Below are 72,089 nucleotides of genomic sequence, written 5' to 3'. Positions count from 1 at the left end.
CGCTTGTCGCACAGATTTTGTTCGTGGTGTCCCTCTTTATACGTAGTAATAATACCTCAATGGCTCATGCCAAATATTAAGTGAATGTACCACACTAAAATTTTATTTGTAAACGTTTTACTTTTTTATACATATGTATTTATAAAAAGTGTAAATCTTTGTATACAATTTTATGCAGATTTATAGAAATCCCTACTCCAAAGTCGCTCAGCTCCCCCACAATACCTCCCCCACTTAGCTCCGTCCGTGACGTCACCACTCACCGTCCAGCGAGCAGTTCTCGTCCAGCTCGTTCGTCTTCAGCAGGTGCGCGGCGGCGTCGAGCGCGCGCTCCTGTGCGGCCGCGTCCGGCAGCGCGGACGCTGCTCGGAGCAGCACCTCCGGCGTGCACGTCTCTAGCGCGCCGCTCCACATGCACACCATGCACTGGAGGCATAACGTAACATAATTACAAAAAATACGTGTGGCACTCGGTCACTGCCGCGGTAAAGCTATTGCATGCTATGCCTTCAAGCCACACCTCCGCCCGTCAGAGTGGGGAGCGTGAGGTTTTTTCGTTACGGAATTTCTTGATTCGTTCCCCGCGCTCAAGGCCTGCGATAGAAGCTATGCAATAGCTTAAAAATATTCCCCACTAGCTTTCCGCCAGCTTCGCCTAAAGAAAAACCCGTATAGTTCCCGTTCCCGTGGGTTTTCCGGGATGAAACCTATCCTATGTCTTTCCTCAGGTCTCAAGCTATCTGTGTACCAAGTTTGAAGAAAATCCATGCAGTATTTTTTGAGATCAGCCCGGACATACATACAGACAAACAGACAAAAATTCTAAAAAGTATATTTTTGGCTTCGATATCGATTGTAGATCACGCCCCAAGTATTCTTTTAAAAAAATATTCAATTTACAGTTTTGACTTTCCTACGATTTTATTATATGTATATTGTATATAGATTATTGGAACGAAGTTCCCTAACGCGCGTTACGAAAGGGGACTAGACGGAAAAATTAAGACGAAATGTTGTAACGACACTTTTTGCTATAGTTGTAAGCTGTGCGGCACGCGTATGTTTTCTGTCTGTCTCTCTCTCTCTCTTTCTCGTAGAACTTCTACTTCTCGACAATTTTTGAGCGTTATTTTGATTCTTGTTTTATAAAGTACGTCAATTATATTAAATATCACTGTAAAGGTGACAACAGCGCTGACAAAATGCTCATCATTAATCTGTACACTATATTTCTACAAACCCAATAAATAGTTTTTAGTTTAATTTCTCTTAGAAACTTCAGTGCGAACTATCTAGAACTATAAAGGCTATAGCACACCCCGGACACTCCATACAAAATTATCGTTTTGACAGTCACACTGTAGAGACTGCAAATGTGTGTGTTAACGCTTTATGGTTTTCACATTTGTGACTAGCGTAAAAAAATTCGCGTTTTTCTGATGAAATACATCCGTAAACAGCACAATATCTAACCATTTTCTACGAAAAACGATAATCACAAATCCAAAATAATAAAATTACTTCAAGTCAATTTGATTAATGTTGTCAATCTTCGTTGCGTATCGTCCTTGCAGAAAAATGCGGGCCATTTATAGCATGATCGTGCGGGGTGAGGTAAGTGTTTAATTTAGGCGGGAGGCGGAGAGTGTCCGTTCTGTAGCGTTTAGCTACTATTATGTATTCTGTGGGTATAGTTAAACAAATAAACTATACCTGTATCATCATTAGCTGATATTCGAGTTGACAACGGAAGCTATATTGCACGGCCGTGTGCGTCTTCGTTATAGCCTCTCTGTCCCACACGTTGACCGCTGGGAATCTGTACAGAAACATTATTATTCGAGAATATTTTAAGTACAATAAAAAAATAAATAAAAATAAAATAAAATTTATTAGCAACTTCAAATATAACATTAAAATATTGCTCCGCCTTCTGAACTAGGTAATTACCTGTATCTCAGAAGGCAGTGCCTTCCCTTACAAATTCCATATTACATTATATTTGGCAAGTTAACAATATGGGGGTCTTCAAGCGTAGAGTGAACAGGTACCTTCTAGGGAAGCGCGTTCCATCTTAGACCACATCTCAGCTTAACATCAGGCGAGATTGTGGTTAAGCGCATCCCTATTCCCAATAAAAAAAAAATGTTGTGTGGTTTTATGAAACCACGGTAAAAGTGAAACTTTATCGTACGGTTCCGAACACTGCTTTATCTACTCGGCAGCCGACCGTCACGCGACATGCGCTACACAGACCAAAAAGTTTGAGACGATGTAATAAAAGTTTCACTTTAAAAAGTAGTAACTTTTGATTTAATATTTTAGTGGATGAATAGATGTCACTATTTTCTGTGAGAACATGCTTAGCTGTCGAATACAATAAAATGCCGCCTTCCTTTGAATTTTGGCGCATTCGTACGGATCGTGCCATGGTGCTCAGACGTTTTTTATACAACGTTCTTTTTATATTTTTTTTCTTTAGTTTAGACATAGACACATATCTAATGTTCTTTCATTAATTAGTCTAAAACTCACCTTTCCCTAATTTGTCCTAAAATGATTTCGGCTTTAGCGTTGAGACGTTGCAGAAGCAGTATGAACAAGATGGCGTCATGGTCACCTGAAAGGCATTTCACATCATCATTCTGCGAGCACACGTTTTTGTTTTAAATAAATTTTTAAAATTAAAAAAAATATTTATTTCTTTTAGGAAAAATCAAAATTTCATTTACAATATTTTTTCTTTACATGTCCAAAACATACTCCTAAAATTATTGGAAAAACTCAGTAAGCATTCAATATAACTATAGTTATTTATTTATGACATGAAGTTTTAAAGCAGAAGTTTTTTCCAATGTGGAAGAAAAGACAGGTATAATAAAAGGTCATCCTAGCGCCATAATTTTTTCTCCTAATCCTGCTTTAAGACGCCATAGAAGGTTTTCTTTCTTCAATCCCACTTTAAAACGTTTTTCCTTCCTTCATTAAACTTCCGGAGTCTTCTAAAGTTGTTCTAACGCGAAGCCGTGAGCAAAAGCTAGTCAAAATCTATTTTTATTATAGTTTTACTTACCACAACTCCTGTTTTCCACAAATTCGCGGGAAAAAGCTAGTAAATCTATTTTTGTAGTGAAACTTCTTTAGGCGCGTTGAGAGTAAAATTTCAAGGTCGCATCAAGGCAATACTGTTGTCATGGAGTAAGGCAACGAATTTGGTATCTTTGAATCTTGCCAAAGAAGTTTCACTTCCGACACATGTGCTCATCCATTTAAAATATCATTCTACTCACCACCGCTGGTCATAAAGTGGTCCGGGAGACACGCAGCTAACATAGTAGCCCTGGCCTTGGCCTGGTTCAGTTCCAGGGCTCGTAACTGCAGGTCTATCGACCTGGTGGAAGCCCTGGACTGCTGGACGAGGGTGCCCAGCTCTACTGGTGGGGAAGACCTGGAGACAGGCTCTGGGGTCGACTCTTGTTCTGAAGGCGCTGGGGAGCCTGGAAAATCGTTTTATCGTGAAACTTTAACCCGTACAATTGTGAATTTTAAGACTTAAATTTGGTTTAAGTAAGGTTTACGGTAATTGTGCAAGTAATTATCTTAAAGTACCTTAAAAGTGACAATGAGTCTCACACCATTGCTTTGATTTTGTCAATAACTACTTAACCTTATATTGAAAATTCTACCTTATAAAACCATACCATACTACTTATAAAATCACACTATTTCTAAATTACAGTTTTACATTTAAACACCTTGCATTTTATTTTGACTTATTCCCGAGTCAAAAAGTTAATAAACCATAAAAATACGCTCATAAATATAAAAATTCACCTTGTTTAGAGTCCAACTGTTTGTTCAATTCGTTGTACTGTTCAGTCATTTTCTGCACCAATTCCCTGAACTTGACGATCGTCGTGTCTCGATCCATTATTGTTTCTAAGGCGGCTTCTCGCTCGCGGACCGCCTTAAAATTTAATGTAAAACTGTTTTAAAACTTAGTTGTAACGAGCCATAAAAGTTTTCGATACAGCTGTGGTGCTCAAAAAAACAACATATTTATTATTTGGCGATTATCTCTTTAATTAACTTGTATGCTACTAAAATTATAACAATAATATACACAAATAGATTTAAATTTCAATTACATGATTGTATGGTAAAAAAGAGAGAGAAATCCTGGGAAAAAAGACCATTTATTATCTCTGAAGAAAAAAAGACCTGGTTAAATCCTACTAATATTATAAATGCGAAAGTTTATGAGGATGGATGGATGGATGTTTGTTATTCTTTCACGTAAAAACTACTAAACCGATTATAATGAAAATCTGTATGTACGAAGCTGAAGACCCAGAAAAAGACATAGGCTACTTTTTATCCCGGAAATCCATAAGGCGGCGGGCGGAAATTTAGTCATGAATGAATGTATGTTTTTAAAAATAATCTAAATAAGAAATAGATAATTACCTCCCTGGTAGCAGCATGGGCCATTTCCAATTCCTCGCGCAGATCCATCTCCAACTCTCTATTCGATTCGACCAATTGTTCATGGATCTCTTGCAGCGCTTCTAATTCTTGCACGTCTTGTTTCAGTTGTTCTACCTGAAGAGAAAACATAAAAATTCAGTAAATAAAGAGAAAACAAATAAAATTCAGCTTGAAGTAAAATATGGTATTGAATACAATTATTATATGTCATTACAAGCAGTTACAAATTACAATAGTCCAGTCATTTTCCATGGGTTTATATGAAAGCATTTTGAATCTTCAAAATATACAAAACAAATAATTTACCACCGATTTAACCACATTAAATATCGCCAAATATTCCACCAACCTGGTCTTCTAACGCCATCTTTTTCTCAGCAAGCTGTTCCACCATCTCCTCAGCCCCCAGGGCCGCGTCCACTTGCTCCCGAAGGTCAGCCACTTGGGCCTCAAGTTCCTCCACCCTGGCTGATAGCTTCTCTTTCGTCCTGCTTAGTTCCGCTATTTCAGATTTGTACTGGTCTAGATCCTGGAATTTTTGTCAAAAACTTTTATAGTAGAGAGGAAAAATATTTTTGCTGTTATTTTATATTTATTATTATTTATTTGTACACTATAATGTGGAGTTTAATGTGAAAATATTTTTATTCTTTAGTTTGACGAAGAAAAAATCTTTTACTGTTATCTTAGAGTAGAAAAGATCTTAATCCTGAAATTTTTGTAGGAGAATAATTTTATTGATTTTATTACCCCTAGAAAAAAAGGGAAGCTGCCTTCTTGATAAACGAAAATTGTTCATAAAAACACTTAAAAAAATTAATAGATAAAAAATATAATAACGCAAAATGTGTCAATTTAATAAATAATATTGAAATCTAAGAAATACTGAAATCTTGACTCATTTTGGACTTTACAAAGGGCTTATAAAATTGTATTTCACGCAATAAAGAAACAAAATGTTATTTTTAAACACCACTACTCATTCTAGAGATTAATTCAAAACAAAAAACAATGTACAATGAACTAATGATATTTTATTATACAAAATATGGCTCTACCTACCATAAACATACACCAGCGACTATCTGCTGAAAAACCTCAATCTTATAAGTTAAAACATATTGAATATGACATGTTCATAGAATCATATATGGTGCAAAATCAACAAATGAGAATGTTGCATGTGTAACATCAACATGGATTATGTGTAAGCGCTCTTTCTGTATGTGATATGCGTTTAATATGTGAATTGCGTATAATTTTTTTTTTGTGTGTATTTCCATAGTAAACGTATTTTTTATGCGTAGCAGCCTTTGTGTTTATGTGAGAGCTTTGCAACCTGCACGAAGTTGTATCTGTATACACTATAACTTGCACATCTATTTGTTGTTGCGTATCTATGTATTTGTGCTCATGTGTATATGTAAGTGCGTGTGCGTGTGTATGCACAACACCCTGCCTATTGTATTTGTTTATGTGATACGTCTATTTCTATTTGTGCGAACGTACTCGCTGCACATGCGTACGAGTGTGCGTGTGTACTTCACCATGCGCTATTTGTGCCCACCTACTTGTACATGTGTTTATTTATGTGTGTTTTTTTTTTACTCTAGATGGGGAAGCGCTTGACCACAATCTCGCCTGATGAAAAGCTAAGATGCGGTCTAAGGTGGTACGCGCTTCCCTAGCAGGTACCGGTTCACTCTTCACTGGAAGACCCCCATATTGTACTCGTCGGGGAACACAGATTCAGGAAGCGCGTTCCAGTCCCAGATGTCCCAGATGAAGAAAATGCGTGTGTTTTAATGTGTGTGCCCTATCAACTGTGTATGTGTGTGTGTGTGTCTCACCTTCTGCATCTTCTGCATGGCGTGTTTATCGTGCGCGGAGAGATCTCTCAACCTCACGAGCGTCTCGCGCATGCGCACGTTCTGCTGCTGCAGCTGGCGCACCTCGTAGCCGGTGGCGCCGTCGCCCGCTGCGTACGGGTGCTCTGGTCAGCGGGACGTGGATTATGGACGCATGCTCGCCCCCTTGGGTTGTTTGTTTGTCTATGGTCGGTGGTCTTTGGTCGATTGTCGAACCAATGTTCGGGTCTTATATCGATTATGGTATGTTTGTTTGTCTCTTGTCTATGGTCTAGTCACTAGTGTCTTAGGTCGATTGTCGATTGTCTTTTGGTCAGTGGTAGCGTTGCTTGTTAGTCTCTTGTTCTTGTCTTTTGTCGATTGTCTTATGTCGATGGTCTATTGTCGATTGTTGATAGTCGATTGTCTTTTGTCGATTGTGTTTTGTCTTCAAAAACTACTGGATTACAGTGTTGTCTGTGCTATGTATTTTATTATTAAGGAGATTATTTAGAACATTCGACTCTTTTGTTTGTTTCTGTCATGTCATTGAGTCAATTAAGATCCCTATTATATCAAAAAGAAAAATTATGTCCTATTCTAGGCGAATGACGAAAAAATTAATTAATCATTTAATGAAAAAAGTAATCAGCCAATAAGCAGAATAAATATTTTAAAGGGAAAGTTACAGAAATTTCTGTAAGTAGGTATATTTCCACGTCACGGTCAGTTTTATAAATACTGTGTTTATCTCATCGTCAGTCAAGGGAGCATGTTGACAGAAACACAAAACAACATGCAACAAATAATAAAACAGATGAATAAATATAATATTGTTTCAAATGAGTCAAATACCAAAACTTTAAATTAAAATATACTTACTTACTTTAAACTCTACTTTAAAATAATATTAAAAACAGCTTTCAGTGAGGACTCAGTTGAAACAAATGAACAAAAAGTGAAATATATATACACGTATAAAATATAAAAGAAACAGCGCAAATACAGTCAAATGGTATTGAAAATAAAATGCGAAATAAAACATACTAAATGCGATTATTTTAATGGTATATTGCTATAAATACTATTATTAACTTGCTCATTCTATTATTCACGCCTCATAAGCGAAGCGTTGAGGTGGGTACTACTGTCACTTCGCGCAAAACATCTGATTTTTCAAACTTAAAATGTCTTTATGTGTCATACATTGCACTTGTAAGATAATACATACACACACATATTAAGAAAAAACACTATTTTTAACGTTCATGATATTTTTGATGTCATTTTTGTTATTTAAACTAGTTAAAAAACAGTTTAAAAAAGTTCTGTCTTGGACGTCCGTGTGTCTGTATGTGCGGATCCTTTTTCTTGTTAACACGATAGCGACCGAAATACTTTACTAATCGAGTCTTTTTTTTTCTCTTACGCTTGAGTATGCTCAGGAATAGAACCCTTTCATTTTTCAGGGTCTGATTCGATGTGGTTTAATTGTTATTAAATAAACAAAAATAATAATTAAGTAATAAATATTTATTAAAAAAAAATTATGAGGCGTGCACTTTTGGATTTTCCAAATTATTTAATAAATACTTTTAAAAAAATACTATAAATTCTAACCTCTATTGGCTATATCTGCGCTTGATATAGTTAGTCACACACACATTGACACACAGACACACATACGTACACTTTTTAACTGTGCGAACAGTTCTATAATGCGAAAATAAATACATATATAAGAAAGCTATTTAGGATAATATGTAAAATACTAATATTAAAAAAAAAATATGAAAAAATTGTTTGAAATACCTCAAAAGGCTTCCTTACCCCGAACCCCTTCTGCATATTTTATAAGTAATTTCATGTACTAGTTCAGTTCAATTTCAGTTATAAGTAAATATTTTTATTTGGTGATTAATTCTACCACTCTTATCCCTGCCCTATTCTAAACTATTTTGTAATTTTCTGTGGAAAAATTGAAAATTCTAAAATCAAGAAGATCTTTTTGTAACATAATACATGCAACCTTAAACTTCAAACTTATCATACCTAACGAAACTACCTAACCTACTAACCTAATCAAAAATAGCTTAAAAAAAATAGTGGTGTCTCCAGGGTTGCTTTCTCCAGTTTCCTCCGGCGCTGTTACATCCTAAAATGTAACCTTCTTTTTCTTACTCTCTTATTTCTTTCTTTCTTTTTAATATGTAACCTATCTCTAGGCTCTAGCATGCGACAATCCTACCGAGCTATCCAACCTATCCAACCTATCTCTAGGATACCTGTCATCCCTGTCATAACCTACCCGCAAAAGCAAACCTATCCTGATACCTATCCTACCTAAACACCCGACCTATCCTCCCTATCGAACTATCCAAGCTAGCAGACCTATCCTCCCCAAAGCCCCAACACTCACGTATATTGCCACCAGCCTCCATCTCGGCCCTCATTAGCTGCAGATCCAGGGTCGCTTCTTCCAGCTTCTCCCTGCACTGTTCTAACTCCATTTGTAGTGCTTCAGCTCTTTCTTCGGCCATTTCTTTATCGAGCGCCGCCATTTCGGCTGCTTCTTGTAACTCGGCTGTTTCGTCGTTGTGTTGTTCTAGCGCTTCTTGTAGTTCACGGATCTGGTAAAAGAAAGAAAATATATTTGTTATATAAAAATGAATCGCAAAATGTGTTGGTAAGCGCATAACTCGAAAACGGCTGAACCGATTTCGATAATTCTTTTTTTATTATATTCCTTGAAGTACGAGGATGGTTTTTATGTAGAGAAAACGTAAATATATACCACGGGCGAAGCCGGGGCGGACCGCTAGTTTGTTATAAATTTATAAAGAATAGAAATAATTCGATCACGATGCGGGACTCGAACCCGCATCCTTTCGCGCCGATCCGGGGTGGATGCCTGACCAACTCAGCCACTCGTGACCCGCCAGAGCGATCGAATTTTTTATATTCTTTATAAATTTATATTTATAAAGCATTTGAATGCCGTAAAACCAAAAAATATCAAATTCAATTTATTTGTTGCCAATTGTTTATTGACCATAATGTACGGATCATTTGTCAAGCCAAGCACACGTGTCAGAAGTGAAACTTCTTTGGCAAGATTCAGAGATACTAAAATCGTCGCTTTACTCCATGACGTGACTCCATAACGTAACGGTTAACCTATAAAATAAGGTAAAATAGCCAAAAATACCTCTTGTTTCGCCCTCTGCAAGTCCCTCTGCAGCTGCGACTGGGACTCCATGATTTTCGTCTTGAACTCATTGGCTTGTTCCAGCTGTAACCTGACTCGCTCCAGGTGCTATGAACTTTGCCTAATTTTTGGGTAAAAATAAGGTAAATTTGCCAAAAATACCTCTTGCTTCGCCCTCTGCAAGTCCCTCTGCAGCTGCGCTTGAGATTCCATGATTTTCGTCTTGAACTCATTAGCTTGTTCCAACTGTAACCTGACTCGCTCTAATTCGCGCAGCTTCTCGCGATCTTCCGAACGACGGACCTTCAGCGTTTCTAGTTTCTCTTTGAGATCTTCGACTTCGGATTTGAGGTTGGTTATCTGGAATACGAGAATTAGTTAGATATTCAAGTGAAATTCAAATTTTTTAAATTCGTAACAAAAATTGAATGAAATGAAATGAAATGAAATGAAAATAAGTTTATTATGGACACAAAAAAAAAGATACAATTTAGTTAAAAAAAAGGAACTAAAAAGATATACGTATGCCATAATTAGGCCAACCACTCAGTGTGTTATCACTGATTTTCAGTGGCCGCCTTAGGATGTCTTATTGACAGTAGATGTATTTCCGTTCAGACTAAGGTATCCAACAATATGCAAGTATAAATATAATTGAATCGATATATATACTTTATAAATATAATAAGTAAATGAATAATATATAATATATTGTGTATTAAATTAAATTTGTGCACATTTAATATACATAGATAAAAGGCAGCAATATAATGAAATATAATGAATGAAATAAAGGCCTATTAAGTGACCACAAAAATTTAACAAAATTAAGTCCTGTCGTCCACGTGATACACTTGCTCTCGACAATAAGTATTGCAAGACTTATTAGAGACCATACGTTTTATTTTAAACGAGCCTACATAATTATGTGTATTGCGTAGAAACAATCAAAACTATATACGCGAAGCGCTTACGTCGAGCGACAACGACATGCGCTGCGATAAAAATTTATCTTGCAGAGCGGCAACGTCGTGACGGCCGCTTGACATTTGTTTGTTTTTATGAGCAGCAACGTCGCGTCAGCCGCGCGATATGCGATTGTTGTTCAAAGTGGCAATGTCACGCCGATTACTCATCATGTGATGGACGTGCGGAGCGGCAACGTCGCGTAAGACGCTCTGCATTCGTACGTGGTGCAAAGTCGCAACGTTACAACAGCCACTCGACATGCGTTCGTCGCGCGTTAAGTAATATATTTGCTAACGATTGATCATTCGATTTTTCTGGAATATTTTTCAGCCTATAAGTATATCTGTATTTTTTTGCAATTTCTATGAATAATACAACACCATACCTCTTGCTGCGCCTGCAAATTGGCCAGTTTCTCTTCAGCCACCGTGGTGTTCGTCTGCGGCGACGTGATGCTCTGTCCCGGCGTGAACTGCGGCGTAAGTGTTTCCACGAAGCCGGTCTGTGGATATAGCGGCGAATTTAGTGCGAAATATAATGCAAAATTACTTTAACAAGGAAATAAATAGAAAATCTATTGACAGACGTAACTTTTGATTTAAGTAGTATTTTTGTGGATGAAAAGCTGTCAATATAGTTATCACTATTTCCTGTCAGAACATGCTTAGTTGTCGAATAATATAAAATGCCTACATCAATAAGGCAGTTGTGTAGAATCGCACACATTACATTCTTATTACGTGCAAACAAATATTTAGCTCAGTCCCTTGTAATTTATAAAACTATATACATTTATAAATAATAGAAAAAATGTGAGCTGCCACAGGACACCTGGCAGATGTGAAATATCGACATTATTTTATACGATGAATTTAGTGAAAACACTACTGCATATAGACTATGTTTATATACCATCATATAGCGTGACGAAGCGTCTCCACGCCAGAAATTAGTTTTACGTGCGCTTACAAATTTTTCACATCAAAATAATGTGCTTACCTCAACGAACGAAGCCCTCTTGCTGGTCAGATCCGGTGACGTCGCCCGCTCAGTGGTCGGCGAGACGAACGACGTCAACGATTGCCGACTGCTCGCCAGCGATGTCCTGGAACTGGTAGCCATATTGTAAGGAACGGCACGAGGTTGGATTAATACATGCACTACGGTAACTGAGCGTGGATGGTTATTAGATGCACATTTACCTTTAAATTGATACTAATATAGTAAAGACAGAATTCTATAATATAAAAATGAATCCCAAAATGTGTTGGTAAGCGCATAACTTGAGAACGGCTGAACCGATTTCGTTAATTCTTTTTTTATTATATTCCTTGAAGTACGAGGATGGTTCTTACGTAGAGAAAACGTAAATATGTACCTACCACGGGCGAAGCCGGGGCGGACTGCTAGTATATATATATTTTCGTGTGCCTACTAAGAGAATAAAAAAAAAACCAAAGACATAGGTCTTTACCGAATAACCTTTTTTTTCGCTGTGTCAACGAATATACAAAAGAGGAAGTCTATTATACTAACATACTATAGTCCTTTTCAACTAGGATGATTCCTGTGACACTTCATCGTGCTCCGAATTACGTATTTTATGTTTAAAACGCCAAAATAATTTTAGTGCATAATATCATATTTTATGGCGGCATTATTACCAAAAATATAAAAATGAAACATCTTAAGCTTATAAATCAAAAACAGTATTGTTTAGTTTAATATAATGAAAAATAAAATAAAATAACACAAAAATATAATACCTACGCAATTCGTGTACATGAAATGGATCGTTGAAAAATCATAGAGTTGGAAAATCATATAATCGGCGCCCATCTTGTGATCGTTTGTCAATCGAGTCAATCGTCTGTACGCTCGTCTGTACGAGTGCGTCAGCCTTGTATATGTCACGGCTAAAGGTAGGTGAGAACATAAACTTAAGATTAGCCGGCTAAACTTAGGTTTATTTTCGACGAGGTGTTAATGTTAGTTTGTTCTATCTTTAGCCGGCTAAACTTAAGTGTAACCGCAGGCCCGTGGCTAAAAATGTCGGGGTGGGTAGATTTGGTTAGCGCCGGGCCGGTGGAGGGCTTGAGGGGCCCGCACAGTGCCAGAAAACACTCGCCCTGTTCCTTACATGTATTATAGTAACCAAATCTACCCACCCCGACTCAGGGCAGAAAGCTGGTGGCTAGGTTAGGTTAGGTTAGAACTCTTAAGACCCGCACGAGCCGAGCGAGCGCAGCGAGCGTGCTGCGGCAGCAGCCGGCGAAGTGCCAGAAAACACTCGCCCTGTTCCTTACATGTATTATAGTAACCAAATCTACCCACCCCGACATTTTTAGCCACGGGCCTGCGGTTACACTTAAGTTTAGCCGGCTAAAGATAGAACAAACTAACATTAACACCTCGTCGAAAATAAACCTAAGTTTAGCCGGCTAATCTTAAGTTTATGTTCTCACCTACCTTTAGCCGTAACATATACAAGTTGCATTTTTGTATTGATACTTTACGTGGTATTCTGTTATTGTTATTGTTGACTTTTTGTTGCTGTTGTTTGCTAAGTTTCCTTAGTTAATTGTTGGCGAAATGCCGAAAAAACTAATTTTGGTACTTTATTCAAATCGATTTCATTTCCATATAAAATATTATCGATTATCGGAAAAAATTGATATGATTTCAGTAAAGACATCTCTACACGTGTCAAAAATCGATGTGTCACAGAAATCATCTTAGGTAGAAAGGACTATAATTTAATTTTGATAGATAAAGACAAAACATCTTGAACAATTTTCCAAAAATCTCTCACTGAGTTCATGTTATTCTTGTTTATTTTTTATCCCATGTCCGAAACGTTAATGATTAACGTTAACTCTGATTCAATACTTTTGTTAAATCAAATTCAATATTTTAATGTTACACTTAAATCGATTCTAATAAATCATTAAACACGGGAAATGTGCATCTAATAACACCATCAGTTATAATTTACTATGAGAAACTGTTTCAAATATAATATTGATTAAATAAATTATTAAATTTATTTTCTACTGAAAAATAATGATAAATAGGTTCGTCACAGTAGGCTGGTATTATTCCTTTAAGTTTTTCAATATAATTGAAACAGTGCCTTAGTATATCTTATAGCTATTTACACATAGTGTTTATAAACAATAGTGCTCTTTTAAATGTGCTTAGCATTTCCGAATAAACTAAAAGATAATGAAACAAACTGCTTGGAAGATAACAAGCGAAAGACCAATGCAGACAAATTATTTGAATTATCGAAAAAATCTCAAGAGCGAATACCTAAAGATAACATTTTGAAAGATACATCGTTTTTATTTTGTTTCAAAAAATATTATGTATGCCAAATCGGTTTTTTAAAAATAAACTATTTTATTCAATATTACGAACATTACAGTATTTCCAACTCGAATTCCAAAAACGATGTACGCTTATTGTTCATAGTACAAGCATATAGAAATTATAAAATAATACAAACACATAGTAAAACGATCACCAAGACAATACATTTCTAGGAAGCACCAATACTTGCAATTTTAACCTTATTCCTTCATCACTTAAATTGATTTTTTAAATGCACTCATAGAGATCAAGGCCTTTTACAGCCGACATTAAAACTGCCTTTTGTAAGGAACTATTTCTTACATATCGGAAATTAAATGTCTCGTGACAATTGCCACTATACTACTATTATATAATGTAGATTCTTAAAAAAAACTTTTCCTCGATCACGAATCATATAATTCACACTTCAGTTGAGTTAAACTTTTTTTGTTGCCTTTTTCAATTGAGATTTCGGCGACAATCAAGTCGAACTAATTTGAACAAAAAATCTAATAGAAAATGCTGCCTTTTGGGCATACATATTATTAGAACTAACATTTTTTTTTAATTTTTAATTAAAAGTTAATTCTCAATCTATATCAATGTATAAAAACTTAGTAAAAACTTAATGCCCGTAACATATAGAAACATTTTGCAAAATGAGTAACCCTAGAAAAATAAAATTTAAAAATTTATTTTAAAATATTCAAAGAGCATGTCTTGTTGCCTTGAAAATACTATGAGTACATTTAAAACACAATACAAATAAGAAACAATGCGTAAACAATAAGATTCTTAAGTATATAGCTGGTTATTTACAAGAATATGAGTGCAGAATAAAATAAAATAAACATAAACGAAAACATTTTATATTGTCTCTGGCTCCACATTATGGTATATCACGTTCATTTGTGTCTCTGGTTATCTTAAAATTATTTACTTCAACTATTAAAGAAACGTTTGCAAATAATATATTTTTTTTTTAAATTTAGTAATACTACACACGCCTTGTAAATCAATCAAGTAACAAATATAAATAATCTAATCTACAATTTATTTTAAGAAATTCTAATATAAAGAACACTATTATAGCAGTATCAAAGAAATAAATTAACATGTCAAACGCAAAAATAATGTTCAAAACTTGCAATTTCAATTTTTTACAAACAAAATAAAACATTATTTTGAAACTAAACCATAACAAATCACGTGCTTATGAAAATAATAACAACGCAAAAAAGGCGGATACTCACGTACCTGCCACAGGGGCAAAGTCGGAGCAATTTCAGTTATAGCCGAATTATGACCTCCTATTTCCAGACAGATTACGCCGAAAATTGAACTGAACTAAACGTAAACTGACTGGGAATAAGAGGTTATAATCCGGCCCCTGTTCTCTAAATTGTCCCTGCATGCCTATACACATCACAATTAAGGAGCCAATTACGGGTGCAATTGCCCCTGCTGCAGGTATGTGTGTAGCGCGCATAATAAAAAATAGAACATATAAAGAATCACAAAGCGTAGCTTATTCAGAAGATATTATTAATGAAACCGTCAAGGTGCATTGAATTTTTTTTCTGAATAAACTTTTTTTTAATATAAATTTGGAGTGCGTTTTATATACACGTGCTGTAGCTATTCATATAGTATTCTATAAATAATCAGATGCACAAAATAGTTTAGTTACTATCCCACCTCTCACACTAACGGCATACAGACGAACAGGATAGGTTATGGACAAGGTTGTCAAAAAATTGTGTAAGCCCAGTATCTGTATTTTAACAACCTTGATTATTTTTTAATATCCATTGCAAACATTTACATCCCAGTTTTGAATGTTATGACTAATAATAAGTACCTTTTGGGGATAGACAGAAAAAAAAACGAAAAGTTGTAACGACACTTTTTGCTATAGCAGTAAGCCGTGCGACGTGCGCGTGTTTCTCTATCTGTCTCTCTCTAACTTAAAACTTCGTCCCATGCGGGTGTCGCTTGACACCCCTCAAGTTTTTTTTTAATAATTAAGTTTATTAAATTTAATAAACATATTCAATCTCTTTAAGATATGAAGAGATATATGTTTATCATTTCAAAACTAGAATAGGTTGAATTTGAAATCTGGAATTCGAATCTTCTCCTTTTTTTATTTCTTTGGAAATCTTGGATTGCATATTTTATCTGTGCATCTGACTACTTACATCTATACACGCATATAGTATCAATATAATCTATTACCTGGACATAGACAAGGTTCCCGTTTTCGACTGCGCCGGCGACGCTTTTCGACGCACCCTTAGCGACCGATTAATATAATGTTAGAGGACATTGCTATCCGACTTTAAATTTGTGGAAATTTATCTTTTATGTTAATACATATAAAATATAGCTTTTCATGAGCATATCCAAGACGTAAATAATTCTAAAAAACACGTGTGTTACGAGCACACGTGTCAGAAGTGAAACTTCTATGGCACGATTCGAAGACACCAAAATCGTCGCCTTACTCCATGACGTGACGGCATTGACATGACGCGAACATGAAAATTTACTATCAACGCGCCTAAAGAAGTTTCACTTCAAAAAATATAGAAGACTTAATTTGTTTTAAACATTTATGAAAATATTTTTCTTATATACAGCAATACATAGTTGGATATGCTCATTGCTCATGATGTAAGGCAAATGAGCAGACATTCAATATACCACATTTATGAAAAAATAGAAGACGTTTTCAATTCTTGTAATCACTAAAATATGCAAATACCAGAACAATTTTTGTCTCTTCAGACTTGTAATGTCTAAATAAACATATGTACACGTTTCCAAAACAAAATATGAAGGCATTTCACGTATCGCGAGAATAAATTATTAAAAACAAATCGAATATGGAGTTTCTTGCCGGTTCTTCTCCATAGATACTGCTTTCCGAATCGGTGGTAAATGTTAAAAATATGGAATAACGTATCAAAAGTGCTTCTCGAAGAAGTCTAATTGAATAAAATATAAATGTTTCAGTTTGACCACAATTCTCACATTACAAAAAATTACACCCTTCATTATGGGTTTAATTTTTTGTTATGTGAGTATTAACTTAAATTAATACTGTCAAAGTTAACAGGAAATATATCCTATCCACTTTACTTTATTTATAAGAAACTAGCTTTCCGCCCGCGGCTTTGCCCGCGTTTTCAAAGAAAAACCCGTTCCCGTAGGATTTCCGGGATAAAACTTATCCTATGTCCTTTCTCGGGTGTCAAAATATCTCTATACCAAATTTCATGCAAATTGGTTCAGTAGTTAAGGCGTGATTGAGTAACAGACAGACAGACAGAGTTACTTTCGCATTTATAATATTAGTATGGATAATATACTTATCACCAAAAGTGTTATAATTAAGTTCCACTAGTTTACTTTTTTTAGCTCATTTGCCTTACCTTACTGTATCCAAAAAATATCATCAATTTAACAAAAAACCCACTCAAAACTTTAAAGTCGGATAAATTATTAGACACACTATAGCAAATCGGGGTGTGCAAAACTAGTCATTGTGTAATATCCAACAATTATACTTTGGTATTCGTTACACTTGCGTGTTGAAATTTTATATAATTTATGTTCTAGCAACAAATTATTTGACGCTTCTGACGTTCAATTAAATAAAAATCTATATACATTAACATTTCTTTCTAAAATTTTACATCTCTATAAACATCGTGCATTTGATATTTTACAGGGAAACAGGAACGCTCCTGTTGGTCTTAGCGTGATGATATATAGCCTATATAGCCTTCCTTGATAAATAGGCTATCTAACACCGAAATAATTTTTCTAATCGAACCAGTAGTTTCTGAGATAAGCGCGTTCAAACAAACAAACTCTTCAGCTTTTTAATATAAGTATAGATAGATAACAAGATATGCAACACGAAGCAAAACGAACACCATTTCTAATCGATATTATGTAGTCGACATATAAATCTTAAATATATAATTTACACAGAGCAAAGCACATCGCATCGTCATTTAATATTTATTTTATTAAAAAGATGACAACCCTTGTTTCACCTGAGGGCTGCCACTTTTAGAGTATAAATATAATTTTTTATCTCTATTTGTATTTCTAGTATAAAATATAATTTATTTTAAACACAACATAAAATCAGTTGAATTGATAACCTATGATTTGATATTTAACGTGTACTAAATAATTTGATTAGCCTACTGTTTTTATAGCATTTAATCACATTCTTAGTATGTAGTAACGCAAATCGAGCATCATAACACCATAGAATAGAGAAGAAACAGACATGACAAAGTTTTCATACTGGACTAAACTTTACTATGAATTACCAAATGTTAATTATACTCATTAATATTCTGGGACTATATTTTTCATTTAACGTTCTAACATTCTACCAAACTGGTTATAGTAACTAAAAAACCTTAAACCTTAATACGAAATTTCTCTACTTAAAAAAAAAACTTCTCTATTCCACAGTTTACAAGCGTAAGGGTGCTTTTCCACTACAGATGTTCGTGGATGCATAGCGAGCGATGTGTTTGTAAAGAACCAATCACAACGCTTCAAACGCTAAATGAAGCGATACTATTGGTTATTTTCAAACACATACCTCGCTGCGCATCCTCGCATATCTTTGGTGGAAATGCACCCTAAGTGCGAGCGAAGCTTGTACATGTGCACTAGTGTTATAGTACTTACGTAGTCGGTCTAGACCTCTGCGCGACTGTTATACTAGCAAACAAACACACACGTTAGATCTACAGTTAATGGGGAGGGGAATCAAAAATTATATGGTAATTTTATTAGTATTAAAAATGGCAAAAATAGTATGCAAATTCGGGCAGCAACCTTTTTTTATTGTTATATGCGAACATAATGAGTAAAATATATAAATATTAATTATAATAAACTAGACTTATTTTATACTTAAGTTATTATAAAATCAAAAACAATTTTCAATTAATATCATCAACTTATTCCTAACTTAACTAAAAGTTTAAACATATACAATTTTTAATTCCCATCGCAAAATCTAATAATGATCGCTAAAAATTAAAACTATAGATAAAACACGATTAAAAAAAGACACATTATAGCCATATATTCGTGGTAAACATTTGTTGAGAAACAGTTTTTTTTTATTATTATAATTTGTCTATTAAGTGCCCGTTATTATAATATGAAATTTTTACTGTATTCAAAACTGATTGTACACTGTGTTATGAAACAAATAAACGATTTTTATTTTATTTATTATTTTTATTATAGTTGACCAACAAAGTTCTTAGTAACATTGAAACAGTTGCTGGGAACTTTTTAATGTTATCGCTGGTCGGACGAGAACATTTCAATATGCGTCGCCTATTCTGCCACTGTCAGTTTTGCAACTTCTCAAGCTAGTGATTAGTATAATTTATCTTATCAACAGCTGTAAGGTACCTAATATGAATAAAAAAACACTAACAGATAACAACTGTAATCCCCTCTTGGATAGATTCACAACAGTCGTGTATTTTCTTGCTATTTATTTAAATAAATGCATAAACTTAAAAATTGCACACAATAATATGTAATAGGACAACAGCAAGCGAAAGAGATTCGAACATGCAGCTACGTTCGTAAACCCAGCTCTTTGCTGTTCATAGTCTCCTGGTACACAAAATACGATTGTGAGTATCACATAACTTTTACCGGTAGCGTATATAAAGCTATCCCTTTCACTGTACCTTTCACTCCTGCTGCGCTCTTGCTACGCACCGAGTTATTATATTACACTGAGTCATTATCGGACTTTATTCGCAAATGACATTTGATTAACATCCATGTCTGTTTTTAACACGGTTTTATTAGCTTCACCTGAAATCTGTATGTTTCTATGTAACAGACTTCTGTAGACTAGATTTTGGCCCACATTAAACAGATTGAATTGTTCTTAAGCAGGTTTGGTGTATACATACAATAATTTCATGAATTTTTAATTGAAGTGAAACTTCTTTATCGGGATGGGAAAAAAATTTAGTGTAACATTTTTTTCGTTACGTGTGACATTTTTCCATTACGCGCCATCTTTTTCTTATCCCTACCACGTGTGATTGGACGTATTTCTGTAAAGTTGCATATAGTAAATTATTTTTTGAAAAATAAGGTCACACACTAGTACACGCACACATTTTTTTAACTGTATTGATTATTAATTTTCTTTACTTAAAATGTTTACCATGAATATCCAGCTTAAAATTTAATACATAATAGATCTAGCGTTAGCCTTGTCTTTTAAAATATACTTGCTTCGTATACCGTATATGTATAGTATATCTTTTGTTGCCACTTTCCAAATACTGACTCTTGGATGACGCACTTACAAATAACAGTATTGCTAGTTATAAAAATTATAGAAATTTTTTTTTCTATGACTAGTGCTAGCTGTAAGCAGAATTGAATAAAGTCATACAAGACTTTTCAAAATTTTATTCTATATTTCAAAAAAAATGCTACTCATTTTTAGTTAATCAAATGAACAATTATTATTTTTTTTTTGCTTGAAATTATGTCAAAGTTCAATGATACTTGTAGAAACGAAATTTTTAATAGTTTTAAAAACTGGATGTAGATAAATTCTCTGTATAATATAAAATAATGTTTCAAAATAATATATTGATGATATATATTTGTGAATTGGGAATTCATCTAAATTGAATTTATAACTGCTTACAGCCTTATTAAAAAGTACTAAAAAAAATCTAAATTGTAATCTTTTATAATTTTGTATAATTTACACCAATCACAAGACACATTATACTAATAGAAATAAATGGAATGGAATCTTGTTATATCAAAAGCATACCTATGATTATAATTACTAAAATTATGTACATCACAAGATCAACTCATAATATTGAAGTCTAAAATCAAGGGCACTAAAATATGATTAGTGGTATGGATAAAATAAGTGATCTAAACTAAAGAGAAAGTTTAATATTTAATTGTTTTCAATTTTATTTTACTTAAAAACTCCTCAAAAACGCCCCGGTCCAGTATTCCCTGGGATTAGAGCTTTAAAAGGAATAAACAAACTCTTCATCTTTATATTATTTGTGTAGATTTAGAAATTACAGACTTTTTATTAACTATACTATGTATTCCATTTACTTCCCTTCCATTCCATTTACTTCCCAAACACATAAATACCGCAACTACACAACAAACATACCTGCTCAGCCGTCGGTTAGGTAGCGACGTCTTGATATCCTCACTGGACGTCGTCATGGACGTCTCCATCGGATTGTCGTCACCGTCGAGCAGTTGCAGCTGCGTTTGGCGCACAAACATACCATAGTTCTCTTGGCACTGAAATGTGTTTTCATTTGTCTTAACATTAATATGTACTAAACTGGCAAAATAAGCACAATGTTCCCTAACATTGTGATTGCTTATGGCGGTGATCAACACCATAAACAATCACAACATTAGAGACTGCAACGCCCGCTTCTTTAGTGGTTATTGAAAAAAAAAAGACGGGTTGCACTGCGGGAGTGCCGGCAGAAGTGAAAACTTGATTATTAACGTTGAGCATGTTTGAGATCCATCCGTCTTAAGCTTTGGTCTGGTGATCATGACGCACAACGCTGAGGTATACGTTTTGCGATGCCGGACACTCAATCATATGAAAAACGTCGACAATGTTCTCTTGTTCTGTCGCAGTATGCGTCCGCGGCGAAGGGCAAGCGCGGTGAGTGGGGAGGTGTACTCCCGCACAGCGCGGCGTCATTCTCGATTGAACGCTGCGGTGTGCGGATATGCGTCACGGCATATATGAATGCGACAATATGAACTTTTTCGAAGACAATTTAATAGAATTAGTTCGCAGCTATCCTTCTTTATATAAAAATAAAGACAAAAAACATAGAAGTTTGATAATTACAGCAAAATTGTTCATGTTCATGTTTACCTTGGTAGCTGCGGCAAAATCAACTGACCACCTCTCCTCAGGGACGGTAAATGCTGCGTCGTGACGCTGCGTTGGGGCGCATACCTCAACGTTGTGCGTCATGATCACCAGACCAAAGCTTTACGCTTTTTCGATCAGGTCACGTGTCCTGACGCGAGTTTAAGATTTTATACCCATTACAGAAAAAGTGCTCAACGCCGCTAAAGAAGTTTTCACTTCAAAAAACTACTAGATGTGCCCCACGATTTTACTTGCATTGTCCTATTGTGTACCCTTCCCTGTTAAATGGGCTATCTAACAGAGAAAGAATTTTTCAAGCGTCTTAATAACTAGGTGTGCCACATGTTTCATCCTAGGATAAACCCGCAGGCAACAACAAGCATTTCTTTATCAGATTTGTTATACTGGTACATAAGTTACATCACTGTCAAGTATCATCAAAAAGTGTTCAATTTTTATTGCGTGAGAGAGAAACACACATCAATTCTTGCAAACTTTCACAATTAGGTATGTTAGTAAGATCTAAAAGTGTATGAGAATGAAATTTCGTTTTTAGTTTTTTAAGCACTTACATGATTGTGATATTATGTCTCACCTGAAAATATGCGTGTCCCCGAACAGTCCCATTATTCTTGCCTTTAGGTTCGTCCAGAATAATTCCTATCCATTTACCGGACGCGAAAGTTGGATGACCCATGTAGGCGACTGTGCCTTTAACATTTTTACCGACCACGGCCACCCTCTGCCCCAACTTCAACTGTTTATCAGACATTCTGATGCCAGAATCGATAAACCTACAAAAAAGTACAACACTATTAATAAAAGAATAAAATTTTCTAAAATATTTCATAAATGACTATAGGATCACCTTATTTAGAAGTTTTGTTGACTTTTTAATATATGAACAATGCTATATTTGAAAAACTAATACATCGCATTTTCTTAATTAACACAAATGTAGAATTATAATTGGGTTTTTGTTTCTTCAATGCCTGTTATTTATATTTTTATGTTTTATTTGCAGTTTGCACCAAAAAATAAAACCGAAAATTCTTTGCGAATGACAAAATCAATTGACAACGTTGACAACGATGTCAGAATCATCTGTCATGTCCACAGACAAAATATTATATATTGTATGTCATTTTCTCGGAGTTTAAAATATCTTGCGTTCTACAAAATTCAAAGGCTATATTTTGTTTCGTGAATCGTGATGTATATAACTCTAAGTATATAACTATGAAAAGATAATCATTTGAATGTCCTAGGTCACTACATGATTTTTAATAAGCTTCTTGAATAAATGGCGCCCTCTTTGATTTTCTTTTTTCCCACTCACTCTTTTTGCTCACTTATCCATCAATAGTCAATACAATACAAACATAATATTATGCACTTATTATAGGAGATGGAGGATGAATTTATTTCCCCAAATATTGAAAGTCCTTAGTACCTGGATTGATTACCTTTTTTGTTTTAATATACATACATGATACTTATGGGGCTGTCCATTAATCACGTGAGGCTCAAAAGGGGGGGAGGGGGTGCATCAAAAAGTAATATATCACGTGTATTTATTTTTTCGGCAAGCGCGCGATACTCAACCGAAAAGCGGCGTTACATATTATGTATTTATTTTAGTCAAACGCGTACAACCATAGAAATCTAAATAACAAGACACATAGAAGTGCTATAATGTCATAATTCGTATGAAAACCGCTGTCGCCAAAATCAACACATTCAAACCGAAAGCTTAACAGTACACACAAGTAAACTATGCCTTTTATTGGACAGCTTGATTTTAGTGAAAATTAACTTAACTATTAAATTAAGCTTTTGAATATGTATCCTAACGCACGAATTTACGGTTTATTTTAGAATAACATCCCTAAGTATATTATGAGATTTTTTGCTCCAATACGAACAAACGTGGCAATAAGAATGGTCGACTGTGTCATTCATTGTTATTTCGATTACTATGGTGACACTCGTAATACTTGTAAATATTCTATAATTTTAAGGAAAAACGGCATTATTTCTAAAAAAAAATATTTTCCGATGAAATATTATTCCTTTATAAGTATAATTACAACTTGTGGAAGAATTTCCGCAATGGGAATTGCTGAAACACACCATGTATACACTCATACGTCTCCAGAGCAACTGAACAGTGACGAATGCACTGGTGATGTGAAAATCACCTGAGTGGCGACAAGGTCACGCACGCTTACGACTTCTAGTGTCTTGTTATTTAGATTTCTATGCGTACAACTTTTTCGCATTTCTTTCATTATTTTTATGTCATTCAAAAACAAACTGCAATCTTTCTGTCTACCTCTGAACGTTTATTATAGTAGTAGCCTTTAATTTTCTATAATAAAATTAGATGATACTTATACCAGTATTTTTTTATAAATAAAAAATAGATTCTTTGCAGGTACGAAAAAATACACGTGATATAGGGGGGAGGGGGGAGGGGTAGTCTTAAACCTCACCACGTATCACCAATGGGGAGGGGGGGGTCAAAAAATGCCAAAAAAACATCACGTGATTAATGGACGGCCCCTATGATATAGCATAAAGCTTTGCTATAGAAAGGGTTATAAGTTTTCCACCCGCGTAGTCAAAGGAAAATCAGCACAGTCCCTGTTCCCGTGAGATAAAACCAGGTTTCAAACTATCCTTGTACTTACCAAAATTTCATCCAAATTGGTTTAGTAGTTTAGGCGTGATAGAGGAACAAACATACATATATATGTATGTGGTTATGATGTTATCTATCTTATTAAAATTTGTAAAATTAGCTTTCTGTCGACATCGAGGCATTGAAGATCAAGAACTTCTGAAGTCCGGATTAGAAAAAAACCTGCATTAAGATAATTTTCGCCACTTGTGTGCCACATAGTATAAATCAAAGTCACTTTCTCTGTCCCTTTGTATGTATAAATCTTTAAAACTATGCAACGGATTTTGATGCGGATTTTTTAAATAGATAGATAGAGTGATTCAAGAGGAAGGTTTAAGTATATATAATTTATTAGGTTTTAGACAAAGCGGGCGAAGCCGCGGGCGGTAAGCTAGATTTTTAATAAAAAATATCACAATAAAATATATTATATTACTGTCTAGGTATTTTATTATGCATTGCATCACCTTTGTGTATGGTATATTTAACCTAGAAGATTATTCTTTATTTACTTAGTTATTGATTTAATTTACAAAGCTTTACTTCACATTATTTATTCAGCTACTTAATTAAAACAAGTTGTCTTTGTTAATTGTTTGAACTTCAATTATATCATAATATCTTGGAATTACGATAAATCTCTTTATTATAAATAATTAGAGTTAGTTGATACTAAAACCCAAACAGTTTCAATTAAATATGAAAGAAACCATATAATATTATATACTTATCTGCTAAGTTATGTACACAGTGTTATGTACGTTATTAGTTTTGTATCATGGACCAATCTTGAGTATATTGGTCCATGGTATTATAAATTTTATAAAAAATCTGTAATTCGGATAATTTTGTACCTAGTTACCTAGGTAAATATTTTTTTTGCTAGGGTTGAGCAATTAAGTAAGTGTAGGGATAGAGTAAGTAAGTGTAGATAGAGTGTAAGTAAGTGAAGTGTATAGGGATATGCTGGAACAATTTACAAGATAATTATGTAAGTAGGTAGGTATTTTATTTTAGAATTCGGTTGGACTGGAGATTTAAGAGTGGAGACTCAGTTGTAAAAATCTCGGTGTTATGAGATTCGAAACAAGACGTATTTACATATGTATAGGTAGGTAGGTATATTATTGTTTAGAACCTATAATACCTAACTACCTATATATTAACTACATTTAAGTATTTTTCTCAGCTTATCTCCATATCACTGCTCCTACCGGTCAATATAACATCGTGAAAAAACTCGCATGGCTATGAACCAAAAGTTCACTGACATGGGAGATCTACCAAGTACAAATCCGCACTTAGCCAGCGCGGTGGATTATAGCCAACGGTGAACCCTATGACTGAACCCTCATAGGCATGTGTGGGCATGTGTCCTTGCAGACTACAGGGGAATCCATATTAAAATACCTAGGTAGGCCGTAGGCTAAAGATTGTAGATTAGGGTTTACGTAGTAACTAATATTTAATCTGTGATTAGGGTATGGTTGACTGGCGGAGGTGTCTTGTCTTCGAATGATTATGTCTGCGTCAGGATGGCTGGACCAAGATATTTTGATGGTTTGAGCAATACCCAGCTCTATCGAGTGAGATTCAAGAGGCTTGAAGCCCTTGAAGGACATGGCATTATTGTTTTTCATAAAATTATCTTTATTCAAACAAATTTAAAAGCAACAAGTAGACTGATTTCAAATGGACCATTTGAGAGTTGATTGACGTAGGTATCTAAATATGCATAGTTAACGAATGTACATATTAAAATAATTCGCTTGATAGGTAATTTTGTACATTTCAGTGTACAAACGTATTTAGCATTGTTACGTTAATATTAAACAAACAAATGAAATCATACACGATAATTGCGAAATAAATTGTTTATGTTACCTATTATATAGCAACCTATTGAAAATATTGACGAGTGGATGACCTCAACATTGTCTTGCTAAGCGAGATATAATGAGGACATGACTCACAGCTTCCTTGTAAGATACTTTGCAATACGTCACATAAACGCAATTACTTATGTATTTTCTCGAATCAGTATCTGTTTCTATTTATACAATAATAAAAAATATGATCGTTCGTGTGAACGTTAGTGTAAAGGTCACTTATCTTTATAAAATTTTTGAATGTTTTAAATGGTATAAACTTATTTTATTGTAGAATGTGGGGTTAAATGCATTCGATGACGTATTTGTAGAGGGATCCTACCTGTTGGCGAAACCTACTTTCACTGATCATGATACCGTTATAGGACATTACCTGAGGCGTTAAATGAAAGATGCGAATACAAAAACATGTTTAATTATTGAGACACATCATATACTTATTACAGCAATTTATTAATAATGTCGCACAAAAACAAACTGATTTATTAACTATTTCGTTCGGCGTTAATTGCAACTAAAGCTGTCCGAGTAAGAGACGGCGTCGATTAGTCAAAATACATTTATTTTTATAAATTACAATATTTCTGGGAGACAGCAAGGCACAGGGCGCGGGAGGCCACGAGGGCCGTTCGTTTTCTCTCTGTATATATCGGTGCTTTCTAAATACATAATTATTCGATTATAGGGTTACGCGCACGATCTCATAATATTAGAAAACTATGATGATGTCACGGTGTTGGACATGTTATGTAGAGGCTTAGAAGCCGTGAACTTTGAGTTGTTCGGGCTTAACAAGCCCCGACTTGGTGAGCCACTGGCAAATATTCTCGCGCTGGTCGCCCTGCAGCTGCAGCACCTCGCCGTACTCGGGGTGCTCCACGACTGTACCGTTGCACGCGAACTCCTTCTTGCATGCCCGCACAATCTTCTTCAGGTCATAGTCCGACGAGAGGCCTTGTACCGTTGTTAGCGTTTTGCGTCCGTTCCGCTGTTGGATCCGGACGTGGACTAATCCATCTTGAACATCGTCTTCCGAGCTTTTGATAGCATCGGCGAATGGGTCGAATGTGTTGAGATTCTGGATGGACATACGATATAACGTCTCTACTCTTTGTTTCAATAAAACACTGCGATACAACGCACTAATGAGTTTAACTGTCACTGATAACGCTCGGTGCTAGTGGCACAGACAGCGCAACGACCAATTTACGCAAACTCCAAAATGTAATGGCGGATGATATGGCGAGTTGACCAAAAAAATGAGTATGTCACGCGGAGGCGGAAATCGTTATCGATCGCGACCATAGACAACTGCCACTATTTTTTTAAAAAGCTGCTTCCACACAATTTTGATTTGTCGGTTTTTATTAAATAAAAATTATCCCTTGAGTTTCGCATATAGTTTCGGGACATAATCATCATATTTAGCCACATAAAAATTTCCAGCAACTGGTGTCCCCAATTTGAATTGTTGAGCAAATTTTGAAATAGAGAATTTACCTCTCTTGTCTCCCGAATTATTAGGCAGTTTGGGAACTTTAGAAAAGTCGCATTTTTCTTGTTGTCTGAATACTAAAAAAACATATCGATGTAGACCTGTTCCTTTTGGTGGACCCGAACCAATATAATCTGATAAAACTTCACCCTTGTTTATGTCACCTCCATAAATATTTCCTACTAACCAATGATGCCATTCTCTGAATTTGGGATTCTCTCGACTTGGTGCATCAGGGTCAACCATGGCTAAGGTATAATATTCAGTGTCTTTACTAGCCCACTTTACATTTGGTCTGTCTTTAACTTGCGTCGGCGTTAGTTCTTTTCCTAAGTCAACGGTGACTCCGCTAGGATATTGTATATTTAAAATTTCTGATGGCGCTATAGTTGTCACGTCAGGAATAATACAGTGTTGTTTAAATAATGTTTGCACCTCAGACATTATTGTTTTCTTATAGTCCTTTCTGCAGTTTTATCACTTTATTTAATTAATATTGTCAAAAATATAAGAGTTAGGGTGCACTCACACACATCAGTCACCGTCAAGTCACCGATGACTGATCGGTGACGGTTTGTGTACGTATCCACAAACACCAGTCACCGTCATGTTGTCCGTCAGTCACGTCGCCGGTTTGACTGAATCATTGAACACATACATCAGATTAGTCAGTGATTAGACGTGTGTCACGCTAGAGAACATGTAGCAATTGACGGTAGCACGACGCTGACTGAACTGAGACGTGACGGCACCGGGTGAGTGGGGATAAAAGTATGATACATGTATGGAAAGATTATTTGACGTGCCTGACCGGGGACGTCACTGATAGATTTCGTGCCGGCGACTGTCGTGTGGGAACAGAGTCATACTAGAACTATTGATACATATTTTTTTTTAATCCTGTCCGGTGACGTGCCGTGACGGTGACTGATGTGTGTGAGTGCACCCTTATCCTGGTTACCATGGAAGCGTACGTAAGAGAATAGGAAAATGTTAGATATAAGCTTCTTGGGAAAATGTTTTATATAGTCTGTGGTTGTTTTTAAATATTTACCTTGACCTTGACCGTGACTTGACCGTGCTTGCAATTATTTTTAAAACGTAGAATATTTTTTATAGTTTTTGAGAATAAAATGCTTCCCTTTTTCAATACTTTGTCTATGGTAAACCGATTATTGATATAACTTTTTAGTATACAGATAAAAAATAATCGATCTTTCCCAACTTTGACATATCTACTTAAAAATTTTTATGACATTGACAGCAAATGAAATTATGACAAAAACGCGGGAAACTACAAACTTACAAAGTGCGGGAGTGTTTTTAAAACTTATCTAATATAATAATCATGGACGTATAAAAAAAGACGGACGCCGTATTACGAACAAACAACGTGAAGCCACCATAGTAAGCTAGCGATCGTGTAAAGACAATAAACACGCACACACTCACCATAGTAAGCTAGTCGGCCGCCATTACGTCGTGAACTACCGACTGATTAACTGCGTCACTGTTTCACAAAAAATATTTAAAATGCCGTCTTGCGTGGTTAAATGGTGTCGTAACAGTACAATTTTAAATAACAAAACACAAGGGATTACATTCCACAGGGAAGCAAGTTATTTCTTTTATGTTTTAATGACAAAATTATTACGGCAAAATTTATAGAAAAAAATACAGCCGCCATTGTCATCAACACAGCTGTTGCCATGGCAACATGGCACACACACATGGATGTTTCGCCGCCATTACTAGGCTTCACTCAATGTTTAGGCGATATACCGTCCGTCTTTTTTTATACGTCCATGATAATAATATATTCTTACCAGTTACCAGTAGAAATAAGAAAAGCACCGTGCGCTACGAGTAGACCCCGTCCTAAATCTTATCTAGTTCTACGAGTGCTAGAAGTATAATAATTATTATGTCCCTATCAAACAAGTCTATTCACTTTTGCATAGTGTTTTCTTTCGCGGGACAAATCTGTAGGTATAATAGATATTATTGCAATAAGTATTATTATGGCTGGCGTCCACTAGGCGGATCGGGCCGGGCCGCATCGCAACGCAAAAATACGCCGGCCTATGTTTTGTATGAAACATCGTCCATTAGCGACGGATCGGGCCGGGGCGGGCCGCAACGCATTGGCAGATATCGCTTCGCAGGCGGATTTCTGCCGGCGGTGCGCTGCGGCCCGGCCCGGCCCGATCCGCCTAGTGGACGCAGGCAGGCGGATGTGAGCGGCGAGCGTCTGTTAGATAAAATCCGCCTAGGCGGTACGCCGCGCCCCGTACAGGTGGACGCAGGAGCAAACAGCGCGTCCATTAGAGACGGCCCGTTGCGATGCGGCCCGGCCCGATCCGCCTGTAATGGACGCCTAGCATTAGAAGTATGCGTTTAGCACAGAGCAAGTAATTGTGTTTAGTGGTTATCTATTTATGTAATGCAATGCATATGCATCGACAGAAAATGGAGCCACGAACTTCGCGAAAAGATTATAAAAATCACCGATATTCTGGTCCGAGAAAGTCGTAAACGAGTTCGTGGACAAATGAAACACTATCACGCTTTAGTGAAAACGTAAGAAAGTATTCTAGTTTTTTAACTGTACTAATAAAGATTACAATTATATTGATAGTTCTATCAAATTCTATATTTCATAATGTGTGAACAATAACTCTGAAATCATCTTGAGCATTACTTGTTACTTTCATCCACTACATACAAAAAATAATATTTATCTGACTGCAGATTGAATAATACTGTCAAGACATACAGCGCCAAATTGAAAAAGTTTAATGTAGAAGCAAGTTATGTACATGAAAAGTATAATTAAAATTTATAACTTCTATAAACAAAGATCTAGATCTAGAAGAAATTCAAGATTTTAACGGATTTTAAATGCGATATATTCATTATATTATTTTTTCTACATTTCTAAATGTAAAATACTCGCGTCGTAAGTTTTACTTCATATTGTTATCTTAATCTTATAATCAGCCAGTTTGGAATGGTAACTGGTAAGTATTTCAAAGGATTGATTCAATGATACCCCAGTTTTGTACCAGAAATTAGCACATTATGCTCAATTGGGCCTCTGTTACAGATATGTATGGTCCATACTGGACGAGGATAGCGCGAAATAGAATGTTGTGGAGATTTCTTGGAGAGGCCTATGCCAAAGAGCAAGACAATCATAAAACCGGTGTCTAATACAAACAATAATAAGTATTTTAATTATGTTGCTTTCATAAACTTACATGTTTAATAATATTTAAGTAGTTTTTAACAAGAAATGTAACATTTAGATTGTTAATAAAGGCTTTATTTATTTATTTATTTACAGACATGTAAACGAAAATCTACAGCACCCTGCCACAACCATGTTCAAACAATTTTATATACAAAACAATATTCTCAAACTCAAACATTTATTTATTCAATTAGACTTCTATTAGAAGCACTTTCTAATCGTGAGGACCACAGACATGTATCAATGAGGACACATTTTTAACAATTACCACCGATTCGGAAAGCAGCAACTATGGAGAAGAACCGGCAAGAAACTCCATAATATTCTGACCAATGTTATTCATAATTGCAACGGTCCGGACATTGTTTGTAGCAAAATGAAAAAAAAAATGTGAGACCAGCAGGCCTTCATTGACAAAGTTTTGATTTTTGGATGCTAGTCCAATGTGGCATAATTAATTGAAATAAATAAGTATTTCGGGACAATTTTCACCCACGGCACGATCTGATCCCATACTAAGCTTTCGCTTGTGTTATGGAAACCAGATGGCTGATAAACATACATATGTAATTTTAAATAAATACTTATTATAGATAATTAACACCCAGACACAGAGCAAAGATCTATGTTCATCACACAAATATTTGCCCCGGGTGGGGATCGAACCCACAACCTCTGGCTTTGAAGGCAGGGCCACTACCAACCAAGCCAACCGGCCAGTCTAATTGAAAGGTCTATTTAGGAATGAAGAATCAAAAAGTTTATCAGTATGGTGATTATGGCCTGACCCCTTACAGGCCCACATCCCACCTTTGGGACCATCCAGTGGCCTGGCAGTTACTACCACCCCAAATAAAATGCTTCTCTTTAGTCATAAAATATTTTTTATTATATATCAACCCCTGCATAATTTTCCTTTCTACCAGAAGATACATATATTATCAAATATATTACATACCAATGAAAAATAATGCCATGGTTGAAATGATAACTTTATTTGGGCAAACATCACCTATCATTACATAACACAAAAAATAATCATACACTATCAATCTTTTACTAAGAGAGTATCTGTTTGTATGAAAATGCCTTTGTTCAGGAAATAGAAGACCAATTACAAATATTTTTTCATTATTGGATTTGTAAATGATCAAAGTGCTCACCTAACTAATATTATAAATGCTAAAGTAACTGTCTGTCTCTTCATGCCACAACCATTGAACTGATTGGATGAAATTTGGTACAGAGATAGCTTGAGGCCTGAGAAGGGATATAAGGTACCTAGGTTTTATTCCAAAATTCCCACAGGAACAGCAACTATACAGTACATACTTTGTTTTATAATGAAGGGAAAGCTGTGCACGGAAAGCTGAAGCTAAGGTAACATAAAATTAACACTATTTGAGTCTATTAATTTTTAATATTTAATGTCTTTCAAAATTTTTTTACAGTATGCACTTTTAACATTAATACAGTTTATCACACATTATCATTTCTAGTTTTCACAGTAGCTATAATAGCTTCAGCACTAATTGGTTTTTCCAATTTCTGCCATATTGTATCACTTTTCACTTGAGCTACCACTTTTTCCGCACTCCTCATCTTATTAATAAGATCCTCTATTCTTTTTTCTCTAATTACAAGCTCGTGTTTGAAATCGTCCATATCTTTGATCGTGTCATCGTATGATAAGTCGGGTATTTGAATTTTTGACTTTATCTTGCAATTAGCGATAGATTCCACTTGTAGGTTGAGCATTTTGTTTTCCATAAGTGTGGATTTGTTTTGGTAATTAACGCACATTTCTCCGAACCGTTTTCGTGTCTCTACAACCACGTTCATCAGGCGTTCGCATTTTTCTTCCAGGGACATGTTTGCGTCTAGAAATTGTAAGTATAAAAACATTTCATAAAACATTTACAATGAAGTTAAGCAGTACAGATTTTGATTTTGAAGTAGAAATATTATTAGTTTCGATTATCATTATTAAAATAAAAAATTACCCATGTTTTCTAAAAATTGGTAGGTACCTAACGTTTTATTCAACGAATTAAACAAGATCAAGAATTCAAGAATTGGTAATCAAATTCTTATCAACTTATTATATCGCACACAAATTTACTTTTAACCAAAGAATCCAAGAGATATTTTTGTTAGATCCATCTCAAATCTCAAATCTCAATTTACTTCGATTCAAATATTATGTCAAAACATTAACTGTAAACACCATAGACAATATTTACTTTTTGAGAGATGGTAAATTAGTCTACGGTCTACTTCACTACTTGATGGAAATAAAACATATAATATAAAATAAATATTTTGTTTATTCTATTTAAATTTTCATGTTAAATAAAATCTAAACCACTACGTGTTACTAAAGTTTAGGGAGTAACAATATCCACAGAATTCTTGATCATTCTCATAAATTCTTGAACAGATATCTGGAAAAGAAATAGTTTGAAGTAACTATGGTGCTATGGTATGAAGCGGACGGTGTGCACGTTGAATAAAATTTACAAATTACACTTACAAGTCCATCAAAATCCTTATCTGCATCGTCAATCATTTCTTCTATTTCTTGATCTGATAAATAAATATCTAAGATTTGCGTAACCCGTTTCACATTTTCAAAATTTATAAAGCCTGAAAATAGAGCCCAATTTACTATCAGTTTTTAATTTTTATTTTATAATATACTCAGAATGTTGTGTAGCTAAACAAATTTCAAAAATCATTCATGAGCAGTTGTTCCACATAGGAAAGAACCAAATGGGTATAGATTTATAAGCATGTAAAGTTAATAATTTCCTGCAGAGATACAAAAGTGAACTAGACTCAGATAATAGGCATGTTATTCTTTAAAAAAAAGTCATATTTATATAGCAGGCTAGGTTGTTCATGAGTAAGCTGAGAATCGCATTAAGTGCTTTTACCTAATACTTTAGGGAAAAAGCACCTATATAAGAAGACATTACCACAATCATCCATGTCGAAAAGTCTAAAACTCTTCATAATATCCCCATCGCTATCCAGCGACATTATTTTTCTCATGATAGCCGTTTCGAAATTTTCAAAACTCAGTTTACCAGTATTACCCTTGTCTACGCCATTAATCATTTTCTGAAGCTCTTCTTTCGTTGGTTCGTAGCCTAAAGTACATAATATTATACATTTTAATTTATAGGCATAATATCGGTAATAACATTTATGTAGATTTTTTACCTAGAGCTTTGATAGCCACTCGAAAGTCTTCAGCCTTAATTTTTCCTTCGCCATTATAATCAAGCAGATTGAACGCTTGGTGAAGATCATTTTTCTAAAAGTAGGAAACTTTTTAATATATTTCGCAACATTATGACTGCTATATAATATTTAGAATTAGATTAATATTTGACCTGATCGTCAGTTAGAAATAATCTAGCTTTAACATCAGTAAAGTGTAATTTGTTTGTTGAAGAAACACTTTTATGCTCAACTTCTATTTCGGATATTTCTGCGGTTACAGACAAATCTAAAGCGATGGTTTCCATACTTTTGTGATTGAGTTATTTTTGATGAAATGAACCAACTCGATTATTATAAATTAGTTTTTTTTTTGGAATTAATCTCAATAAAATATATTTTTTATAGAAACGTTTATTTTTTTATAAAATAAGTAAGTACTATATAAATTTCAAAAACGTATTTATTTGTAATATGGATTTTTTATAACCTCTTTTCGGTTAACGTAGGTCGTCGTTGAAATAGGATAGTTGGATAAACTTCTTCGGACTTTAACTGGTGGTTTTGACCGTGGGGTATAATAGCACTGTATAAAATATACCTACCTGCTCCTTAGTTAAAACTAGACGTGCACACACAGTAATTTCTTGTTCTTCGGGTTCTGCCTCAGCATCTATTATGGGGTCTTCTACAATAACTTCCGTGGTCATTTTGAAAATTATTCAATAATCTTCTTCAAGTCTTCAACTAAACAATTCGTTCTAGCAGAAACCTTGGCAACCAAATAATAATTTATTTTTAAAATTGGCAGCACCTCACCATAGACTACAGAATATAGGCGCTTAGCCGCTTAGCGCCAAATGCCAATCGCCATATTTTGTTTAGGCTGTCTGCTGTCGCCTGTCATTCTTGAATCTTGATTCTTCGAAAAATTGAGGTTATTTCGGCGCCCTGACGCCGTTATTGTTTTTCTAAAAGTGGTATCTAAATAACAACTCAAGAAACATGAAGCTCGTTCGTTTCTTAATGAAACTTAGTCATGAAACAGTTACAATAGAATTAAAGAACGGTAGCGTCGTCCACGGTACCATCACCGGCGTCGATGTCGCTATGAACACTCATCTCAAAGCTGTAAAAGTAACTTTAAAGAATAAAGAAGAGTTGCAATTGGAGACGTTAAGTATACGTGGGAACAACATACGATACTTCTTGTTGCCTGATAGTTTACCTTTGGAAACTTTGTTAATCGATGATACGCCTAAAGGAAAGGGTAAACGTGAGGGCTTCCAGCGCGGTGGTACGAGAGGCGGCAGGGGCAGAGGCCGAGGCGGTCGCGGAGGCCCGAGAGGCGGACGCGGAGGACGGGGACGAGGCCGCCGATAAACTTAAGTGTATATTAGTTATAAGTATTTGTGATTACATTCTAATTCCTACCAAAAGTTGTCTCATAGAAGTAAAGAACGTGATTTGAGTTTGAGTATTAAAGAATTTCCATCTTTGCAAATTGAAGTTTTAATAATAACTTACACCAAGAAATGAAACATTCTAAGTAGTCTGGATGACATAGCGCTACAGGCAGTTCAAAAAATAATATACACTATCTAATATGAATTTGGTTTGGGATATGAAAAAGCACTATTATTGTGGAACCACACACAGGTTTGAACTTATATTAATCAATTCAAGACTTTAATATAAATTAAAAATACCTTGAGTTGAATTATAGTTAACCACATACAAAGCCAACAGTAACACACACTTTAATACAGCTGTGTAAAATTTTACCTTGAGGTAACTTGAAGAATTTAGAAAAAAATTAAAACATAAAAAAAACTGTAACTTGTGTTACTAATGGTTCATGGAAGCTTGATAGTAGAGTAATTAAAATTTTCTGATATACAAACTGAAATGTTTATTTCTTTAACATTACATACTCTTATTTTGGGCTAATTATTATCTTACTTCAAGTGTACCTACTAGGGAACCATATACCATCTTAGCTTAACATCAGCCAAGATTGTGGTCAAGCGCTTTCCTATCAATAAAACATAATTTAAACATAGATTTGCTACACTTCATGGTGTCACTGGTTTTGGGTAATTTTGCATACAAATTGTATCAGCTGCGATATTGAGGCTTTGGTAAGATATAATTTATGAAGAAAATTTAGAGGATTATCTCTTACTAGCTTTCCCCCTGAGGCTATGCCCGCGTTTTTAAAGAAAAACCCGCATAGTTCCTGTTCCCGTGGGAATTCCGGGATAAAACCTATCCTATGTGTTAATCTAAGTTACCCTTTATATGTGTGCTAAATTTCATTGTAATCGGTTCAGTAGTATTTGCTTGAAAGCGTAACAAACACACGCACACATACATCCATCCTCACAAACTTTTGCATTTATAATATAAGTTATTTTAGTAGGATAGAAAAGGATGTACTGCATAAATATTTGAATTGTACGTTTCACGGAATTTCTGATTTCACATTGACGTAAATAATTATGTATTATTATGTACTGTAGTCTGTAATGCAAATTCACATTACCATTAGAATAGTGTGTTCTGCATTAAGAAGCTATGGACGTTCATAAATGTTGGTTCATATTATAAGACAAAGTTTTTAGCAGCTAGGTAGTTGTAAATTGCATTGCAGCTTCTCATATATAATAATAATTAATTCATTTATTCAAGTAACCAGGACACATTTTGTTAGTAACAATTAATAACTTAAAAATTGTTAGTAAAAATAATACAATTTATTATGACTGCTAGAAATGCACACCACCGCTACAACGCTATCCAAAAAGCAGACAATTTGCAGCAGTGGTTTACATACCAGCAGTCGAGGCGACTACATTGGGACTGTCCTGCACACGGCGCACCAGGGATGTTTATAATATAAAAACAATAGTTTTATGATCCAACTGTATGGAGTTATAATGATGTAAAGAAGCTTTTTATATACCTACATCTACATTATTTGTTAAGTTAGCCCCTTGTTACACCAGCCCCCCTAGACAAGTGGCTTTCTGTTAGCGTAGCGTTCAATAGAATAGACTACGAATGTATGAGATTGACGTAGGCTGTAGATAAACGTATCTACAGCCCCCCTAGTCAAGTGGCTTTCTGTTAGCGTAGCGTTCAATAGAGTAGACTACGAATGTATGAGATTGACGTAGGCTGCAGATAAACGTATCTACAGGTTACGTCAATCTCATACATTCGTAGTCTATTCTATTGAACGCTACGCTAACAGAAAGCCACTTGACTAGGGGGGCAGCTCACGTCAATCTCATACATTCGTATCTAGTCTATTCTATTGAACGCTACGCTAACAGAAAGCCACTTGACTAGGGGGGCAGGTTACTCAAATTTCCGATACTTGAAGCCTTGTGTACGAAGGGCCTTATAATCAAAGCGGGCGGAAGGCATAGTATCTGTAAATGTGATAATTAATTATTGTCGCCTATTGCACGCAAACGCGGGAAAAGCCGCGCTGTCATGTCATGACGAAAACAGGTATACCCGCTGCTAAATACAGGTTATATATAATTGATTACGCGTAGATTTATCCTTGTAGGTTTTATAGGAAAATGCAGATGCTGTCAGGAGACATCATCGATATTATGTAGTCCACAGGGAAAGTCGGCGATGGACCGCAAGGCGCAAGCCAAGAGCTTTTGTTTTAATTAAGTACCTTTTGTACCTACTGTTAACGTGTGTTTATTTTGTGGAACTAAATTTTTTTGTTATTCCTAAATCCTGTAACCGTTTAAGTTTAAGATAAGAGCCTTACAAAAGCAAATGTAAAAGGCATATATAATAGGCATAATAATATGTACCAAGTACCTAATATACTTGTAACAGAGAAAGAAGATTCACATTACAATAATTCATTAATTGGAGTGACTTAATATGCAGGAAAATATCCTAGACCAAATCAACTTTACCTGGCTACGTAACAGATCATGTTTTGTAAAGACATTTCCGTGTTATTTAGTAGATAGATAATAAAAAATCCTTGCGTACAATACTGATTTCCTTCCTGTATACAAAAGGTATTTATTGTAAACAGGGTAAATATATGTATCAGTAAATTATAGACGAAGGTTGCATAGCGCCTTAAAATTTATTGAATTTATATGCGCATACATTTTCCCTTACATTGTATTATTTAATATCCCATCTATTCATATAATAATATTATTGTAGTAGCACTAGCTGTGCCCCGTGGCTTCAGTTCAATTACTTACAAGCGATTGAAACTTAAGTAAGTACGTATTTACGTAAGTAATCATTTAATTATCCGTTTATAATAAGATTAAAATATAACAAAACGATGGAACGAGATAAGATTTAAAAAATTAACTTACTAACTACTTAGTTACTACTGCTTACTGAAAAAAAAAACAAATATATCTATTCATTAAAAATGTCTCATATAAAGCATTTGAATGCTATAATATAAAACTTATTATAAAAATATATGAAAATATTTCTATATTAAAAAAATCCAAATAAGGACAGCTTTTAAAGTTTATCATAAATCATTACCATACCTAATTCTAATGCGTGGGTGTACACTGTACATATTTATTCATAAAAACTATTTTGTATTAATATTCTCCCGCTAAAATGCAAATTAAAAAAAATATTATTGTTTATTCAACGTAGTAAGTAGGTACTTAACTACCTATATACTCATAAACTGATGATGATTGTAGAGTAGCAATTCTTAGACCGAGGTCTCTAAATAAAAGCCATATTTGATCAGCGTATTGCATGTGTTTCCCTACAAGGATCAATGATGATGTAGTATGTCTGTAAGATTCATAATAGAATCATGAAAACTATTATAACGATTTGAGAATAATTATTCTATGCTATTACTTAAACTAGGTAATGTTGAACCAACTATAGTTCTTTGAGCATAGTTCACAGAGTATTTACTATTAATAAGTAGAGAAATGTGAGAAAACGAGAAATGTTATATTATCTGACCGGTATACAGGGTGTCCCACTGTTGGTATACTAAGCTCAAAGGAGTTTATAGTTTTGCATACGCTGAGTACGTAAAAAATACAGTTTATAAAATTCCAGACGTAGTTTTTTTTTTCAAATAGATGAATTCTTAAAATTCTATGTGTACAGTGTACACCCTTATCAAGCTACCCGCCCAACTTTGATACCAGCACGTGACCTATCGTTTAGGATTATGTTTTCATAGACAGAATGCTCACATTAGTGAAGCGGTATAGGCCGGCTGCGCGAAGCTAGAGAAGAAAACATGGATTTTCAGGAAAAAAATAGCAAAAAATTTTTGATGTTATTTTGTTGTTTAAATATTTTTTACGTGATCAGTGTATGCAAAACTACAAGTCCCTTCGCGCTTAGTATACCAATAGTGGGACACCCTGTATAGGGAAATCCTTGAAACGCATTTCAAAGAATACTGCTTTGCTTTCGCCTTTATATTAAAAAGTACCTACATAACTTAAAGGCCAGAATTAGTGCCAAAATTCTGTATTAAATGCAGTATTAAACTATTCATAAAACGACCTTCTTTACAGATTAACACAACAAACCGGTATCCGGTTTAAACAGAATTTAAATAACTCCTTGCAGTATGTTTTGGGCCAATCCAAACTTTACTCGAGTCCAGTTTGACCAAGTCGTTTTATTTCAACAACATTCTATATTAATTCAATGATTTACCTTGACGCATCAGTTCGCGCATGTACTTTAGAATAAGATGCCGCGTTGACATTGGAATAGACTCGTTTCGTGATAAAAAAAAATAAACGTCAATAGTTTTGGCGGGAACTTTTGACGTTCCTTTTTTTTCTGTGGCGCCAAAATTAAAAATGGAAAGTTTGAAAATTTTAATATTGTGCTCGTTTGTGAAGTTTGTTTTATTACAAGGTGTTGGATCAGGATCAAATGGAAATCGTAAGTATTTTGATCAAAAATAAAACCTTTTATAAGTACTCGCGTGGAGTTTATTTTTTACAAATTGTTAAAGTATAAATACCTATAAAAACAACGTTTTAAAATTGTCTTGTTTAATCGGATTATTTATAAAACTGTATGAAATATGCAATATAATGTTTTTTAATTTGTTTCGAAACGTAATTACGCTGCTTTGCGATATGATTGGACTTCCGTACTACTTAAAAATAAACATGGAATAAACACACTGAAAAAAGTGTCAGGTACCTGAAGGTAAAAAACTTGGGTATAATAGACAATAATTATTATGTTTCACCATATAGAATACTAGCTTTCCGCCCGCGGCTTCGCCCGCGGTTTCAACGAAAAACCCGTTCCCGTAGGATTTCCGGGATAAAACCTATCCTATGTCCTTTCTCGGGTATCAAAATATCTCTATACCAAATTTCATGCAAATTAGTTCAGTAGTTAAGGCGTGATTGAGTAACAGACAGACAGACAGAGTTACTTTCGCATTTATAATATGTATTAGATATTAGTATGGATTAATATAATTTATGGTTGAAGCAATTATTTTAACAATAGCAATTCAATTTTGTTTCCGCCACAAAAAAAGTAAATGATTTTAAAATTAATCATCGCAAGAGGAAAATGCAGGTTAAAAATATTTTAAGTCATGAGAACTCCTTGGTTCGTAAACTACGAATACAAGGTAATCTTTGAAATCACGAAATATATTTTTTATGGACATGTATCATAATAAAATTCTTAAAAAGTTCCGAATCTCTTAACTTTGAAAGTTAAATAATTAAGTTCATAGCGAGTATTAAATATTAATGTAGAGGGTACTAAGTATCTAATGCTCTCCTCCCGTGACTTCGTTCGCTTTGTTTATAACCTAATAAATTAAAAAAAAGCCTTCCTAGAGAATCACTTTATCTTTTACAAAAACTGCATCAAATCCGTAGCATAGTTACAGAGATTGAAGCATAGGTACATAGAGACGGACAGACAGCGGTCATCGATAGCGAATTTGTTTTATATTATGTACCTAGTGATTATCTTATATAATGTACGGACGATAACGATCACAAAAATATATAATTTAATGCACTGATAAATATATTTCAGGACAATTTTCACACACGGTACGATCTGATGCAAAAAGTATCCGCGTAGGTATACGTAAAGGCGATTATATTTCACTAGCTTTGTGGCAGAAGTGAAACTTCTTGGCAAGATTCAAAGATATTAATATCGTCGCCTTACTCCATGACGTGACGGTATTGCCAGATGCAACTTGAAATTTTCCTCTCAACGCGCCTAAAGAAGTTTCACTTCAAGAAGGTATTATGTACAATAAAATCGCTCCTTTCCGGTGTAAAAGACATACAAATTACAAACAAACACATTTTCGCATTTATATTACTAACTAGCTGTTCCCTGCGGTTTTACCCGCATTGCTCCGCTTTTATTGGTCTAAGCGTGGCGATCCCTATAGGTACTTACCTTCCTCGATAAATGGAATATCTAACAGTGAAATTATTTTTCAAATCAGCCTCGTAGTTCCTGAGATTTCCGCGTTCAATTAAAGACAAAAAACAAGCTCTTTAGCTTTATAATATTAGTGTTTATAAGGATAAAAAAGATACTCTTCACCAAAACAAAGAAATAGGTAAAATCGCAAGCAAAGAGTAAAAACATTGGTACTATTTCCTTTGAGTAACTGGGAAAACCCTGTATTTGTAATATTATAAAGCTGAAGAGTTTGTTTGTTTGTTTGTTTGTTTGAACGCGCTAATCTCGGGAACTACTGGTCCGATTTGAAAAATTATTTCGGTGTTAGATAGCCCATTTATCGAGGAAGGTTTATAGGCTATATAATATCATCAAACAGGGGTGGAGCCACGGGGGTGAAACCGCACGGAGCAGCTAGTAAGTAATAAAATGTACTTCAGATGTGCGAAATAACCGGTTGTTTACTAGCTTCTATAAGTGACTTTTCTCGGAATAATCTTGTGCAAGTAATTATATAATAAAACCAAAAAAGCCAGATTTTAAAGGCGTAATATTATAGCACTAGGAAATAGGAATGATTAGTAATGTATTTTTTGTAACAAAGCTATGGTTAAAACCATGACGAACAAACGACTTTAAGGCATACCTACTTGGCGCCAAAATTGAGCGATGATTGAAAAACAAGAAAACTAACATTTTCGATATTATTTCGTTAATAATATTTTTTCAATCGTAGGTAACCTAGAATTATATTTTTTTCAATCGTAACCAAGAATAAGCTTCATTTAAAATTTGAAAAAATGTTTTGGGAATATCTAAACTAACTAACTATAATTAAGGATTTTTCTTAGAACATCAGTACAGCTATCTATTTACTCGATAAAAGTGGCAGAACAATGTTTGCGGGAGAGCTAGTAAATCAATAATATTATAAACTAGCTTTCCGCCCGCGCCTTCGCTCGCTTAGTCTAAAACATAATTAATAAATTACATACCTACCAATCAAAATACGCATACGCATCAAAATCCGTTGCGTAGTTTGAAAGATTTAAGCATAGTCTTGATACATGTCTGTGGATTTAAGCATACGTAGGGACATAGGGACAGAAAAAGCGACTTTGTTTTATACTATGTAGTGATGATGACAACATTTATTTTTTGTTTGTCTTTCTGTCACGTTGCAACGGAACGATTGTATGAATTTGTGTCTAGAGATGGGTTCGAGAGTGATATAGACTAGGTAGTTTTTTATTGCGTTAAATTCAAATTCAAGTTACATTTATTTGCAAGAATGCAGTTACAAATATAGGTAGGTAGGTGTAAAGTTAAAACACCTCATTCTCATGGGAAATTTCTTTGAATACGCGAGCGAAGCCGCGGGCAAAAAGCTAGTAATTAAGTGATAGGAAGTTATCAATAACGAGAGAAATTACCCAGATATTAAGATATTTTTTATATAATGGTTTTAAAATAGAAAAAAAAAACTAATTCCCACGACACATGGGATCCTATTTCTCACACGAATTAACTAAATAAATGAGAAGTACCCAAAACTTGGCTGTGTTGTAACTTGTAACTTTTGTAATATGTAGAATAACAATTTTTGAAGTGAAACTGACAACAAACTTAAGTTTTTTTCAAGTTGGAATAAAATAATGTCACTACATATATTTAAACCTAGTATAAAACTAAAACTAAAGTCATGGTTTTTTTTCAATAGAATGGTTCCCCGTTCCAGAGAAAGATTTTAGTACCTATGTAACTAGCTGCGCCCCGCGGTTTCACCCGCGTGGATCCGCTTATGTTGGTCTTAGCGTGTTGATACATAGCCTTCCTCGATGAATGGGCTATCTAACACAGAAATAATTTTTCAAATCGGACCAGTAGTTTCTGAGATTAGCGCGTTCAAACAAACAAATTCTTCAGCTTTATAATATTAAGTATAGATTTGTTAAGTCAGACAGCTCGGGTGAAGCCGCGGGCGGAAATCTAGTAATAATATATATGTACCTAGGTTTCATAAAACCAAAATGTTTAATTTCTGACAATCGTATCTACATAAGTAAATATCGCGCGGTCAACTACAAGGCCATAACCTTTGAAACTCCGGCAGGTTTTTGTCTGCGTTTTTTCATAATATGTAGGGTCCCGTTCTTGTTTCCTAGTCACTTTTTATATTCTGTAGAAGTTGTTTCATGATTTTTAATTACATATAGTAAGGTATAGTATAAAGATGAAGAGTTTGTTTGCACCCGCTAATGTCAGGAACTACTGGACTGATTTCGATTTTCTAGCCGCGGGCATATTGTGAAAAAATCCTAATTATAGTCGAGCCAATTTAATAGGCAACATTTGACGTCTATCAATTTTATCTTCGAAGAGAGGTAACCTGCTTAAAAACATCGATTAAAGTGAATTAATCGATACTGACTTGAAACATTTGTCAATCGAACTTGAAACACATTTATTAATTTATGATGATTTTTATTCACGCATTGATTACTTATCAATGCATTCGATTCTAGATGTCAGATTTCGATTTTTAGAGTAACGTCTCTGGTATTTAAAAAGAAATAAAGTTTATTGACACAAAATTGTAGCGACGTCAGTTCTTTAATTCAGAAATTGTTTATTATGTTTAGAATGGTTTATCAGTAATAATATGAAATCTTAATTAAAATTACTTGTATCGGTCATTATTATTATAAACTAGCGGTCCGCCCCGGCTTTGCCCGTGGTACATATTTACGTTTTCTCTACATAAGAACCATCCTCGTACTTCAAGGAATATAATAAAAAAAGAATTATCGAAATCGGTTCAGCCGTTCTCGAGTTATGCGCTTACCAACACATTTTGCGATTCATTTTTATATATAAGACTAGCGGTCCGCCCCGGCTTCGCCCGTGGTACATATTTACGTTTTCTCTACATAAAAACCATCCTCGTACTTCAAGGAATATAATAAAAAAAGAATTATCTAAATCGGTTCAGCCGTTCTCGAGTTATGCGCTTACCAACACATTTTGCGATTCATTTTTATATATAAGAAGAAAGAAAAGATATTCATAATATCCTACGAACAGGGGAAGAACCTTCTTTAACAAAACCTTATTTTTATAAAATCCATACTAATAATATGCGAAAGTAACTGTCTGTCTGTTACTCAATCACGCCTAAACTATTGAACAAATTTTCATGAAATAATTGGTATGGAGATATTTTGATACCCGAGAAAGGACATAGGCTACTTTTTATCCCGGGAAAATGACGCAATCCCGGAAATCCCACGGGAACGGGAAATATGCGGGTTTTTCTTTGACTGCGCGGGTGAAGTCGCGGGCGGAAACCTAGTTATGTACCTATAAGTATAATAAGTATAGGTATGTATTGTAGAGCAAAGTTATTCATTTAGCTGTTAGCATCAAATGAATTGTCATTTACATTGAGTTAATCTTGAACTACTTAGTGCTGAGAAAATCGGGCTTTTGCTAGATAGACCGGGAGATACTGACACAAAATTTCATTCATTGTCAGTATCTCCCGGTCTAAGACCATTTCACTACGTCTAAAATCCGCCCGGTCTTACCCCGACTCACTATATACTTACTGCCTTTTTAACCAACACCTTTTCCAACTTATACCAGCTTAATAACTAGGTTTTCGCGCGCGGCGTTTAATGCTATGTAGTGATAATTAACTTGTATGTACAATTAATTAAATGCAAATAAAAATACCTGCAGCGAAATCTTTTTTACGCTTTCACAAATCGGTTTTACGAGCCCAGATGTTTCACATCAAAAGTCTGGTTTCGTTAAATACCGAAACTATACATATGAAATATGAAACTAGGTATATCTATGCTCATAATTATTATAAAGCTGAAGAGTTTATTTGAACGCGCTAATCTCAGGAACGACCGGTCCGAATTGAAAAATTCTTTCGGTGTTAGATTGCCCATTTATCGAGAAAGGCTATATATCATCACGCTAAGACCAAAAGGAGCGGAGCACTACGGATAAAACCGCGGCGCCCAGCTAGTTAATAATAGTAGCCTATTATAATCCAGGTAGGCAACACAATTAGATGCGTCATTAACAAAGGATAATAACTCAATAACATGGTATATTATTAGATTTTTAATAACATGCCTCACAAATGCAACAAGGTTTTTCGCATTATATAATCTGTTAAAAGCACTTCACACGTGAACAGTGACGTCATTATTTATCTGTGGTTTTGCCAGAGGTCGCGATTGTGTCATATTTGTCCGAGATTCTAATTTCACAAAAAAGAACCGGTCACATCGAGTTTTTTTATTTTTACTCTATAATTTATGGAGATTTGGCTGAGTTTGAAACGTCGAATTTTAAATCTATCGTCAATGTGTATAGGAATGTTTTTCATATAAAAAACAGAAATGTACCTAATTAATTCCATAATAATATTACCAATTACGTCGGAATAAAAAAAGCTAGGTACTCAATGAAAATGTGAAATTCGAGTTTGTCTATAATTATAAATACCTGTGCAAAAGCCAAAAAATTATCCGTCTGTTTAGTATAATATCAGCTGTGAACCAGCAACGTCATTGTACCACGTTTTTATTATTATTGTTTGTTTGTTTGAACGCGCTAATCACGGAAACTACTAGTCCGATTTTAAAAATTCTTTCTGTTTTAAGATAGCCCAATAATCGAGGCTATATATCATCTCGCTAAGACCAACAGAAGCGGAGCACTGCGGGTAAAACCGCGGAGTACAGCTAGTAAATAATATACCTAATCCATTAGTTTTTCCTAATCTGCAAAGTCCATCACTCCGCACATATTACCTGTGTCTTTACCTAGGTACCTATTACCTAATAGATTTTAACCAAGGCGCTTAGTGTAATTACTCATTGCAGTTTTCCTGCTATGACGCATGGACTAATAGAATCTAAAGAGGACTGATGATTGTCATACTAGAGATCGTACCCCGTAATTTCAGCTTATTGCTAGATGGCGCTCTCATTTGAGCTTATTATTTAATTTGCAGTTTTAAAAGCGCCACCTAGTGACCAATTTTAGAACTAAGGAAACAGCAAACTATCGATTTTCAATTATTACATCTAGAGGGCGTTGTTTTAAAAACTCCGGTGTTTTTGAATTATTATTTTAGTTTTTAGGGAGCATCTAAGGAAGTGAGTACCTCTATTACGATTTCGACACCCACTACAAACATTCGACATAGTGATCAGAGTAGTGTATATAATATAATTATATTATATACTAGCGGTCCGCCCCGGCTTCGCCCGTGGTACATATTTACGTTTTCTCTACATAAAAACCATCCTCGTACTTCAAGGAATATAATAAAAAAAGAATTATCGAAATCGGTTCAGCCGTTCTCGAGTTATGCGCTTACCAACACATTTTGCGATTCATTTTTATATACAGTCAAACCTGGGTAAGTGAGAACTGGATAAGTGAGAAAACTCTATAAGTGAGAGTAATAGCGAGGACCCGTCATTTTAAGCTCCCAAAAAAAAAAAAAAAAAAAAAAAAACCTCTATTAGCGAGAAACAGAAACCTCTGTAAGAGAGAGTCGTTTTTCCCTCATGGACCTCCGTAAGTGAGACTGCTACTTATCTATACCTCTATAAGCGACAGTCGAGCTTTATTTATTTATATTATTTAGGAGGAACGATAGCTACAATAAAAATACATACATAAAAGATACACACATACAGTAACAAATGACAAATTTAACATCTGCTATTTTATGACTCATTCTTAACTTTCGAAGGAACTTCCTACCATTGTTAAACGAAATTGACGGATTTTTTTTTAAGTGTAAATAAGTTCTAAATAAAATAAAATTGCATAGTGCATGAATTTTTGACTTGTTATTGCTGCGTACCTCTATAAGAGAGAAACGCTACCCATGTACCTGCATTAGCGAGAAACTCGGGTTAGTGAGAAACCTCTATAAGCGAGAATGAGATTGTGCTCCCTTGAACTCTCGCTTATCCAGGTTTGACTGTATAAGATATTCTTTATTTTCTGTTAAAAAAATGTCTATATCTTTTTTCTTCTTAAGTATTCCCTTGTAAACAGTATTATTTATATGACCATAAAATACGGGAAAAGAAAAAAAAATGTGGATGTACAGCGATGATTTGAACCAGCATCTATCGATTTTAAAGTACGAGACTCAGTCAACACAGCTACAGGCACTTTTACGTCTTACATTGAAATTTATGCTCTAATTGTTCGAGTATTTCTTTGATAAATACAGTTCATAGCAACGCGGTGGTGGAGCATCTTAAGGAAGTGAGTACCTTTAATAAGATTTCGACACCCACTACAAACATTCAACATAGTGATCAGAGTAGTGTATATAATATATATTATATATATATTCTTTATTTTCTGTTAAAAAAAATGTCTATATCTTTTTTCTTCTTAAGTATTCTCTTGTAAACAGTATTATTTATATGACCATAAAATACGGGAAAAGAAAAAAAAATGTGGATGAACAGCGATGATTTGAACCAGTATCTATCGATTTTAAAGTACGAGACTCAGTCAACACAGCTACAGGCACATATACGTCTTACATTGAAAGGAGATTCCCCAAGTGACTATGGCACTTGGTATCGCAATCAAACTTATTGTGTCAAGATGAAATATAGCTCAATTTAAAGCTTGATGTTAGTACTTTTAGAAACGATTAAAGTTTTTATGTAAATAAGCCGCAGTTCACGACAATAAAAATAAAACAATAGTTTTATTCAACGCTTCAAAAAAATACTTTATCGAGTTTATACTAACGATGAACGTTAAGTTTTACATTTATTACATAGGTAATATTTTAATTTACAAGACAAATGTGAAAAGTAAATCGTTAATAAACATTATAATTCAAAATAAATAACGTCGAACAATGCGTCGAACACATTCATTCAACTATGACATAAGACGCAGGACGCTTGCAAGAGAGATAGATATATGTGTCAAAACAGAAACTTTTACTTTTATTTCTATTTATTCGGTATAATTACGACTTAATAGTGATAAATATGATCATTATAAATACAAATAGGAATTAACAATATCACGAACACGTGACACAACTAGTATTTTACCGATTCCATACGTGGTCATACATGTTTCAAAAGAATAACTTTTACTATTATTTCAATTTATCCGGTATAATTAAGACTTAATATTGATACATATGATCATTATAAATACAAATAGGAATTAACAATATCACGAATACGTGGCACAACTAAAATTTTACCGATACCACCCGTGGTCATTCTCCTTTATGCTCTAATTGTTCGAGTATTTCTTTGATAAATACAGTTCATAGCAACGCGGTGGTGGAGCATCATAGAGTAACTTATATAGGATTGTGGAGCATCTTAAGGAAGAGAGTACCTTTAATAAGATTTCGACACCCACTACAAACATTCGACATAGTGATCAGAGTAGTGTATATCTTTATAATATAAAAATGAATCCCAAAATGTGTTGGTAAGCGCATAACTTGAGAACGGATTAACCGATTTCGTTAATTCTTTTTTTATAATATTCCTTGAAGTACGAGGGTGGTTTTTATGTAGAGAAAACGTAAATATGTACCACGGGCGAAGCCGGGGCGGACCGCTAGTAATATATATTATTTAAATTCTTTATTTTCTGTTAAAAAAAATGTCTATATCTTTTTTCTTCTTAATTATTCCCTTGTAAACAGTATTATTTATATGACCATAAAATACGGGAAAAGAAAAAAAAGAAGATGTACGGCAATGATTTGAACCAGCATCTATCGGTTTTTAAGTACGAGACTCATCAATACAGCTACGGGCACCTATACATCTTACGTTGAAATTTATGCTCTAATTGTTCGAGTAATTCTTTGACAAAAACAGTTCATAGCAACGTGGTCCATGGTCTTAGATCATTAAGTAATGGATGGAGTACGCTGGCAAATGTTCTAACTAAACTTTCTGCTGATTTTGGTGCGGGGAAGGTAACTCACACTATTGAAACACAATCACACATTCACAAAAATAATTTGTGTCACGAAAGTCGTAAAAATTTATGACCTTTTAAGCGACGAGTTTTTAAATTCAACTCTATCCCTAAGTCCATAAAGATTAAATTTGTATTTCATTCCAAGTTGTCTCGTGGGGAGTGCGGTTCAATATCGCGTTCTAAATTCATCGTATTATATTTTACGTCAAGATACTATTTGGCACATTGATTTTTTTTGTAGCGACATCTCTTAGCTTCATTAAACCGACTTAATGCTCTAAGGCGACATCTAGTTCTTAAACGTATAAAAAAGCTTATAAAAATGCCAAATGCTACTGTGAGTGACATCTATCGACAAAATTGGGAACTGAGAAACGAGTTACGTTTTTTACTATGGCGATTGTAAGTCTTCTTGAGTATATTAGTCTATGTATGACGGAAGAAGTTCATTGCGTTAGTTTTCCTATAGGTGACATTCTCAGCATGTCCCATGAATGTCCGCTATTTTTATAATGCCAGTTAAAATTTATAAGGAAATAGCACATTATGTTGGAAAAAAATGCAAACAGAGAAAAATTCCGCCCACCGTCTTAATAAATAGTGCATTTATACGGAAACAATGCGTATTGCACGGTTAAATACTAGCTTACCTACGGCCCGCGGCTTCGCCCGCTTTGTCTAAAACCTAATAAATTATATACTAAAACCTTCCTCTTGAATCACTATTACAAAAAACCGCATCAAAATCCGTTGCGTAGTTTTAAAGACCATACATAGGGACATAGGGACAGAAAAAGCGACTTTGTTTTATACTATGTAGTGATGATGATGAAGTACAATCATAACAAACGACTGCACAGATTTTCATAACACATAGAAGATTCAACCTTAGTAATGTACATGCTCTAAGCCCTAAGGTATCCGATGTTTTCATACATTGTGAAATAAACAATAAATAATATTATAAAGCTGAAGAGTTTGTTTGTTTGTTTGTTTGAACGCACTAATCTCAGGAACTACTGATCCGATTTGAATAATTCTTTCGGTGTTAGATAGCCTGTTTATCGAGGAAGGCTATATATCATCACGCTAAGACCAACAGGAGCGGAGCAATGCGGCACAGCTTGTCAAATGATGGTTCTGTTACTGTTCCTTTGTTTGTAAAAAAATAAAACATAAATCGTAATGGTACATAAAGTAGTACACTAGAAATAGGTATACAATAATTTCATTGGATAATCTGTTCGAGCCGATTAAAATCGAAAACGGCTGGACCGATTCTGCCTCTACTTTTCTCCTAGGATGCGAATTTGCTATTTAATTTGGCAAAATTATAAGTAGGCTTCTCGCCTTCTCGCAAAATGTTAACGTTGACGAAGTCGCGTGCTCTAAGTAACTTGTCAAAAATATATTTCGTTTAATTTTGTTATTGTTAAGCTTTTATAACCTTGGAATTATGAATATATTATTATACTAGCTGTGCCCGCGACTTCGTCCGCGTGGAATAGTGACTGCATAGTAGTTACTACTTAACACACAATTATTGAGTAAACACGTCTTGAAACACATACTATCATATACAACTAAATTATAAGTACTTACACATTATTATAAAGTTAAGAAATAAAATAAATAATAACACAAAAGAACTGTTAGTAAAATTTATTACTAAACTGAGCTATAAAACTTAGGTACAGAAGAGTTCAAAATTTCCAGGGTGTGGTTATTCTCCCGCTCCCATATTCCTTCTACTTTCACAGACTTTCAACTTTTCCCTTTCACCCCTAGTAAATGGCAGAACCGATTTTGATCTAAACCATGTCTAAATCTATATATTATGTACATGCCATATCCTTTCGTTTGGTACTCCATTTGGATTATTTATCCCCACCATCACCCCTAAGGTACCCTATATGTAATAAACAGATTAACCAATTTTGATAAAACATGACTAATTGTAATTCACACGTCATTTGATATGCCGCTTGATTATATTATTTGACCACATTCGATTATTCATTCCCACTTTTACCGCTATAAATCAATAAATGGATGAACCGATTTTGATTAAATATGCCTCATTATACTTCTCACGTCAGGTCATGCCCTTTCATTTGATATGCCACTTGGGTATATTATTTGACAACTTTTATTCCCACTTTTATACCTTAAACCAATAAATGGATGAACCAATTTTGATAAAATATGTCTTATTCTACTTTACACGTCATGTCTTTCATTAGATAAGTCACTTGAGTATATTTGATAAAATTTATTTTTTTTTTTTTTTTTTTTTTACAATACAATAATCTTTATTTCCAAAAAATATAAGATGCATAGAAATTGAAAACCCTTGCTCCCACACTAGGATTCCCTGTGTCGTGGGAACAAGTATCTTCCAGTGGTACATTTTAATCCTTATGCTAAGAAAATAAACTATCACATTAAAAATCTTCTATACAAAACAATTTTTTTATTTTTATTAAATACTTAATAACAATATAAATTCGTTAAAATATATAAATTCATGCTAACTACTATAATTAAACTCAATGCAAACTTAAACATGCGAGTGTGTGTTCATGTGTGGTGTGTGGTGTGTGGTGAGGTGTGTGTGTGTGTGTGTGTGTGTGTGTGTGTGTTTGTGTGTGTGTGTGTGTGTGTGTGTACATCAATATTGTAAATAATTTTCTAGTTGTCTCATGCTTCCAATTTCAAAAACTCTTCAGTCTGAATATAGTCAAGGCCTTGCATCCATACTTTAAGGGACTTTTTTAATTTCCATCTAGTCATTTTAAAAATATTTAATTTAATGTTGATTTATTTTATTTATATATTTTATTTATTCCCACTTTTACCCCTATATCATATAAATGGATGAACCGATTTTGATAACATTGGACTACTTAATTGTTTCTGACAGGTCGTCTTTTTTCATTTGATATATCACTTGGGTATAACAGACAGCATTCGTTTTTCTCATTCCCACTTTTGCCCTACATATAATTATTGGATGAACCGATTTTGATTAAATATGTATGCCTCATTATACTTCTCACGTCAGGTCATGCCCTTTCATTTGATATGCCACTTGGGTATATTCGACAACTTTTATTCCCACTTTTATACCTACATATTATATCCAATAAATGGATGAACCAATTTTGATAAAATCTTATTGTACTTTCAACGTCATGTCTTTCATTAGATACGTGACTTGAGTATGTTTGATAAAATTTATTTATTTATTCCCACTTTAACCCCCATATCAAATAAATTGATGAACCGATTTTGATATAATTTGACTTGTTTTTCTGACAGGTCGTCTTTTTTCATTTGATATATCACTTGGGTATAACAGACAACATTCGTTTTTTTCATTCCCACTTTTACCCCTCGATATAATAAATGGATGAACCGATTTTGATTAAATACCTATGCCTCATTATACTTCTCACGTCAGGTCATGCCCTTTCATTTGATATGCCACTTAGGTATATTTGACAACTTTTATTGCCACTTTTATCCAATAAATGGATGAACCAATTTTGATAAAATATGTCTTATTGTACTTTACACGTCATGTCTTTCATTCGATACGTCACTTGAGTATATTTGATAAAATTCATTTATTTATTCCCACTTTTACCCCTATATCAAATAAATGGATGAACCGATTTTGATAAAATTTGACTAATTGTTTCTGACATGTCGTCTATTTTCATTTGATATATCACTTGGGTATAACCTACATTAACAACCTACACTAACAACTAACATTCGTTTTTTTCATTCCCACTTACCCCTATATAATATAATAAACAACTAATGTAACAAAAAACGCATCTAATTCGTATTACCCGTTAGCGAGCTACGGTGGCACAGACAGACACGCAAACACACATAGCGGACATAACACCCCTCTTTTTGCGTCGGGGGTTAAAAATATAATACCTACGACATAACTTCAAAGACCTTTTATATAGAAAATTTACCTAGAAGTAACCATAATGCTATTTGTGCAGGTTTTAGACTTATGAGCAAAAATCTAAATAAAGGTCCTTTGACCCCCCCCTACTCAGCATAACCACCCCCCCCCCCCTACGCTTGGGGACTTTCGATATGATCATCTGGACATGTCAAGGAATAACTTTAGCGTATAATTTACGTAATAAAGTAATTCATGTATAGAATGCCTTAGCAAATGTTCGCTGTGATTACTTAAATGGTCATAACTTTTTTATTTATGAACCGATTGACATGAAATAAACACTAAATGTTAAATGAAGCTTACGAAAATATATTAGTGAAAACCGCATCTAAATCGGATAAGCCGTTTCTGAGATTAGCGTGTTCAAACATACAGACAAACAGACAAACCGACAAACAGACAAACAGACAAACAGACAAAAATTTTTTTAACAACAGTTTTGGGTTTGGGATCGATTTAGTAATAACCCCTGCTAATTTTTTTTACATATTTTCATTGTACAGACACCACTTTTCTAGAATTTTATTATATGTATTGATTGGTAAATGACTCACACCGAGGTTAAAAAATTTATTGAATTATACTAGCTTTTCACCCGCAGAAAGTCCCGTGTCCCCGTAGTGGGGTAAGGGGCAGATGCATTATGCATAGTGCATACATCTGTTTCACTGATCGATTTTCTTTAGGGACAAGTAGGTGATCAGCCTTCTGTGTCCTACCAGACCGAGAAATTTTTAAAGTGAAACTTTTATTACATCGTCTCAAACTTTTTGGTCTGTGTAGCGCATGTCGCGTACGTATCGCGGCTGCCGATTAGGTATACCTACTCGGCAGCCGACCGTCACGCGACATGCGCTACACAAAGCAATGTTCGGAACCGTTCGAACAGTTTCACTTTTACCGTGGTTTCATAAAACCACACAACATTTTTTTTTCTTCGTCTCCACCGGGAATCGAACCCAGGACCCCTCGGCTCTACGCTCACGCGTCAACCACTGCACCAAGGAGGCGGTCGCGTCGCAAGGAGATTCGCACGCTTTGACTAAAACCTAATAAATAACCTTCCTCTTGAATCACTATCTATTAAAAAAACCTCATCAAAATCCGTTGCGTAGTTTTGAAGATCTAAGCATACATAGAGACGGTACCGCGACGGCAAGAAGCGACATTGTTTTATACTATGTAGTGAATAAATAGTGATGCTAGATTGTCTATGGTCAAATTTAATAACACTATAACATAATTGTCCAATTATCGATCCAATTTAACCCTGGATTAAGGCATTTACAATGACATTTATAATAACCGCTCTTCACGGCTACGGATTAACAAGGAAAAGCAAAATTGTAGATGAGCTGTGTCCATTTACGTCTATGGTCATTATTGTTTGTCCTTTATATTTTTAATTATCACCTTGTATCTTCAGAAATAGAAATGTCTGCTTCTCTACATAGTAGTCGCTATCCGTCTCTATGTATGCTTAAACGTTTATAACTACACAACGGATGGTTATGGTGATGGTTTGGATGGGGTTTTTCAATAGATAGAGGTTGAAGTATATAATTTATTAGGTTCTAGACAAAATGCGAAAAACTGTCTGTGTGTCTGTCTAGATATAATGGTAAATGTCGCGCAGTATTTGTTAATGAATATTAAAAATCGTACGAGTAGTCACGGGTCAGGCTCCCAGCAAGATGAAAGACGAAGTTCGAGTCCCGTCTCGTGATGGAATTTTATCTATTCTTTAAAAAAATCTTATTAATAAAGCACTAACTGTGCCCCGCGGTTATACCCGCGTGGCTCCGCTCCTGTTGGTCTTAGCGTGATGATATTATAGCCTATAGCCTTCCTAAATAGTAATATAAAGTATACATTTGAATGCTATAAAACTAAATATATCATTTGGTTCAAGTAGTTTTGAATTAAGTCATACCAAAAACTAGGAAAAAAAATATATTAATATTAATCTACATGAATACAACTGACCCATAAAATGTGTACGAGGCTGTTATTATAATCTTAATCTTAATACTATTATAAAGGCGAAAGTTTGTAAGGATGTATGGATGTATGGATGTATGGATGTTTGTTACTCTTTCACGTAAAAACTACTGAACCGATTACAATGAAATTTAGCACACATATAGAGGGTAACTTGGATTAACACATAGGATAGGTTTTATCACGGAAATCCCACGGGAACGGGAACTATGCGGGTTTTCTTTTGAAAACGCGGGCGAAGCCGCGGGCGGAAATCTAGTATCCAATAAAATAATAAAAGGGGTAATAAATTCAATAAAAAATATATAATTTACATAGTGTGGGACAACAACCTATAATAATGCTAATTGTGTTTCTCACGCTAAGACCAACAGTAGCGAAGCAATGCGGGTAAAACCTTGGGGCACAGCTAGTATTTCATATTTTGTGTTATTTTTCCAGTTCGACTATGTATCGTCGAGGGGAAAGGGGCGTACAAGCGTGGGGCAAAGTTCTGCCCCGTTTTGGACGAAGATAATTCCGGAATAGAATGCGTACTGGGTACGGACAGGTAAGCTTCTTTGTAATTTTAATAATGCCATTTTGTTTTTCTTATTTTATTAGCTTCAACTGTATGTAACCCGCGACTCCTCGTATTTGACCCAGTTTAATCCACCAGATTATGAAGGATCAACGACAACACAATAATTTCATGACTTTAATCGTGTTTTTTGGAACGAAGTTCCATAACGCGCGTTGCGAAAGGGGGCTAGACGGAATTAAGACCAAAAGTTGTAACGACACTTTTTAAAATAATTGTAAGGCGTGCGCGTGTTTCTCTGTCTCTCTCTCTCTCTCTCTCTCATAGAACTTCGTTCCATCCGGGCTTCACACCTCTCAATTGTTTTTTTTTATTTTTGTAACTATATTAATTATTATTGTTTTCAGACTAGACTGCCTCAGACGTATAAGCAAAGGCACGGTTGACTTCGGTTCGTTCAGTCCTGAAGACTTAATAGCCGCTCAGTGGGCTGATATCGATGTTCTAGTTACCCATGAACTGCGGCATAGAGATAGTAAGTACAACCGTCTTAGGATACGTAAGATAATAATCGATTTTCTTTCAGATCGTGAAAGTCGAAAGATGAAGCCGCACTCCGTAATTTGCTTTAAATAAAATGTAAACATGATGTTCAATCTGTCCATAATACATTACATTTACAATGCAATATTACCTTGAGACTTTCCTCTCTGTTTTGTAGTATATAATGTACAATAACGATCAAATTAATAAAATTAATAAGTAGAAATTCTGCTACTTATAGTAACTCTTTTACAGGAGAGTACGAGCGAACTATAGTCGCTCTTATAAACCGGAAGATCTTTCTCAACTACCTTTTGTCGTTTACTTACCACTTACTACTTACAATACTTCTCTTAAAGGAGCGTAAGAGCAGCACTAGTTGCGGTAGTAATCCGGAAGATACTTCCCAATTTCTTACTACCTACTAACTTCTTACTACCTAATACTACTCAAAATATTTGCGACTACAGCAACTGAAACTAAACCGAAAGATACCTATTTACAGTCTTTGTCGTTTATTTCCTATTTACTACTTACAATACTTCTCTCACAGGAGACTACGAGCGGACAGTAGTAGCAGTAGTTAACCGTAAGATACTGCCAGACCACCCCTGGTCGTTGGACGCAGTACTACGGAACACAACGCTGTGTCACCCCGGGAATGGGGTGAACGATTTACGACCTCTTTCTGATACTTTATCTGGGGTAAGTGATATTTTTCTAGGCGATAGATAAAATTTTACACCTTATACTTTCATAGATAATAGGGCTCATAATTGTCTAATTTTTGTGTTTGGAACGAAGTTGTTTATCGCGTGTTGCGAAAGAGGCTAGACGGAATAAAGACAAAAAGTTGTAAAGACACTTTTTTCTATAGTTGTAAGCCGTGCGGTGTGCTTATGTTTATCTGTCTCTCTGTCTCTCTCGTAGAAAGAAAGCATTCATTCATTCAATGTTATAATACCATTATAGCCCACATCAATTTTTAAGTAATATACTTCACACTTCAGGCTAATTCTTTTTCAGGACGGAATTATGCTATACTTAATCCATTGAGATATTTATTAAATCTTAACTATTTTATTAAATTATTCCAGTATCTAGAATCACTAGTCATCACCCGCTCGTGTGACCCTCAGCTCTCTCTCACTGAGAACAGACTGAAGGCCGTGGCTGGTTTCTTCGGAAAGGCCTGTAAGGCTGGCTACTGGGTGCCTGATGTTGTTAGGGATGCTGAATTGAGTAAGTAATATATTTCTCATACTTTTTAGATATTAGGTATCATTTTAACCATTTGGATGATTGGCGCTCTACCATCGCACATATACGTTCCTACTGAAGGGAAACGGGCCTAATATATTATGGCTTGTAAGACCATAATCTACCACGCTGGTCAAGTGCGGGTTAGCGGATGTCACATGTCATCGAACTTTTCTTCTACATGTAGGTTTCCTCACGATCTTTTCCTTCACCATTCGAGCAGTGGCGATGTTATCGCACGCTTTACCCGTAACTTCCTTCTGCGAATGATGTCACTAAAAGTGTTTCCGGGTACATTAGGTGGCCCAGATACTCCTGCTGGCCTATATGGCCTATCTGCCATAAAAAAGCATGTCTACCGAGCATAAGTTTCAGAAGTGAAACTTCTTTGGCAAGATTCAAAGATACCAAAATCGTCGCATTACTCTATGATGTGACGGTATTGTCATAATGCGACAGTTTCACTTTCTTAAATGCGTGAGGATAGTGTGAGTACTTTTATGTAATGACTAGTGAGCGTATGCAAAACTATCCATTGCGCATAGCACATTGGGTGCTTTTATAATTTACCGTGGCACGGCACGGTACCGCACGTTTTTATCGTCACGGTAAATTAGGAAAGCAAAATGTATGCATTTGTATGCAAACGCTTTTAATTTACCGTCCACGGCAACGGCACGCCGTGAACGGCAACGATCTACCGTGCCGTTGCCGTAGCATACTGCGCTCCCTATCAAATCGTCGCGGCATTGTTGAGAGTGTAGTGTGTGCGTACAAGAAATTTGTATGTGTGCGTGCGTAGCCAAGAGGCGCGGGAGATTAATTATTAATCAGATGAGAAAGTATGTAATAAAACGATTTTGTTGACATCCGAAAATAATTGAAAAACTTATTTGGGTCTTCCTTGAGCTTATCAAATAGCGTGTATGACCCTTACTCTTCTAAATATTTTACTTTTAAAAGCGGATGTTGCCAATACTTTCTAGTAATATGTCTTTTTTTACGTCTTAAATATAACAAATAGAGTATAAGTAGTCGCTGTCTCTTCGAGAACATGTCTGCACTTTGAAGACGCGCAAATTTAACGGCGAATTATAAAATCACCCTACGGCACGGCATGCCGTCCACGGCCACAAAACTTCTATCTCGTCCACGGTAATATCGTGCCGTGCCGTGAAACGGCAAATTATAAAAGCACCCATTGACGGTGGGACACATGGTATAACCGAAGATATTTTATGTTTCCAATGTGCATTTGCAGAGCGCAAATACCCATCACTATGTGCGGCTTGCGAGTCGAGCTGCGACTCGACGGACCGCTACTGGGGCGTCAGCGGTGCGCTGTCGTGCCTGCTGGACGGCGCCGGTGACGTCATGTGGGGCGAGCTGGATGACGTCACCGCGTACTTCGGGGTGAGTGGCGTGGCATGGCGTGGTGTGGTGTAGCGTGACATGGCGTGGCGTGGCGTGAGGATCGATATGAAGAATCAAATAACAAACTATTATTTTTTGTAATTTAAAAATTATTAGAATTTTCGAAAACTTAGAAATGCAGTTCTATTTCTTTTTAACAATAAAGAAATATTTCCTTTCAACCAATCTTCTATCTCCATTATTTTAAGTACTTTCCCTAATGAAAATTTTCAAACTGAATAATGCTACTTGCCTATATCCCAACCAACTACCACCTGTCTACTTAATTAAATAACTGATTCTCATAATTACAGTTAAACACAAACTTCAGCATGTACCCCAAATCCGACAACTTCGCGTATCTCTGCCGCGACGGCACGTGGCAGTCGCTAAAGGATAACCACAAGCCATGCGTCTGGCTGAACAGACCCTGGCCGGTTATTGTTGCTAAACGGTAAGAAATCTAGTTAATTTACTAATCAAATAAAGTCTTATTATTACCCAATGTGGCAATTTCCTTTAGTTGCCTGGGAAAAATAGCTGTAGCCATTATTATTTATATTAAACTACAATTGTACACTACTTGTACAATTACTTATCCTTTTTTCTATCTAGAGTAGAGTGTAGAGTTGTAGCCAGTTGTTAATTGTATTGTGGTCTGTTAAACTTCCAACATATGGCAGCGGCTGTGGTGTTGTGTGTCTAGTTGTTTACGTTAATGTGTGTTAATGGAAGATTAAATATTTATGTCAGCTACTAGCTTTATAGACGGCTTTGTGCAGTGTTGTTGACTGTTATTTGTCGTTTATTTACGTCAATGTGTGTCATAGACTGGGGTAGAAGCCTTTGAAAATAATGAAAAGATAAAAAAAATCGCAGTCGGATGAAACCCATTAGAAAAGGAGGGGAATATGATAAAAATGTAAGGAAAAATAAATTACGGTCAATCCGAGTTCGGGAAGCGGGAAGGGGGAGCTTTTAAGAGAAAAAAATGTTTTCTCTCGATTTCCGACAAAACTACAAGTCCTATAGAAAAAAGTTCAATGGCAAAGTTGTAGGTAATTAAAAGTTCTACAACTTTTGTATTCACAATTTTTTCACATAACCTAAAAATTTAGGTGAAAAATTAAAAAAACCAAGTTTTTGGTCTTTTATTTCTATCTACTTCAAAATTTATTTTTTTTCTACGAAATTTGGTGGAAACTTACTTTATTATGTCCCAAATACACTGTAATTTATTTGATTGAAAATATTTATTTTTTCGCCTTATTTTGAATTAATACCAAAAAAACAACCTAATTTTCAATCGAAAAGTCACCCGTCAAAATATCAGCTTTTTTCAAAAACTTGGGGTGCCTTTTATTCACTGAAATCTCTACTTTCATATGGTGTAAAAAAAATAAACACCACCATAGTGAATGTTCTCAGGAAATGCATGCAAACAGTCTGAAAATTAGCTTTTACTAAATCAGGCACACTTCTTGAACTCTATATCTTCTCTTGTATCGGCTTTTCGGTAATATTTCAAAAGAAAAATAATTATCTGTTCTAAGTTTAATATTTTACAGCATATTCAAAAGCAAAATGATGTCGATAAAAACATTTCAGGTAGTTCGAGAAGTGTGCCTGATTTAGTAAAAGCTAATTTTCAGACTGTTTGTATGCATTTCCTGAAAACATTTACTATGGTGGTGTTTATTTTTTTTACACCATATGAAAGTAGAGATTTCAATGAATAAAAGGCATCCCAAGTTTTTGAAAAAAGCTGATATTTTGACGGATGACTTTTCGATTGAAAATTAGGTTGTTTTTTTGGTATTAATTCAAAATAAGGCGAAAAAATAAATATTTTCAATCAAATAAATTACAGTGTATTTGGGACATAATAAAGTAAGTTTCCACCAAATTTCGTAGAAAAAAAATAAATTTTGAAGTAGATAGAAATAAAAGACCAAAAACTTGGTTTTTTTAATTTTTCACCTAAATTTTTAGGTTATGTGAAAAAATTGTGAATACAAAAGTTGTAGAACTTTTAATTACCTACAACTTTGCCATTGAACTTTTTTCTATAGGACTTGTAGTTTTGTCGGAAATCGAGAGAAACCATTTTTTTCTCTTAAAAGCTCCCCCCTCCCGCTTCCCAAACTCGGATTGACCGTAATTTATTTTTTCTTACATTTTTATCGTATTCCCCTCCTCTTCTAATGGGTTTCATCCGACTGCGATTTTTTTTTGTTTCAAAAATTATCTACTCTAGTCTATCAATCTTACAGTAGTCAGCGATGTGTCTAGTTGTTTTTATCAATGTATGATAACTCTTCCAGCAAAGCAGCAGCAGCTGTTACCACAGCACTACAGGCCATCTCCAACAATCTCTACGACACTCGCTGGCACAGCGCACTATCAGCGCTGTTAGAAGCGCGGGAACCGCCGCGGCCTGAACACAAGGCGCCGTTGGATTACTTAGCAGCTGCTGAGGGGTTTAGGGAGGCGTATAGCCAGAGTGGGTGTAGGCCACCCAGGTGAGTGGACAATAGAAGAGCATGTGAGAACTTGTGTGAGAAGTGAAACTTCTTTGGCAAGATTGAAATATAAATAAAATAAAAAGTACTTTTATTTGAATTCACAACTTCAAACTTGACATTACAAACGAACTAAATATGTATGTAGCATTTAAATCCCGTTTTCCAATTAGAGCACTAGAGCGCATTATGCGGCATAATGCTTAACGTTGAATGTTCCAACTACAGCAACGCTTCGCACAATCGAGCACTAGAAAAAGTAATGCGCGTGAATTGATGCGTGCAATCGATTTATCGTTAGTAATTATTAATTGTTGGAAAAAATTTTAAAGCTTTCGTTTCATTGTAGTTTTTTCGAAATAATCTAAGTTAATTCAAATTGTGTTAAAAAAATAAATATAAGTATGGATGAAGGTACAAACACTGAAAAAAATGTTAATGAAATAATCAAAATCCAAATTACTTAAAATAACCGTAAATATTTTTCAACCAATTATTATGTATACCACTTTATTAACACATTAATGAGGTTATTGCAACTCTATGAATATTTAAAAAAAAAACAACCTGCTGGTGCGTTTCACGTTCCAATTAAGCATCAGCATAATTCGGCATTGTGCGGCACTGAGTCGTATTATTCTCTGAAATTGGAAAACAGCCAAAGATACCGAAATCATCGCTCTTACTCCATGACGTGACGGTATTGCCATGACGCGTCCTTGAAATTTTACTCTCAACGCGCCTAAAGAATTGTCACTTCAAAAATACAATGATGACATTATTACTTCAAAAATGACATTATTTAAAAGAGCAACTATGGAGTTTCTTGCCGATTCTTCTCCATAGATACTGCTTTCCGAATCGGTGGTAAATGTTAAAAATACTATGTAATGACGATTCGAAAGTGAAAGAAAGAAAAAAAGAAAATACATTTATTTGTACCGATGCACATTAATACATAAAAAATAAATAAAATTAACTTATAACTAGTTACAACGGCACAAAATGGATAATATCCACTCAGTGCTTTGAGAATCTAAGGACATATACGACACTTAGATTCTCCACTGATTTTCAGTGGACACCACATTGACATCCTGACAGTGGCAGTGTACATATTATGAAAAAATAAAAATAAAAATAAAAGTAATAATATAATATATAAGAATATAATATAGTAGATAGGAAACATATATATATATATATATATATATATATACATGTATATATAATTCTTTATTATATATATATATATATATATATATATATATATATATATATATATATATATATATATATATATATATAATAAAGAATTATTACTTACATAACAGACAATAATACATTCTACAAGAAGATACAATACTAATACGCGATACATCATAATTATAATTAATAAAAAACAACTACAAATAGAATATTCACCGGAGCCGTACCGAGTCACGTGTTTGGAGCCCCGACCTCAGAACCTTTTTGTAAGCAGAGCAAGAGCAGAGCAAGTGCTACTAAATAGTAGTCTAATTGAATAAATGAATGTTTGAGTTTGAGTTTGAATTAAAAAAAAAACTTTATTTATTCAACTATTTAATATAACTATTATGCTTAACTAAACTTTTGTTACAATTTTATACAAAAACACAATATACTTGGAACGAAGTTCCGTATGGCGCGTTGCGAAAGGGGTCTAGACGGAATTAAGTCCAAAAGTTGTAACGACACTTTTTGCTATAGTTGTAAGTTTTTCTGTCTGTCTCTCTCTCATTCCTTTACTAATTAATCAAAAGGAAATTCGTTCCATCCAGGTGTCTTTTGACACCTCTTAAGTTTTCGGAACGAATTTATCGCGCACGTCACGAGATATCTTCACGACACTTTTGAGTTAGTTCGTAGCACTCTCCGAGAGCTATTGTTAGTATTAGCATTCTTTTACTTATTTCATTTATCATTTAAATCCCAAATATTGTTGTTGTCCCAAATATTATACCTACCTCTTAAATATTTATTTCAAAATAAAAGGAACTTCGTTCCAATCGGGCATCCCATATGTCCTGCCTTCCAAGCCAGAGGTCGTGGGTTCGATTCCCATCCAGGGAAAATATTTGTGTGATGAATATCGATGTTTCCTCTGTGTCTGGGTGTTAATTATCTATATATAAGTATTTATTTAAAATTATATATTATGTATGTTTATCAGCCATCTGGTTTCCATAACACAAGCGAAAGCTTAGTATGGGATCAGATCGTGCCGTGTGTGAACAATTGGTTGTCTGTAAAGTCGGTTTACTGACGATAGTTGAACGTGACAACGGCCTATTGTGCTTCTTTGTCGCTCGTTCCGCGCTCTCGCTTGCACTTCAAGCCTACATGGAACGCCTCAGAGCGAGGTAACGCCGCATGAGTCATGTTTTTTCGTGCGTGCAGCCGGCTCTATCGAATTATAAGACGTTGTCACGTTAAAATATTTAAGGATATTTTGACGTGACAACGTCTTATAATGCGGCGGACTCATGCGGCGTTACCTCGCTCTGAGGCGTTCCATGTAGGGCTGAAGTGCAAGCGAGAGCGCGGACCGAGCGACAAAGAAGCATAATCGGACGTTGTCACGTTCAACTATCGTCAGTAAACCGACTTTACAGACAACCAATTTTTTTTAATAATAGAATATGTTGTGAGGTCGTTGTGAATTTTAGAACTTTTTTTATTAAAAGCATGTATGTCTGTTATTTTTCAACTTCATTCCAATCGGGTGTCCCGCGTGTGACATCTTAGATATTTATTTATTTACTGGTGTCGTTGCAGACACGTGACACTTTGTACTACATCGCTGCTAGAGCAGAACAAGTGCTCGTGGCTGAGCGAGGCGGGCGCCGTGTACGGCGTGACGCCGCCGCTGCAGTGCGCCGTGCGGGGCGGGGCGCGGGGCGGGGCGCGGGCCGCACTGCGCGCTGTCCAACAGCGGGACTGTGACGTGGCGCCAGTGGCCAGCGACTGGATGCGCAGCGCCGTGAGGTATTAGCGAGATGATAGCCTATAGCCTTCCTCAATGAATGGGCTATATAACACCGAAAGAATTTTTCAAATCGGACCAGTAGTTCCTGAGATGAGCGCGTTCAAACAAACAAATCATCCCAAATCATCAACATCAACACAAACTCTTAATTAAGTTTTTCACAAAATTAATATACTTAACCAAGTTACCCTCCGTTAAAAGAACGATAGAAAATAGTTAATCTATAATTTTATTGAAAAAAAAAATCATCTCTAAAAGGCTTAATTATAATTTTTATTTCCAGTGAGTTCGGTCTCAGCCCAATCCTATACGAAGTGACACCCATCGTCGAAAAAATGAACACAGTTGTCGCGTATGTCAAAAAGGGCGCAAATATTAACAAGATGGCGGATTTGCGCGGGAAACGGGCCGCATTCCCGCGCTATGACGGCTTCGCTTGGCAAGCGGTTATGGATTATTTATCAAAGAAACAACATTGTGATGACATACTGAATAATTATTTTAGCGAAATATGCGCCCCTGGATTGGAGAAATACAATTTGAGCGAATTGATCGTGAATAGATTCACAAAATCCTGTTATCAAAATGGCGGAGACGAAGAAAGGGCAGCTTTGATGTCGCTTATTGACGGTCACAGCGATGTTGCGTTTATTAGTATGAATGCGTTTAATTTATTTAAAGGTTCGTATTCGTTTTTTATTAGATTTAATTTTTTCAAGTAAAACTTTTTAAAAAGGCGATTAAATCAAGGTCGAGTCATGGCAATACCGTCACGTCATGGAGTAAGGCGACGACTTAGATATCTTTGAATCTTGCCAAAGAAGTTTCACTTCTGACACGTGTACTCGCTCTTTTTTATTAATTCCTACCTCTCGTATATAGTATTTTGTACTCAATTACCAAATACCAATTGTTTTTTTTTTGTTTTGAGACTATTTAACTGTTATTTAATTTTTATTAATATAAAAAAACTCTTTCAATCATAAGTGAATTTGACAAAAAACATAATATTTTAATATTATTTACAGCGGAACAAATTTCATCAGGCGCAAGCAAAATTGACGACATCGTCCCACTGTGCCCCGAAGACAACGCCAAATACTGTTACATTAGTTGGGCCAACATCGGCCATTTATACGTACCAAAAAATATATCAGACGTGCGTCGCCACGAAATAAAGAACGTCTTCACCAAGCTGGACCAGCTGTTTGGCAAACATCAACCATTCCACAGCCCAATGTTTAGTTTATACGGCCCCTTTAACCACCAACTGGACGTTTTGTTCCACAACAATACTAAAAGTTTAGCTACAGAGGAAATATTCGGAACGCATCCATACGACACGATGCCTTTCAACTTCGAACGCAGAATTTTGAATGACACATTTGACAGCTGTCAAATAACGGAACAAATGAATAGCGCGCGCAAACTGATTTCGAGTTTATTTTTAATTGTGCCAGCTCTAGTCGTTTTCGTTTTAGGTAGAAGTTGATTTTGTATTAATTTAAAAATATAGCGAATACACTATTAAATTTTTGTTTCATTTCCGACGCTTGAGAAAATATGTACCTACTTGATATTTTTATCCTACAAATCCTATCCTATTCTACTATGTACTTGTAAATGCGAAAGTTTGTGAGGATGGATGTGTATGTGTATATTTGTTACTCTTTCACGTAAATACTACTGAATCGATTACAATGAAATTTAGCACACATTTAGAGGGTAACTTGGAACAACACATAGTTCGTTGATGGTTTTATCCCGGAAATCCCACGGGAACGGGAACTATGCGGATTTTCCTTTAAAAACGCGGGCGGAAAGCTAGTAATTTATAAGGTGAAGAACGCCCCGCTTGATGCTCTTAATTACTATAAATATATAAAACACAATATCGTAGGGCTAAAATACCCACAATCTGATCACATAGATTTTGCCTGTTATTTAGTTTTCAAAATGGTAACCTATGGAAAACTCGAATTTCTGTTACCCCGAATGTTAAAACACCGAAAACGGTTGTTAGATTCTACAAGACAGATGTAATAAATGACGACTTTTTAAAATCCCTTTTTTAATTTCCCAGATGAATCAATTTCCAGATGTACCAAAACCAGATTTTAAAAAGTATTTTTTTTGTTTCCCGTATTCTCATAATCAAGATATAGTTATACCAGATTCTCAGAATACTTTTTTTGTTTCCCATCGTACCATTTTCCAAATAAACTATAAACAAATTTTCATAATATTTTTATTTAGTTCCCATACAAATGTGTTATGTACTGTATATACACGCCTTAACTATTAGAGGATGCATGGGGCCACCCAAGAAGGACTTGCACCTGTTAGCAATTGCGACATCGCGCACACCTGCGATTCCAGAGAGTGTTGCGGCAATCATCGCCACCGCGACGCTGTAGCTGCCCCGTCGTGGACGACGAGCACTCTTTGTTCCAACATTGAACGGGAGGGACATAGTTTAAGTTAGGAATAATTTATAATGTAATTTTTTTACAATAAATTATTAATAAGTAAATTTCGGTTTTTTTTGCGCCTTCGCGGGTCGGTCAATATAATTGGCGCAGTCGGTAGGATAATCCTTGAGAGCCGTCTCTCGGAACGCGAAACTACAAGCATCGAGTATCGCTATTCCATCGGAGGGACGACGACGGGGTTCCAGAACCTACACCATTGGCCGCCGCAACGCGAAGGGTATCCGAACATTGATACTGCAAGAAAGGCCGAAATTTAAATCCTGTAAGTACACTAATTCTCTTAGTGACTTGCCATTCCTAGATTTGTAAGTTTTCCTGATTACCCATTCACGGGAACCGAGGAACCGTAGCGTGTAGGTTTAAAAAATTAATTCATCGCGAATTAATTTTAGAATTTCACAAAATCAATTTGTAAAATTCAAATATAGATTAATAAGTTTAAATATTAATTCATCACGAATTAATTTTCGAATTTTACAAAATCAATTTGTAAAATTCAAATATAGATTAATAAGTTTAAATATTAATTCATCACGAATTAATTTTCGAATTTTATAAAATCAATTATTGTAAAATTCAAATATAAATCTATATTACGTTGATAAAGATTAATAAGTTCAGATATTAATTAATTATGAATTGAATTTCGAATTTTACTAATTAATTCATTTTATAATTCAAATATCGCACCCCTAGATGAAGACTCCGGTAACTCAAAAAGTGCCCGTTTTGAGTTAATGGCCTTTTCAAATCCTCGTATCGAGTACCTACACGGAGATATAACTCACGTAACAATATCGTCCACCATTTTGAAAAAATGGCGCGAAACATTACTTTAGTTGAATGACCTTGCCCCGCACCGCCCGTAGACTAGTCCGCCATCTTTAGTTAATTCCCGATCGACACAGGTGAAGGATGCTTCAAAAGTTGCACATTTTAAGTTGCAGGAGTTTACGTGAAGTTTATAAGGTAAGTTTATTTTCTTATTTGGAGTTCATCAAGTTTTGCTGAAATTTCGTTGATATTTAGGACTGCTCATTTTGATTTGCAGGGGTTTTGATGATATTGTATCACAATGTTTTTTTGGCTATTTTGAGTTACTTTAATTTACATGAAAATTTACGTAAATTTTGAGTTAACTCAGTTTTCTTGAATAAAAGATTAACTCTGTTTATTGTTGCTTGTTTAGTTAAATACGCAATTATAATAAAGTAAATAGATTATTTATAACATTTTCAATTGATTTCTTTCTATGTTATAAATGTTCGAAGTAAGATCGTGAAGTTTTGCTGTTTTTTTTAGTTGGTTGACTTTACTTGATTTTTTAATGAATGTGATCATTATTTGCTTTCAGAATTATGAAAGGTCGGGGAAAATTGATGTTAGAGATGTTGAACACAAAAAAGGAGGATCCTGACCCGCTAGAAGCATCGGAGGGTTCAAGGAATTTGTCCCCGGGTACAATAATGGTCACAAAAATACTAACAATTTTTATTCTATTTTTTTAGAATAAACATCTATTTACTTATTGCTGTGATTTTAAGAAAGTTATGATAGTTATTAAGTATAGTTTTAGCTAAGCAATAAGTAGTCCACGATCTCAATTTTATTAAAATAGTAATTATTAGTATTAATAGTTTGTAATAATAAGTTCATATGTACCATTTTTTGAATACATGTTTAAATTTTCTAATATTATGCATTTTTATTTAAAAAAAATATTTATTTATTTATTTATGAATGAAAAACTAGTAATATAACTCAAAACTCCTCAGCAAAAATCCGCTTTTTTTAGGTGAAACTCATTTTAATTTCAGGTAAAGTAAACTAACTCTTCTTAGTGTACAAAAAAGTTCAATATTTCTACTTCAAAACCCCGGTAACTAAAAAAAAATATATTGTTCAGGTTTTTAACAGTCAATAAACAAACAAGTTAATCCAACACGGTCTAAAAATATTATCTTTGAATGTGTATAGTTAGAGTTTTGATATCTTTTCTAAATGCAGAAATATCAGTTTTTCTTTATTTCTGAAAAAACTGGTTTTTTGAGTTACCGGAGTCTTCATCTAGGGGTGCGATATATTAGGTAAAGATTATTAATTTTTTTATATTAGTTTAACGAAGTAAATAAATTTAATTAAATTTAATACATTTTATATAGGTAATACAGATATTTAAAATGTCAGATTTGGATAAAATTTTTAATGCGCTTAGACTTTTGCCAGAATTCGATGGTAATGTTAACGTTTTAACAAGATTTATACATTTAAGTGACCAATTAGCTGAGGAATTTATAGATAAAGATCCCGGAAATACTTTAAAAACTGCCGCGTTATGTAATGGTATTTTAAATAAAGTTACTGGGCCCGCAGCCCGAGTTATTAATGCAAATGGTATACCTACTACTTGGCACGGTATTAGAAGCGTATTAGTTAATAACTTTTCTGACCATAGAGATGAGACCGCCCTTTATAACGATTTAGCCTTATTAACGCAAGGTCGTAGCTCTCCTCAAGAGTTCTATGAAAGATGTCAGCATCTTTTTAGTACCATAATGACGTATATAGCATTACATGAAACAGTCGTTACTACTCGTGAGGCAAAAAGGGACCTGTATCAAAAATTAACACTACAGGCTTTCCTACGTGGTTTAAGAGATCCGTTAGGCTCACGCATACGTTGCATGCGCCCCGCAACCATTGAAAAGGCATTAGAATACGTTAATGAAGAACAAAGCACTTTATACCTTCAACAACGTAATGAAACTTTTGATAGGAAACCCCACGTACCTTTTAGAATGCCGTACTCGCATGAACCGTTTTATAGATATAATGATTTTAGTGAACCTATATCTTCTAAACTACAGCCTATACATTCGTTTAGACCGCAATTTAAGCCACCAAATTTTAATCGAAATTTTAATCATACGCAAGGACCAGCACGTCCAACTCGTACTATGCAAATTTTCCGCGCTGCACCCCCTAACTATAACCCGCAGAGCAATACGTTCAGATTACAGCCTAAACATCCCGCGCAACCGAAACCGCATCCTATGAGTGGCGTTAGCCATTACGTGACAAAGACCTTACCACCGACACCTTTTGCACGCGCTCATGATTGGTCAAAATTTGGTAATCCACCCCCGAGTAATTATTTTAAGACTAGGGAGATGAATCATAATGAATATCTAGATGAAGATTATTATTGTACCGATTTATATCCTTATGAAGATGACTATTATAATAATGAATATTACTGTACGGAATATGAACCTTATGTACATTACGAACAGACAGACGCACCTGAAAATTCTGATGAAACGTGTGACGTACGTTCAGAACACGATCAGGATTTTCCGAATCCACCAAAATTAGAAAAACCAAAATAGAATTAAATCTACACACGCAACGTCAACTTCCTTATATTCAAATTCGTAATCCTCCACTTAAATTGTTAATTGATACTGGAGCTAACCAATCTTTTCTTAGCCCCGATGTAGTACAGAGATATTTTCCTGACGTTACTCTTAATTATGATCCCTTTGAAGTAAGTAATGTTCATGCTGTAACACGTAATAAGTATTCTATAACATTACCTAGTTTTCCTGAATTTAATGACCCTGACGATATCACATTTTTCGTTTATAAATTTCACAATTATTTCGACGGCTTAATAGGTTCAGATTTGTTAGATAAATGGGAAGCATCAATAAATTATAAAACTAAAACTTTAAATACTTGCAATGCTACGAATCGGTTATTAGTATATGACTCACGGAACGCTAATCTTTATGAGGACGTCATACCCGCAGGAAGTAGTAAATTAGTTAGATTACCCGTAGATGTTGAGAATGGAGACGCTATTATACCGGAACAAATTATATGTAATTGTCATATTTCTGAATGTTTAACGAAGGCGAGGAGCAATCGCGCTATCGTGGAAATTTCTAATCCAACCCGTAATGATGTAATTTTTTCAATGGATCGACCAGTATGTGCCGAGGTTTATAATAACGAGTACACGCGCACCAAACGTTCGTCCGACCGTGTGAAACAGGTATTATCTCGCTTGCGTACTGATCACTTAAATAATGAGGAACGTTTAAATTTAGAGTCATTATGTTCAGAATATGCGGATGTATTTTATATAGAAGGCGAAAACTTAACATTTACGAATAAAATTAAGCATTCTATTAGAACTAAGGATGAAATACCGGTTTATACGAAAGGTTATCGCTATCCATTTATTCATAGGCAGGAAGTACAGAATCAGATAAGTAAGATGTTAGAACAGGGTATTATTAGACCATCAGATTCAGCATGGAGCTCTCCTATTTGGGTGGTACCTAAAAAGGCAGAATGCCCGAAGTCTGGCCTAGAGTATCTATGTGAGGACAAGCTGAACCATCATAGATCCAAAAATGAGTGCCTACATCAAAGCCTATTACTACGAGTGTTC

The 72,089-nt window shown here is 34.9% G+C and overlaps 6 protein-coding genes and 1 pseudogene across 7 annotated transcripts in view; 2 read left to right on the top strand and 5 right to left on the bottom strand.

Annotated features, from left to right (window-relative positions):
- The window catches only part of DCTN1-p150 (dynactin subunit 1), a 46,614-nt gene extending 23,711 nt beyond the window's left edge, over positions 1–22,903 (bottom strand). The window contains exons 1-17 of the mRNA XM_090118033.1: positions 22,707–22,903; positions 22,434–22,632; positions 21,101–21,237; positions 18,589–18,621; positions 16,105–16,161; positions 11,512–11,623; positions 10,898–11,014; positions 9,706–9,903; positions 8,755–8,965; positions 6,339–6,481; positions 4,838–5,017; positions 4,468–4,602; positions 3,835–3,967; positions 3,291–3,497; positions 2,536–2,620; positions 1,714–1,819; positions 264–426 (exon numbers count right to left, since the gene is read on the bottom strand). Coding sequence (XP_089974159.1) covers positions 264–426; positions 1,714–1,819; positions 2,536–2,620; positions 3,291–3,497; positions 3,835–3,967; positions 4,468–4,602; positions 4,838–5,017; positions 6,339–6,481; positions 8,755–8,965; positions 9,706–9,903; positions 10,898–11,014; positions 11,512–11,623; positions 16,105–16,161; positions 18,589–18,621; positions 21,101–21,237; positions 22,434–22,610 — 2,194 coding nt within the window. The 5' untranslated portion in view covers positions 22,611–22,632; positions 22,707–22,903. The remainder of the gene's footprint in view (positions 1–263; positions 427–1,713; positions 1,820–2,535; positions 2,621–3,290; positions 3,498–3,834; positions 3,968–4,467; positions 4,603–4,837; positions 5,018–6,338; positions 6,482–8,754; positions 8,966–9,705; positions 9,904–10,897; positions 11,015–11,511; positions 11,624–16,104; positions 16,162–18,588; positions 18,622–21,100; positions 21,238–22,433; positions 22,633–22,706) is intronic.
- Positions 22,904–26,812: 3,909 nt separating this feature from the next.
- eIF1 (eukaryotic translation initiation factor eIF1) lies at positions 26,813–27,683 on the bottom strand. The gene has a single exon (XM_090118237.1). The coding sequence runs from the start codon at positions 27,501–27,503 to the stop codon at positions 27,171–27,173; it is 333 nt and encodes a 110-aa protein (XP_089974363.1). The 5' UTR covers positions 27,504–27,683; the 3' UTR covers positions 26,813–27,170.
- Positions 27,684–27,791: 108 nt separating this feature from the next.
- On the bottom strand, positions 27,792–28,352 carry LOC149896018 (protein D3 pseudogene; annotated as a pseudogene).
- A 3,720-nt stretch (positions 28,353–32,072) lies between these two features.
- On the bottom strand, positions 32,073–33,808 carry LOC149896017 (uncharacterized). 2 transcript variants are annotated; one of them, XM_090118175.1, is made up of 2 exons: positions 33,695–33,808; positions 32,073–33,041 (listed from the first exon to the last, which is right to left on the bottom strand). In XM_090118175.1, exon 2 carries the CDS (start codon positions 33,031–33,033, stop codon positions 32,641–32,643), a length of 393 nt encoding a protein of 130 aa, XP_089974301.1. In that variant the 5' UTR covers positions 33,034–33,041; positions 33,695–33,808; the 3' UTR covers positions 32,073–32,640. The 2 variants fall into 2 exon arrangements, with proteins under 2 accessions (XP_089974301.1, XP_089974299.1); XM_090118173.1 differs by lacking the exon at positions 33,695–33,808 and adding an exon at positions 33,165–33,340.
- Positions 33,474–34,694, bottom strand: LOC149896016 (uncharacterized). The gene is made up of 5 exons (XM_090118172.1): positions 34,560–34,694; positions 34,387–34,480; positions 34,140–34,313; positions 33,695–33,807; positions 33,474–33,605 (listed from the first exon to the last, which is right to left on the bottom strand). Exons 1-5 carry the CDS (start codon positions 34,692–34,694, stop codon positions 33,546–33,548), a joined length of 576 nt encoding a protein of 191 aa, XP_089974298.1. The 3' UTR covers positions 33,474–33,545.
- Positions 34,695–35,266: 572 nt separating this feature from the next.
- SmD1 (small ribonucleoprotein particle protein SmD1) lies at positions 35,267–35,890 on the top strand. Its single transcript, XM_090118167.1, has one exon. It carries the CDS (start codon positions 35,392–35,394, stop codon positions 35,767–35,769), a length of 378 nt encoding a protein of 125 aa, XP_089974293.1. The 5' UTR covers positions 35,267–35,391; the 3' UTR covers positions 35,770–35,890.
- Positions 35,891–40,055: 4,165 nt separating this feature from the next.
- On the top strand, positions 40,056–66,670 carry LOC149896014 (transferrin-like). Its single transcript, XM_090118142.1, has 11 exons — positions 40,056–40,335; positions 56,312–56,420; positions 56,798–56,925; positions 57,487–57,638; positions 58,031–58,175; positions 59,455–59,606; positions 59,921–60,060; positions 61,931–62,128; positions 64,928–65,137; positions 65,422–65,819; positions 66,167–66,670. Exons 1-11 carry the CDS (start codon positions 40,251–40,253, stop codon positions 66,628–66,630), a joined length of 2,181 nt encoding a protein of 726 aa, XP_089974268.1. The 5' UTR covers positions 40,056–40,250; the 3' UTR covers positions 66,631–66,670.
- The last annotated feature ends 5,419 nt before the right edge of the window (positions 66,671–72,089 follow it).

This window comes from Colias eurytheme, chromosome 29 (assembly GCF_061535395.1).
Source record: "Colias eurytheme isolate Ceu_HAF_F1 chromosome 29, ilColEury1 Martin Lab GWU primary, whole genome shotgun sequence".
In the NCBI taxonomy this organism is placed as follows: Eukaryota; Metazoa; Arthropoda; class Insecta; order Lepidoptera; family Pieridae; genus Colias; species Colias eurytheme.
This window is presented reverse-complemented; position numbering and strand designations above follow the sequence as displayed.

Excerpts from the sequence above, each read along its gene's own strand:
- eIF1 (XM_090118237.1), bottom strand. The coding sequence starts at position 27,503 with ATGTCCATCCAGAATCTCAACACATTCGACCCATTCGCCGATGCTATC.
- LOC149896016 (XM_090118172.1), bottom strand. The coding sequence starts at position 34,694 with ATGGAAACCATCGCTTTAGATTTGTCTGTAACCGCAGAAATATCCGAA. Across the intron at positions 33,808-34,139 it reads TTTCGACATGGATGATTGTG|GCTTTATAAATTTTGAAAAT; the intron begins GTAATGTCTTCT and ends CTCTATTTTCAG. Across the intron at positions 33,606-33,694 it reads ATAAGGATTTTGATGGACTT|ATATCTGTTCAAGAATTTAT; the intron begins GTAAGTGTAATT and ends TTTCTTTTCCAG.
- SmD1 (XM_090118167.1), top strand. The coding sequence starts at position 35,392 with ATGAAGCTCGTTCGTTTCTTAATGAAACTTAGTCATGAAACAGTTACA.
- LOC149896014 (XM_090118142.1), top strand. The coding sequence starts at position 40,251 with ATGGAAAGTTTGAAAATTTTAATATTGTGCTCGTTTGTGAAGTTTGTT. Across the intron at positions 40,336-56,311 it reads ATCAGGATCAAATGGAAATC|TTCGACTATGTATCGTCGAG; the intron begins GTAAGTATTTTG and ends TTATTTTTCCAG. Across the intron at positions 62,129-64,927 it reads AGTGGGTGTAGGCCACCCAG|ACACGTGACACTTTGTACTA; the intron begins GTGAGTGGACAA and ends GTGTCGTTGCAG.